This window comes from Lactuca serriola, chromosome 9 (genome assembly GCF_051521515.1).
Source record: "Lactuca serriola cultivar US96UC23 chromosome 9, Lser_US96UC23_V15, whole genome shotgun sequence".
Taxonomy (NCBI): domain Eukaryota; kingdom Viridiplantae; phylum Streptophyta; class Magnoliopsida; order Asterales; family Asteraceae; genus Lactuca; species Lactuca serriola.
The window spans coordinates 211,653,058-211,725,146 of NC_136416.1; the positions used below are offsets into that span (position 1 = coordinate 211,653,058).

General features: G+C 36.6%; 2 protein-coding genes, 6 non-coding genes and 2 pseudogenes across 8 annotated transcripts; all 10 read right to left on the reverse strand.

The window, feature by feature from the left end:
* Window positions 1-14,604: 14,604 nt before the first annotated feature.
* On the reverse strand, window positions 14,605-25,062 carry LOC145076513 (uncharacterized; annotated as a pseudogene).
* Window positions 17,604-17,675, reverse strand: TRNAE-UUC (transfer RNA glutamic acid (anticodon UUC)). Its single transcript has one exon. It is a non-coding gene; the product is annotated as a tRNA-Glu (tRNA).
* LOC145077401 (U5 spliceosomal RNA) lies at window positions 19,357-19,475 on the reverse strand. The gene has a single exon (XR_013693147.1). It is a non-coding gene; the product is annotated as a U5 spliceosomal RNA (small nuclear RNA).
* Window positions 19,796-19,867, reverse strand: TRNAE-UUC (transfer RNA glutamic acid (anticodon UUC)). Its single transcript has one exon. It is a non-coding gene; the product is annotated as a tRNA-Glu (tRNA).
* LOC145077400 (U5 spliceosomal RNA) lies at window positions 22,633-22,750 on the reverse strand. The gene has a single exon (XR_013693146.1). It is a non-coding gene; the product is annotated as a U5 spliceosomal RNA (small nuclear RNA).
* A 1,885-nt stretch (window positions 25,063-26,947) lies between the features above and the next one.
* Window positions 26,948-27,952, reverse strand: LOC145076514 (uncharacterized). Its single transcript, XM_079022360.1, has one exon. It carries the CDS (start codon window positions 27,950-27,952, stop codon window positions 26,948-26,950), a length of 1,005 nt encoding a protein of 334 aa, XP_078878486.1.
* A 13-nt stretch (window positions 27,953-27,965) lies between these two features.
* On the reverse strand, window positions 27,966-30,582 carry LOC145076516 (uncharacterized). Its single transcript, XM_079022361.1, has 3 exons — window positions 29,233-30,582; window positions 29,029-29,086; window positions 27,966-28,933 (listed from the first exon to the last, which is right to left on the reverse strand). Exons 1-3 carry the CDS (start codon window positions 30,580-30,582, stop codon window positions 27,966-27,968), a joined length of 2,376 nt encoding a protein of 791 aa, XP_078878487.1.
* Window positions 30,583-45,871: 15,289 nt separating this feature from the next.
* LOC145077404 (U5 spliceosomal RNA) lies at window positions 45,872-45,989 on the reverse strand. Its single transcript, XR_013693151.1, has one exon. It is a non-coding gene; the product is annotated as a U5 spliceosomal RNA (small nuclear RNA).
* Window positions 45,990-47,127: 1,138 nt separating this feature from the next.
* LOC145077407 (U5 spliceosomal RNA) lies at window positions 47,128-47,238 on the reverse strand (annotated as a pseudogene).
* A 1,173-nt stretch (window positions 47,239-48,411) lies between these two features.
* On the reverse strand, window positions 48,412-48,483 carry TRNAE-UUC (transfer RNA glutamic acid (anticodon UUC)). The gene has a single exon. It is a non-coding gene; the product is annotated as a tRNA-Glu (tRNA).
* Window positions 48,484-72,089: the final 23,606 nt, after the last annotated feature.

The window sequence follows — 72,089 nt, forward strand, 5'->3', positions numbered from 1 at the left end:
GTCATGTGTGCAATCATCCGATCTCAAGTAAGTAATTCCCAAAGTACCTATACATAAGCAAAGGCGTTTATGTGAATTGGATGATAGGATAGGGCTAACGATACCTTCAAGAATTGCACGATAGAATTGCCTGATTTATTATGTCTTGTAGCTTAGGAGGAATTGAATGTTATGTATTACTTAGAATCTATATTGGCGAAGTTAATTGCTAAGTGTATGTTTAAAAATTGTATACAATTAGGACCATATAGCCCTATAATGATTGAATTATACTTATTTGTTGTTCCTTTTTTGGTTGTGGACTTATGGTAGAATCATTTATTTGACAATCTATTTGATCGCAGTATTGTGTATAATTTGCATACATAAGCAATCGATGGTGTTAGTAGAGGTTCTTAGTATTGTAGAAACAAGTGAGACTAAGACTCCTAGGTGATCCTGGGGAGTGCTATAGTGGGATATGTATGCTACTTAACATAGGGCTTATGAGAGTTTCCAAGGTAAAGTGACTTAGAGAATTTAGGATGATTCTTGAGGAAAGTACGGGTAGGTGTGGAAGGTAGTATTGGGCCTGTACTACTGGAAGTACAGGATCCGACTCGAATTATGGAAAACCACATGGATTCTATGGAGCTAGCTGAGGGTAGATAGCATGGTTGCCACCATGATTCATTGCAATGTATTATAGTCTTTATCGACCTTTCGGTTTTGGTTATTTAAAAGGAGAATGAGTCTGGTAATTGTCTGGGTCTTAGTTGTCGTGGTTGATCTAGTCTAATTGGTGCAAACTGTGTGAGTTAGTCGATTCTAAGGACCCAAGGACCTTGCTCGAAGTGATGCCAGTTTGAGTCGTAGGACTCAAGTAGGAAGCGATTGTGATGATCGACTCGAGGATTACAGACTGAGGCTGAGTAGTCGGTCAATGGATTAGGATGTTGTTTTCTTCAATGAGGATTATAAGTTTCTAGCCTTTCGAGTTCGAAGGGAAGAGTGAGCGGACATATGAATTCCGACTTGGGGTGTAGACCCAAAATGGGTCTAGATTGTTATGGTTTCTAAGATAAGTGTAGGACATATGAATTCCGACTTGGGGTGTAGACCCAAAATGGGTCTAGATTGTTATGGTTTCTAAGATAAGTGTAGGAATGTACAAGAGGATTCTTGTTGCATGATTGGCTCAAACTATTTTAGATTTGGGCAAGCGAGTCATTATTGTTGAGACTGTAAAAGATGAGTTCAAGGGTCTACTTTCTTTAGAATCAATTAGGTCATGTCCTAACTGATTGTTTCAGATAATCAAGAGAAGTAAATCGAGACCAGTAACTTTCGTTGTCTCTTATGTGTCCCGACCATAAGAATGAAGTCTTTTTTACTCATTTTGATTCTTGCGATGATTTACTAGGTGGGTGGTTAGTCCATAGGTTGCTAGCTAGATATGTGGTTCTATAATAGGACTATTAGAGTTTTACTTGTGTACTTTCATGAGAAACATAATGCTCGAGGTGGTAGTAATGGGGAAAGTTTATGAGGTCCTCTATATGTAGTTCATGGTTTCCTTATGAATGGTTGGTAGTTACTTGAAGGATTGTCATAAGTTATGTTGCATTCCGAGAGTCAAGGTTGGTATGTATCTTATTGAGCCGGTTTAAAGCCTGGGTGTGGTAGACTTCAATCAATGATGGTTCGAACCCTAAGTGGGGGAGAACTAGGAACTCTGCTTAGAGGATCATCAACCGGTTCAATTTTATGGTTTCAGCTCAATGGGTCTGAGAAATATGTGGTGCAGTTATGCTAGATTTTTGGTTCGGGTTTACTGTGGCATAAGAGGAGGAAAGGGGGATACCCCTAAAGTGCTTATAGTTGGGTTGTTTTGTGTTGTGTTCTCATGGATTCATTGGAATCCTTCATGGTTACAAAATAATTATGGTTTGGTTAGGCTACAAGTGCAGAGTTAGCTGTCGTTAGGTTCATACCTTCGGGGACGTGCGTGTTGTCCTCATATCAGAATCTGTTGGATGAAGATCTCATTATAGTCAGTGGTTCCTTTTGGTAACACCAAGGATTAGGTCAAGAAGCATTTGTGCTGCTCAAATTGGTACTGACTATTAAGAGATTGTTTAGCTTGCAGTACGGATCGTTCTATATAGTCAAGGATGGGCAATTGTTGACCTCAATATGCTTTAGAGTTTAGTATGTGTATTTTCACATGAACTTTGTTTAGTGGTATGTGGGATCATTAAGATTAGTTGTCGATGCATTTTCGATTGTTGATTATTTCATTTATCGTTAACAACTAAGGTTATTCGATGGTTTTGAGTTGTATCGGATGGAAGTGCAATTGACGCATCAACCGTTTGTGTAGCCCTGTAAGTTTTATATCTTGGTTTCTAGGTATGTACCACCTCAATTGTTGGTTGTGAAAATAATTGTTCATAGCGAGCTTGAGTTTGGCAGTTGTCCTTGGTTGTTGGAAGTTCGGATGTCGACGTGGCGATGTTCAGTTTGTCAGGTGTGATTTTGTGATCTACGTAGAGTCCAGTTTTGGCAAGTCATGTTGGCATGGATGGCATTTGGGTTGATCCGATCATGATTCTAGCAACATTTCTAGATAATTTTGGAATTTTCTTTCAAATTAGGAAGTTTTATCTCATTAGTTCGCATTGGTGTGATGTGTTAAGTCTCAATTAAGGTGTGGGAACTTGTTTCGGTTGTTCATGAGGGTGTTCCTGTTAGAAATTGAGGCTTTCCAACCGTTAGATCCGATCGTAATTCACTTTTTAGGGAAATATGTAATAAATAATGAATACATTAGATCTAAGGTTAATATGTGTGTGTGTTCCCTTGAAGGTGTGTATTTTGGTAGTTCGTCAAGTATTGTCATGAGAGGTGTATGTGGACTGAGTAAGATAGCATGAGAACACTTGGTTTGAGTTATTGGCATGGTTCTTATTTGGTTTATAGCCTTTGAATTGGAACACGAGTACAACCACCTATCTCATTCTCTTGTTGTGTGCAATCATGTTTTTGTCTGATTTTGCATTGGTAGTAGCATGTTCTGTGAAAGGAACTATGCGTTATAGAAAGGTATGGCTCGTGTTGTGTTAGGAGGGATAATGATTAGGTTCTTGCAAGTCGGTGGGTTGATGTTTGAGTACCTATAGACCCATGTGGTGTTGGTGGTGAGTCTTCAGTATAGTGATGGAATAATGACAACCTCGGCGTAGTACCGTGAGCTTATCGTTATAGTGATTAGAGGGTGTCACGATGTATTGTCAACCAGTGGTTGTTTGACTCGTATGGTGGGACCCGGTAGTCATTTGATTGAGACTCTTAGGTCTCAGATCGTTAGTCTTATTAGCATGATTGGGTGTAGGGAGATCTTAGGGAGTGGGGAGGCTCAACGACTAGCTAGTTTAAATCACATGGATTGCCAAAGTTTGTTTTTCTTGATGTATTAGTTGTGCATCAGAAGTCACTTGCAAAATGCTTGCATTTGTGGGTCTCTACTTGCTTGTAGGCTATTATTCGGAGTGGGTTACTATAGATGGGTATTGGATATGAAACCTTGGATCATGAAGATCGTTGATAATGTCTTGAATGATTTGCCAAGAGGATGTACACTTGAGCTGATGAAGGATTTGGATGCAACATGGGATTCTTGGATTGATCATCATTATGCTCGTGGGAACAGTGAGTTGGCGATGACTTGTCAGGATGTCAAGTGTGTATTAAGGTTTTTGGGATCTGTGTATCGCATTACAGTCAATCCTTCCAAAAACACAAGAAATAAAATATTATATGCTTGGACTAAGCCCAATACCCTCTCCTACACCAAAAGCAATTGATGCCCACCATTTAACAAGGAAAGAATTGAAAGTTGAGGCATCAAATTTATGTTAGAACACGTGAATTCACTAATTTAAACACTTGAATTCGCCAAAAGATTAAAAACCGAGATTCGATTTTGAAGTCTCATACATTCATAATTTGATATTAGACTCCTACATTTGATTTTTGGAGCATTGTTAATCCTATATGGATTGGACATTCTTTGACTGATACCTAATAATTTTCATAAAGTGTCCGATTTTGCTATTTTTTGTAAGTATTCGAATTGTGGAGGTGTTCCAAAAAATTTAACTTGCACAATGTCACATGGAGATTAGGTTTGTTCATAAAATAACACATAAATGACATGAATGGTCAACGTAGGGCGAAGGTCGGCGGCGTTGCTTACAGCGGAGGATCTACTTGAGTTGGAGGCGGTGAACATGGTGGGCAGGAGGAAGAGTGAAGCAAAGATTAAAGATTCTATGTGTAAAAGGAGGAAGTAGTTTGAGAGCAGGCATATTTCTATAAGGACACCAATGCCATTAAACTTATCAAAAACTCAATCAACATTATTTTTTCGTAGGACCGAGTAAGGGGATTTCCATGGACCAAGTCCAAAGTTTTAGAAGACATAACAAGCATGATAATTGAATATTTTTTACCTAGTCAAGCTTTGGACCCAGTTGAAAGGTAAATCAAACACATCCTAAGCTTTCATTTAATAAATCTTAAAGCCAAAAACTTCACAAAATATTCAAATATTTAAATCCATGTGGCCTAAGCTTAACAAAATATTCAAATATTTAAATCTATTTGGCCCAACCTTAGACACGCACCCTTATAAGTGTAATGGAGGTCACCAAACTAAACCATGAGCCATCTATGATCCTTAACCGATATAGATAAGTATTTTAAGTTGTATAACACCTTTCTAGCTTTCATTCCCACACCAATGTGGGATATCCCTTACTTGACAGATTTTGCTTTATACAAAAACTTTTGAAATATTGGTTAATAATATAGAATGGAACAATTAGTTACTCTTATGGACTATTTGGTATGATTTGAATTTTTAAAATATTTGAATTTTTAAGAGGGTGTAACGCTCGTTTCAGGTATCGAATCACTTTTTAGAGTTTTAGGGTTTTAGGTTGGAACCCGACGAGTTAGGGAGCTCCAACTCATCGAGTAGAGATCATTTATGAGGAAGCGTGACTTAGAACCTACTCGTCGAGTTAGAAGGCCCAAATCAACGAGTAGGAGATGTAAAGGAAAACCCTAATTTTTAGGAGTCTGCACACTATTTAAGGAACTTATAGGTCGTGTGGCTTCCCTCATCGTCCTAACCGTCCAGAGAGAAACCCTAGTCATGCTTTAGTGCCTTCTTGAGTGTGTGTGAGCTTTGGAGAGTGAATCTTGTGCTTTTTGGAAGGAAACTTGAAGATTGAAGAGATTGAAGTGAGGAAAGGACCATAGATTCGACATCTACTTGGTGTTAGCATCCTTTTTAAGGTAAAAGTTGCGACCTTGATCTCTATTTGTTTAAATCTCATTTTATGAAAGAATATGCTCACTTTTGGGGCAAAATGGTGTCATACTCGGATTTGGACTTGTCATGAGGATATGGTTCTAGATCTAGACACCTCTAGGCCTCCATGGGCATAAAGTTGCCCGCTTTATCCGGTTTAGGCCCTTTTCCAGGCACTAAACATTGTAGGAACCTTCATTTTAGTGTTTTAGCCTTGTGAGGCCTTGCATGCACGTAAAGTTTGCAACTTTACGTGGTAACTACACCATAAGGGGCTGAATCTGTAGTTTGGAGCCTTGGATTCCACTGGAAAGGATTGAACACAAAAAGGGATGAAGGGAATCGACGAGTTGCTTAGCCAACTCGACGAGCCGGGTAGGGTTTACCCGTTTTCGTGATTCTGAGTGATTTTGGTGAAGGATTAGAGTTTTCGGTGTACAAGAGTTTTCGGTCTTCTGTACATTAAGGAACTCGACAAGTAACTCAGGTAACTTGGCAAGTTGACTCGGGATTTCGGTTGTATGGACTCTGAAGGAACTCGATGAGTTGCTGGATGCACTCGACGAGTTGGGGTCAACATGGACTGTTGACTTGGAATTTGACCATGGTTGACCAAGTTTAACCTTAAGGGTATTGATGGTATTTCTGAGTTTTGAAAAAGTTGGTTACATAATGATTGTAGGTAGTTGGGTTGGAGCTGCAAGTTAGGATTGACTTTATCGGTTCAACAGTTCTTGAGAGGTGAGTCTCCTCACCATACCATTGGGTCGAAGGTACCAAGGTCGGCCCATTACTTGCTATGTGTCGTGCTAGTTGATTATGTGATATGTGGTATGCTAGTTGTATCTATGTTACTTGCATGGAAGACCTCGGGGGTTCTCGGGGCACGTAGGTGTAAGACCTTTGAGGGTTTCCATGGCATCCTAAGTAAAGACCTCGGGGTTTCCAAGGCATTTAGGTGTAAGACCTTGGAGGGTTTCCATGGCATCCTAGGTAAAGACCTCGGGGGGTTCCTGAGGCATTAGGGTATAATACTCTGGAGGGTATCCAGGGCATCCTTAACCAAGACCTGGGGGGGTTCCCGAGGCATTGGACTAAGACCATGTGGGGGTTTCCATGGCACCCGGAGTAAGACCCTGGAGGGTTTCCAGGGCATCCCTATATGTTTGTATGCATGTCTTATGTGGTTTATGTAGCTTTATAGCTAATATGGATTTTGTGATTATGTGGATTGTGTGGGGTGTGCTATGGGGAACTCACTAAGCATTAGCTTACAATTTGTTGGATTGTTTTAGGTACTTCTGCGCCTAAGGGCAATGGCAAGGCTTGATGGCATGACATGCACTCTCTCAATCATTTTAATGGGACACTCTAATATTTGGAGTAAAATTGTTGGTGTTATGAAGTTGAAAACAGTTGTTCTTGAGATTTTATGGCTTATTGGAAATGTTTTGATAATTTTAAAATGAAAATTTTCTTTTGAAAATTGGGTCATTACAAGTTGGTATCAAAGCCTTGGTTTTAGGGATTCGGGCACACTCTCGGGTGTGTCAGGACTCAAACTAAGGAAATGGTAAAATTGTTTTCAAATATAAAAGTCAAAATCTTCTTAAAATGGAAAAGGAGGAGAGTGCAATGCGCGTGATCGGCCGAGCCAAGTAAGTAGTTTCCCAATATGTTAGCCATGTTATATTGATATTTGAGTTATGATAACCGCATGAATCTTGCTATGTGTATACTTTCAAAATTGTATACGGTTAGGGTCTTATAGCCTCAGAATGATTGATTTGGCCTTATTTCTTGTTCCCTGTCTGGTTGTGGTCTTAGGGTAGACTCTGTTATTCATAGTCTATTCGATCCTGCTCTATCTATACTTTGCATGCACAAGGCAACCTGTTATGATTGAGTTCTGGGTTGATATAGATGGAGTAAATCTTAGGATGGCCTAGGATTTGAGCTATGCGGTAGCCTGTGAGATATTATGTGTTCTAGGACGAATTGGAGTTATCAGGTAGAGCCTTAAGGAAAGTATAGGTACGCGTGGAAGGTAGTATTGGGCTCGTACTACTGAAAGCACATGACTTGTACCCGAACTAATGTTAGACCTGGAAGCTCTAAGGAGAACCGGTATGGGAAGATCCCCTTTTTGGACATTTTGATCATTCTGTCTTGTGGTATTTCAGATCAGAATGGTGGTGACGCAGTTTGGAGCAGAGGGATCAGGATTAGGATCAGGATCCGGGTCTGGGTCGGGTGACACTATCGATGATATTATAGAAAACAAAAGTTTCACTTTGCAAAGTAGTAGGGGGATTAGGATCAGGATCAAGATCCCCTTTTTAGCAATATTAATTATAGAAAACAAAAGTTTCACTTTGCAAAGTAGCAGAGGTTGAAAGGTTGTTTTGCTATAATTAAGGGAGAGGATATTATACTTCATTTTAAATCTAAAAGCTTAGATCGAGAAATTTTAATTAAATTTAAAGGACATATATGAATGATATGTTGAAAAGATTCAACATAAATAAAATCTATATATGACAATATTATAGCGAGAGACTGTTAAAGTATCATGTCTTTATGTAAGACATTATGTATCGTATCCCATACGCTTCGGGTATAGGATCGATTGCATATGCTGTAATCAGGGGCGGCTCAAACAATTTGGGGGCTCTAAGCGAACCAAAAATTTGGGGCCCTTTAGACTTTACTATACTTACACTAGTCTGTAAGTCAATCCATGCTCCTGACTCGTATTTTCTCTTAGACTTGATTATTAGTTATTTGATTAATAAGAACAATGAATAATCACCGACACACCTACAAATGAACAAACTATAAACTTGAAGTAATGGATTATGTATTAATAGAAATACTCGTTGCCTTGAGATTAGATGATAATGGAAAGATCAAAATTGGAAAACTCGAATTCTATATTTTGTAATAGAAAAAAATATAAAAGTGAAGATTGACTTTTTCTTTTTTAGTTTAAACTTTCAGTTTTTAGTTAAAAGGAGAACTCAAACTTGCAGGATTATAGGAGTTACAAACAATTCAGTAAACACAAATTCACAAAAACACAAGATGTAAACAAATTAAAGTATCAAGTGAAATAAGATTAAGGTATCATATAAGTTGTAATACCTTGTAATGATGCTAGAAACCTTTAACGTTCTATAATATTCCTAAAGATACCAACAACGCAAAAAATGAGTGGAAACACTAACTCAAAAATCAAAAATCAAACATAAAAAATCGAGAATAAAAGGAATAAAGTGAAAACGGAAATGAATAATGGAAAAATCTGCAATTAACCCATAGATATGAGAAGATACCTTGAATCATTAGAGTCTTTAGAGAAGCCGAGAATAGATAAGGAAGAAGAACAAAAGGCATAAGCTATTCGAGCTGTTCAGGAATCACCGAATCAGGCAACCTTTCTTTCACTCTTCAACAGTTCAAGAACAAGATTGGAGAGGTCTACTAGAATCTTTCCATGGAACTAGTCAATCATAGGTTCAAAGTACAAGTCTAGGAGAATGGAGAAGGAAGGAAGAAGAATAGAAGTGTAATCGTCGTTTTAATTTGAGGTGTGTAATGTATGAGCGAATGCAGAAACGATTGAGAAGTTGAGAAGGTATGGAGTATTGGAATAATCGACATTAGCGGATTAGGGTTAAGTGGGGCCCTTTACAAAATGGGGCCGTAAGACCTAACTTATATTTTCAATACATAGAGTCCGCCTTGGTTGTAATATTTGTCCGTTCTGATTTTCCAAATACCTATGGCATTAAGAATAGATAGGATTCTATTTAGAATGAGTTGTCATATGAAAGATATGGAAATGTTTCCATAGATGGGAGTTGGATATCAAGAATCTATGTCTAGATTAGAAAGTTTTATGCAAGAAGGATGTTCAAAGGAATGTACTTTGAATATGAGACTTCATATCTATGGAATTTCCTTGTAATAATCTCCAATAGAGCACTTTGTAATATCATTAGCAGAGTCTTGGTGGCTTTGGTGCCATGACATTACGAAAGGATCGTTGCAAAAAATGTTAAAATCTAACATATTCTAATAGTGGCAAGAATTTGGTATTCTTACACTTATGACAAGGATTAGGAGTTGTGAAATGAGTACCATTGGAAATGTGTTTAATTGATCTATTTCACAAAGTATGGACCATAAGTAGACATAGTGTGCATGCTTGGAGCATGGGACAATTGTTGTTATAATTCAAGTAATAAGTTAATTATCCGAAACATTATACAATGAATAAGGAGTAATCAATATGGTGATTTAATAAAGGTGTTTTATTTATACTCAAAAGTTTGGGGCCATATAGGATTAGTACTATTCTTGTGTTTCACTTCGCATGTTTTGACTTCCCGAATAATAAGATAATTCAAACCATCCACAGTCGATAAATACTTTGGAAGTGGGTATTGAAGCTAGATTGTCATGAATTTGACTGTAGATTGTCTAAAGCAATTTAGACATAGCAAAAGTCTGTTGTAGTGTTCATGAGTGCTCCTGAAATAAGATTTGAGTATTGGATTAAACCTACGCCCACTTGAATCACTTCATGGATTTTATCACGGGTGATTAGTGAGACGATAATATCTTATATTCTTGAAACCGATACATGTGAGTTGTAATTTACAAGTCGGTTGCACATTGATAATATGTGAACGCACCAGTAACTTGGTGTTATAAAACATATTGTTGTGTGTGATTTGATGAGTAAGTACAAGAGAGCATTTGAGTCGAATTTTATCCATTCCTTTTACACAAAGTGGGATAAAAGCGATATTTGTGGGCCCCTCGATGATTTAGTGATGACACCTAAGCGCTTGGCTAAGTCGGGACTAAGTTGATGTGTTCAATTGTAGTCTATTTTCAGTCTTCATAAATCGGAAATAGGGAAACAACACATGAACCGAGAGTATGATTAAAATTCATTTTTCAGTTCATACGATATCTAGAATGGAGGAATATATGATCCCTTATATAAAGGATACGTTACTGATAAGATCACAGTTGACAACGGCTTTTGAAAGCTACGATTGTTGATCAGGTTCTGAAGTCGTACTTGCAAAATATTTATTAGACTTATACAAGTGGGAGACTGTTGGATTAGGTGTCTCAGCCCATAACTATTTTGGTATGTACCTGGCCCGATTATGAGCATGGTCCTTTTGGGTTGCCTTCACCATAGCAACTGGTAGGATGAGCTAAGGAGAAAGAGGATTAATTATGATTTATTAATATATTATATGAATAATATGTTAAAAGAGAAATCATATTGTTTAATTAATATTGATCAAGAATTAATTTATAACAAATTTTATGGTCAAAAGAGATTAATTAAATCAAGGGGATTGATACTATAATTATAAGATAGTTACATAGTTGGGCTTAAGATCCATAAGGAAGCAATGGACGAATTCTATATGAGAGTCCATATAGAAATTATCCAAGGGGCCTTCTAGAAGGATCTTTGGGTTGCTTAGGGCCTAAGCAATTGGATTAGGGTTTCCAAGTTGAAAACCCTAGTAGCCTCAACTATATAAGGATCCCTAAGGCTCCCTAAAACGTGGTTAAGCATTCTTAAGAGGATCTTGGACGTTTTGGTGCCTCTCCTCCCTCTCCTAAGTCGTCTTGTTGCTAGTGGTGTTTGTGACTCCATTAGAGGTGCAACATTTGAGGCACTAGGCTTTCAGAAGTCAAGATCTAGGAGGTTTGTGATTGTTATTGCTACATAACAATCAAGGTAATATTCCTAACCCTAATTATATGTGATTTTCAAATTTGTATGCTAGACTTTAGGGTTTATTGCTTTGGTATTCAATGTTGTATGTTCAAAATAGAAAAACCTAGATCAAAGCAATTAGGGTTGCATGTACACCATAGGATTGATGTTATGCTCATAACCCAAACAGTGTATGTTTTCAAAATTGTAAATGGTTAGGGTCTTATAGCCTAAGAATGATTGATTTGACCTTATTTCATGTTCCTTGTCTGGTTGTGGTCTTAGGGTAGAGTTTGTTATTCAAAAGTCTATTCGATCATGCTCTGTGTATAATTTGAATGCATAAGGCAACCTGTTATGATTAAGTTCTTGGTTAATATAGATGGAGTAAATCTTAGGATAGCCTTTGATTTGAGCTATGTGGTAGTCGGTGAGATATGATTTGTTCTAGGATGAATTGGAGTTATCAGGTAGAGTCTTGGGGAAGGTACATGTAGGTGTGGAAGGTAGTATTGGGCCCGTACTCGTGAAAGCACAGGACTTGTACCCAAACTAATGTTAGACCTGGAAGCTCTAAGTAGAATCGGTGTGGGAAGATCCCCTTTTTGGACATTTTGATCATTCTGTCTTGTGGTATTTCAGATCAGAATGATGGTGATGCAATTTGGAGCAGGGGGATCAGGATCAGGATTAGGATCCGGGTCTGGGTCGGGTGATACTACCGAGCCCATTGATGAGAGGTCGCGCGAGCTTATTGCAACCAAGGTTATGAGGGGCATCCTTGATGCTACCCCTGTGATTTTTGGGACAGTCAAGGAAGGGATGATGGAGATTATAGAGGAGAGGCTCAGGGCATTCAGATCCGAGATTGTTGCGGGCCAGGTCGGGGCTCGAACTCCCTCGTTCCGGGAGTTTCAAGGCGTGCAGAGCGCCAGAGTTATTTAGGGTCAGGGACCCCATAGTTAGCTAACGCTAGGTGGCAGACATGGAGAATGCCCAACGCACTTATTCTTGCCTTGATGCGGCAAAGGTGGGATTTGCTTCGTGTATGCTGAGGGACCGAACCCGTGACTGGTGGGGAAAGGTGAAAAGTCAGGTGGGGGCAGCTGGAGTGGTAGAGATGACATGTGCAGATTTTTTCAAGCGATTTGATTTGGAGTTTGCGCCATCGGTTGAGGAGCAACGACTAGTGAGAGAATTTCATGAACTCTAGCAGACTACCGAGACTATGGTAGAGATCACCGCCAAGTTTCGGGAACGAGCATTGTTGATCCCGCAGTATGCTACATATGAGGACATGAGGACGAAGAGGTATCATTCAATGTTGAGGGATGATATCCGAGAGTTTGTGAGCTTTACATGGTGCAAAACCTTGAACGAGATGGTGGAGAAGGCGTGTGAGCGGGAAATGGAGTTGGAGTTCCGCACCAAGCGGAAACCAAAGCACACACAAACAGCTGTAGGTTAGGCTAAAAAGACTAAGACCTCTGATTCTTCTGGTAGGGGCCAGCAGGGCCATGGTCGGTGTGCCAAGTGTAGGAGATCTCATGGTGGAGTTTACCGGGGAACGAGGTCGATATGTTATACATGTGGTTAGCCGGACCATGTGAGCAGGGATTGCCACAAAAGGGCTTGATTTGTTTTCATTACAACCAAACCAGCCATAAAAATGCCGATTGCCTGGGGTTGCAAGGAGGAGGAGGAGCGGTGGTGGCACCTGCGCCCACCACGATGAGGATCACGAATGACCGCCTTGCCAAGGCGGATGCTCCAGCGGTGAAGAGCTGCACATTTCAGTTGACTACCGAGGAGGCTCGGGCGGTGCCAGATGTTGTGGCTGGTACGTATTTAGCTTCCACTCTATATTGATTTGCATTGATTATGTGTATACAACTGTGCTCATGTATAGGTACCTTTTTGGTCAATGGTATGTTGGCTCACGTTCTATTCGACTCGAGTGCTACCCGATCATTTGTATCTCTTGCACTTAGCAAGAAGTTCCGGGATGCACCAGGGACTTTGGATTCCCCGCTTGAGGTTGAGATTGCGGATGACCGCTCCGTGTGTGTTGCGGGGGTTTATCGGGATTGTGTCCTGAATGTGCTTGGGGAGAGGTTTCGTGTTGATCTAGTCCCGATACCGTTGCGAGGGCTGAAGGTGATCGTCGGGATGGACTGGTTGGGGGTTTTTATGGGACACTATGATATTTGGAATAAAATTGTTGATGTTATGAATTTGAAAACAATTATTCTTGAGTTTTTATGGCTTAATGGAAATGTTTTGATAATTTTAAAATGAAAAATTTCTTTTGAAAATTGGGTCGTTACAGAGGGTCTGAATTTTTTAAATATGAATTTTTAAATGTTGTTTGGTTGAGCATCTGAATTGCAGTACTGAATGAAAAAATAACCATTTTACCATTTTGTGTTATTTTTGGTGAATTCAATGGTTTTGTCTATAAAACCATTCAATCAATTAATCCTAGGTTTCTTTTGTGCCATGTCTAGTATAAATTTAACAAAATTCAGCACGTAACAAATTTTCAGTACACAAATAGAATTTCGAAACAAATTTTCAACACATTAACACATTTTTTCAGCAAATCAGCATAAAAATCAACAAATAAACATATTTTCAACTAATTAGAACAATTTTTAACAATACATAAGCATATTATAAGCAAATCACAACACAAAATTCAGCAAATGAAAAAAATCAGCAAAATCAGAAATCAATAAGGAAAGTTCTTTTTATAGCTTCAAACCCACTTCAAGCTCAGCAAAATAAAATCAACAAAAACAATAACATCGCAACTCTGGTCTTGCAATGTATCAGCAAAATCTCAAGTCTTGTAATTTGTTCAACACACATAATAACTTGATTTGGGGGTTGTTCCTTGTCAATTCCAGCAAACCCAACAATCCTCCGCTCCATACGCCGCCTATTACCATCAGAACACCACCACATCCCCTATGCCTCTAGTCTCACCTGCTACAGCCCTCCTAATTTTCGATCTTCCTCTTTTCCGTGCTCTCTTTCTTGCTCCTCAATCGATGAACACACATGGAGGTTGCAGATTGGAGAGGGAGGCATACGAAGGTTGCATATCGGAAAGGGAGGCATACGAAAGTTTCCAATCAGAAAAGGAATAGGAGGGAGAAGTGGGAGTGCGACGAGAGCGTTCGATGAGTTGCAGGGAGAGTATCGGTGTTCGATGATGGCTGCAAGAAAAAAAGATAAGAGGTTGTGCAAGAAAAGAGAGAAGAGGCGAGGGCGACAAGGGTAGAGGGTAGAATGGAGAACATGTTTTTTTCTTCCTTTTTTTCTTTTCAGACAAGTTTGATTTGGTAAAATTCAGATTAAGACCAAAAAATAAGAGGGAAACAAACAGTCTGACATAAAAGCCCCCAATTTTACACAAAAAAAAAAATCGGTTATCCCCAAAGTCATTTTTCTTTTTTTACCATAGATGCCTTAAATACCGAAAACTTTATTCAATTTTTCCCTTTACCCGGATTTTACCTTCTATGACCGGTAGCCCACCTGATATTCTTCTTAACACAAAGAAGCCACCATCACATGTGTGTAGCCGACCACCACCACCATCAGCAGTCGTCTTCGACGATCTCCATCTTTGATGGTCACCATCTCCGACACCATCTTCGACACCCTCTCTGCCTTCACCACCATCTTCGATTTTTCCCTTCACCACCGTCTGCTTCTTCGATCGACAGGAGCCAAAGAAACAAGAAAAAAAATCATAGCTCTCTCACTCTCCAAAATCAATTGAAGGTTCTTCTTCCTCTACTGATTTCAATCACCAATTCGCACAAGCCACACTCTTTTTCCTTTTCAAAATCACTCACACTACCACCAAATTCTCAGCCTCTCCTTCTTATTGATGGGTTTGGAGCACTACATCAATCATATGGTGTACATGCAAACCCTAAAGCTTTGGATCTAGTTTGTCTAATGAACATTCAATAATTATCTAAAGCTCATAAACCCTAGATCTAACATACAATAATCGAATTAACATATGAATTAGGGTTAGATCTTACCTTGATTGTTATGTAGCAATAACAATCTCAATTCCTTTTGATCTTGACCTTTGAAAGCTTAGTTCCTCAGATATTACACCTCTAATGGAGTCACAAACACCATGAGCAACAAGATGACCTAGGAGAAGGAGGAGGAGCGCCAAAACATCCAAGAACCCTTAGGGATTGCTTCACCACGTTTTTGGGGCCTTGGGGGTTCCTTATATATATAGGCTATTTGGGTTTTCAACTAGAAAACCCTAATCTTACTGCTTAGGCCTTAAGCAACCCATGGACTCCCTCCTTAGAGGCCCTGAATGAATTCTAATGGGTTTCCCCATAGATTTCGTCTACTCCAACTTCTATGGAGTCCATATGCCCAATATTCAACTATCACACAATTAACAGTTTTAGTCCCCTTTATATAATTAATGTCTTTTAACCACAAAATTAATTCTTATTAATTCTTGACTAATATTAATTAAACAATATGATTTCTCTTTTAATATATTCATATAATATATTAATAAATCATAATTGATCCTCTTTCTCCTTAGTTCATCCTATCAGTTGCTATGGTGAAGGCAACCCAAAAGGACCATGTTCACAATCGGGTCAAGTACATACCAAAATAGTTATGGGCTTAGACACCTAATCCAACACTTATATAGATTGGATCACTTGTATTTCTCCCCTTTCCTCTTCTCTTTTTGATTCAAATAGCACCACACCTTATTCTTATGTCAAAATCAATGTGTTGGGTTGGTGGTTGAAGGTGGGTGCAGGTATGATGGTTAACTGAGTTCATGGCTGATTTTGGTGTGTTGGCATTACCTTAGTCTGGAAAAGCTTGTGGTTGTGGTTGTGGTCTTGGTTGTGTGATGGAGATGACTGTTTTAGGTTTTATGGTGTCAAGTGGTATTGTGTAGGTAAGTGTAATGGATGAGGTTGGAGAATGGTGGTTATAGTATAATTTTGGGTTGAAGAAGGGTGAAGGTGGCTATGATGGGTCTAAGGGTGGAGAAGAGTGTAAGGGCGGAAGGTTGGTATGGAGATGATAGGTTGTGTTGGCGGTGGTTTAAGATTGGTGAAAATGGTCACAATGGTGATAATGGAGATGAATGTTGGTGGTTTTGGTGGTTGATATGGTGATATAAGGGTGGTTAATGGTGGCTAGTGATAGTAAAAGGTGGCTGATGGAGGTTTTATGGTGGTGTTTGGCCAATGTTGTGAAAGCAGCTAAGGGTTGACGATGGTATAAGGTTGGGTTGTTATGGTGGGATAATGGTGGGGTTGTAGGGGTGAAGAAGACAATGACTGATTACAGAGGTGATGAAGGGTTTCTGTAATGGAGGAAGAAGGGTGGCGGTGGGTGGTGGTGGTTTGTGTATGGCAGATGGTGGTGTTGGTGGCAAAGGGCGGTGGTGGAGGTGATATGTAAATATGAGGGCTTTTATGACAATGGCGACTGACCAAGAAGGTAAAATCTGGCTAAGGGGCAAAAGTGAACCAATTTTCAAGTATGTTTGGGCATTAACGAACCAAAAAATGGACTTAGGGCATAACCGGTTTATTTGACATAAAATTGAGGGCTTTTATATCAAAAATCCTACCCCTTTCTAAGTGGTATTAAGATGAAAACAAACAAGCCCTTCATAATTAGAGATATTCACCAAAAACAACCAGTTTCTTTAAATACATTTCATATTTTAGCCATCTTTTGAGGAATCAACAAGTTTGAAATTAGATCCCTTTCCGATTACTTTTGGAGTTCCCAAACAACTTTTTTTTAAAAAGTATTCCGAAACTCTGAATTTCAAAACACTTTAAAAAAAATCGTATTTTGAAACTTACCGGATTCTTATTTCCTTTTTTGTTTTTAAATTTCAGAATATTTCTTACCCCTCATCACATCTCCTTTTCAAGTAACATCAGAAAAAACATAGGAAAAATAAAAATAAAAAATTAAAAAGGAATAAAGGTATGCCCCATTTCTGCTGTAGTTTTCAGTAAAGCTAAAAGAAATCAGATTTTTACCAATGAAAAACACCCAACAGCTACATTTTTGGGTCATTTTCATTGCAACCACAAAGAAATTATAATAAGAAGTTTCTGCTCCCTTCAGTTCATATGGAAAACATCAAGTACCAAGGAAGCACATTAAGGAAGGGCGTTAAGGTATTTTCTATTGATGAAAAAATGAATCCCATCGAACCAAGTGATCGTGCTATTTGCAATTGGTCTTTTCTTGAAATCCATAATATTGCAAAGGTTTTGATTTGATAATGAGAAAAGAGAAATTAAAAAGACTGTTCGTAAATATAAATTATTTATATATTTTGGGTTATCTTTTGTATATTCTGGATTTAATTATTTTTACGTCAATCAATGGATGAATTGATTATGTTTTAGAAAAACATGTCAAAAATGTTAGAAAAAGAGCAAAAAGTTCCATTGCCGGGAATCGAACCCGGGTCTCCTGGGTGAAAGCCAGATATCCTAACCGCTGGACGACAATGGATTGATGTATTCTAAAGGCAAAACTATAACTAATCCTTGGTTATGGGGTCAACAGCCATGATTGCAAATCTCTCAACTGACAACTGCTCTTCATATGTTTACTCTTTTCTGACACCAACTAATCAATTCGGTGTTTAAATTAGATTGAGTCCCAAGAACAAACATTCTTAGCATCTTGTTGTTTGATATAGGAGACTCATGCATGTAATCTTAGTAGCTATGCTCTTGAATTATCCTTTTTTTTTTTAGTTTTTATTTAGGATTTATAAGCTAATACAATGACAATATTTTTCCATTTTTCCTACCTCGATTACCAATTATTTTTCATATGTGTTAAGTCTAGTTATTTGTACTTACAAATAACGTTCCACTTAGATCACTCTTTAACTTGTTGACATGTTTAACAAAATTTTGCTCACGTGGCATCTATGTGAACATTGGGTCATCGCTAGTGTTGCTTTGGATAACATTCTTGTTATCTTTCAAATCTGTTGATATGGTAAGATGATTGGGATGATGTGCTTGTAAACCGGAGGCAAGGTTTTCATGCCCCTTTCTTAATCTAGGTTTTGTTACTCAACCTTTTCATGTTGTAAAAAAAAGAGTAACTGGTTATGTAATACTGGACATGATAATTCTGCTTTTAACATCATTTGGATGTGATAGAAGTCAATGATACAAATTATAAAAGATGCAAATTTTGGTCTTATCGATGTCAAATAAGTATCAAATGGCTTGTAGTGTTTAGTGTTTATGTTTCCGAGATAATATCAAACTTCATATGTAGCCAAAAAAATAAGTATGTCACAAACAACTCCGTACTTTTCAATTAATAACTAATAGTTCTAAGCAAGGTTTCAATTAAGCATTAAAAACACACACACACACATTTTACTACTAAACATCTGTACTTCAAAATCAAGCATCAGGACAATTGCTTAAATAATTAAAAATATGAATTATTAGAGGCTAAAAAGCGATGATGAATATGTTTATTAAAATTTGGTCTTTCTTGAAATCCATTATGCTGCGAAGGCTTTCGTTTGATCATAACAGAAAAAGATTGTTTGTAAACATGAATTAAATAGATGCTTTTGAGTATCTTTTTACATTTGGATCGAATAAATTGGATTATGCTCAGAAGATCGTTAGACATACGTGTTTATAAAAGGGTTTTAACAAAGTTTATTTTGTAATAACATTAATAGGTAAAAGAAATTCCATTGCCATGAATGGGTAAAAGAAAAGGGTAAACAAGTAAAAGGGTCAATAGACAAGACATTGAAGCTGTTTGATTTACAAAAAATGGCAATCGCACTTCATACTATACGTTTGATAGTCACCAGCAAGAGTTCTTGCAAGTGTTTTTTTGAAATTACTTGTTTACCCTTTTCTTGAATAACAGACATTTTTAGCATCTTATTGTTTGGTAGGAGACTCATGATATGGGATCTTAGTAGGTATGTTCTTGAAAACCGTTGGATTTTTAGTTTTTACATAGGATTAACAATTAGCAAACCACAAACCACATAGTTAACTTCATATGCTCGTGTGTTGCATGAATTTTCCAACAAATGTCCCCAAAGACAGAATAAGTCACAACAGAAACGTGGAACATTTATCTTTGGTTTCAAAATGATTTTACAGCTATGTTTCAACAACTTATAACTAACAATTGCTAGAGGCATCTCAAAAAGAGACACCTCTCCAAAAATAGGGGTATGCCACTTGATGTGAAGAACACACGGTATTCTTTAGTAAAAGGCGAAAGAATAGTTCGCTTTGTGTTCATCACATGGCTGCATGGTTTCTAAAGTATGGTAAAGGGACTTCTTTATAGAGTTTATTTCAGTTGTAGATTTCCATTTAACCAGCGATGTGGGAATGCAAGTTGGTACTCTTTTTTTCTTGATGAATGTGTTTATTAAAAATCCGTTTTTATGCTTGCAAAGGTTTTGATTTGATGATAGAAAAAAAAAAAAAAAAAAATGTTTGTAATATGAATTAAATTGATGTTTTGGATAACATTTCGGATTGGATTATTAATACTTCTACCAACGAAGAAATTGGATTATGCTGTAAATAAATATTAATTTGTTACGCTGATAACACAGCAAAAAGTTCCATTGCCGGGAATCGAACCCGGGTCTCCTGGGTGAAAGCCAGATATCCTAACCGCTGGACGACAATGGATTTGTGTTCTGTTTACGTCTTTCAATTAGTTGTTTTCGTAAAGGGGCCAATAGAAGACTATGAAGCTGTTTGATTTACAAAAACCCACGACTACTCTTCATACAATATTTGATAGGCACGAGTAAGAGTCCTTTCATATGTTTTTGGAAACTACTTTTAACTCTTTTTCTGACAACAACCAATCTATTGGTGTTTCACGTTGGATGGAATTTGAAGAAGACATTTCTAGCATATTGTATTCTTGTTGATATGGGATCTTACTAGGTTTGTTCTTGAACATTTAGGATAAAAGTTACAGAATGAGTGAATGATAACATTTTTTCCATTTCTCCTATGTCAATTACCAATTCTTTTTCCAGATGTTATAAGTCAAGTCATTGTACTCACAAAGAATGTTCCACTTAGACCGGTAGTTAACGTTTTGACTTGTTTAACCACTAAGTTTTGATGACATGGCATGTATTTAATAGATCAATAATTGGAACATGTCATGGAATGACAATGTACCTTTAAAAATTTGAATCTAAAGCTAATCTAACTCACACCCACTACTATACTTTTAAATATATATTTTTCGTTCCAAACGGGAGTTGAACCCCCGGACACTTTTTTGTCAACTCCTAATAAATGTTGGCCAAATGCCCTTTCGTTTTGCATTTTAACCTTTATTAGCAAAACAAAAGAAGAATCTACATCTATATATGAATATAATTACATAGAACTAATAATATTCATTAATCGACTGCCTTGTCCAAAATAAATGATACTATGTTGGAATCAACTAAAAAACAGTAAAAAAGTTGAGAGGGGCTTGGGAATTTAATATATGTTTTTGTTTTTAAAATAAGATACGTGTACACTTTTTTTTAAAATAAATCGTTAAGAGTTTTGAGAGTTATTTGAAATACAAGAATGGCATGGAGCAAACGTTAGAGGATCCTATAGATGGGCCATTGGGGTTGCTCTCTATCCATGGTGGGCATATTAGTAAAGTTTCAGATTTCACATGGAACCCATGTGAAGATTAGGTCATGCTAGTGTTGTCTCATATAACATTCTTCAAATCGTTGAAAACATCTACCATAATAAGACAATGGGTTGATTTGAATGCAGATCAACCCAATCTCAAAACAAAGAGAAGAAATATAAAGGTTTTCTTGATTTTTTCTTGTTCTATGTTTTGTTACTCGACCATTTCATCTTGTAAATAAAAGGAGTAACTAGGTTACATTTATTGATACAATTTTTCATGGGGGCGTTGGGGGCAAAGTGGGCAGCTACACAGGGCCCAATTTTTATTATTATATTATATTATATTATATTATATATATATATATATATATATATATATATATTTATTTATTTATTTAAAAATATAAAATTTATAATAGTGATAGGGACCCTTTTTCTCTAACTCGTCCTGCGCATTTGAGGATATTTACATCCTCAGGACCGGCCCTGCAATTTTTTTTTTAGCTTAGTTAGTCTTTCCTTGCGGATTTGAGTATCAAATAAATAGTTATCAATGGGACAATAGCAACTTAAAACTATCAATTGTTAGAGGCATCCGAAAAGGTTACATGCCCAAAAATAGGCATATGTCACTTATTGCAACATGTAAACGATATTTCAAACTCTACTTTTCCATTTCCTTTGCATTGTTGGAATGAAGTACTTATTTCTTCTCCGTAATATGATGACTTTGTCATAATAATAAATGAAATTTGATGTTTTTAGTTATGGTCAAATTAAATGGTGTCCAAATTCAAATTTTCAAATCGAGTCCCATGTGCTGCAAGTGTGGAGATGGATTTTTCATAAAGATATACGATTTTTGATAAAATTTTGTTTAAGTTGAACAACTTTTGATCTCTTTTACACATGTGAAAGATCAACCCACATATCCCTCCACCCCCATTTTGTATGCTAGTGTCATGCATAACTTTTCCACTAAATGAAGAAAATATCAATGTCCACAATCACAAAATATGTTACATAGAGTCAATGTCCAGTAATTTACAACACCTTTCCAGTGGACTTTAAAGGTTTGCTTTATATATATATATGAAATGCCAAACAAGCATCATTAGTTTTTGCCTTTTCATTTGTTTAGGTGTCCCTTTAACTATTTTACGTATATATCATCCTATTGTCATTTCTATAATGCACCAGTAGATGAAATGGAAAGAAATGAGATTGTGATGCTCTAAGTGCACAAAGAGAAGAAAGTATATTGCTATTTTTGCATTTATAACCATCTCATATACTTTCATGTAGTTTAAACATTCAGTACTTAGAATCAAGATCAACATCTATAAAACTTTATTGCTATTTCTTCATTTTATATATAAATACCAAAAACCGATATAAGTAACTAATTTAGGTTGGATTAGATACAAAAATTAGCAATGTAGTTTTGTTGATTTGTTCATTACGGCATCATACTTTCAATTGTTCGTGATAAGAGTCAAACCTCCATTTAAAATTTTTAAAATATATATAAACCCCCCCACCGGCCTGACCCGTTGACAAGTCAAAGCATGGGCTGCAAACTTCATATTCATGTCATCATTAGCCAAAAAATCAATAAAGCATAGATGTTTATAATTTAAACTGGTTTTTGATTTTATTTTTTCATTTCATAATTTAACAGTATTAGCTAGGCTTCATAATCAAGCATCTGGAAGTGCAAGTTTATACTTATATACTTCAAAGCTGGGTTTTCCTATCAGAATTTGAAAATTTTAAAACTAAAAATTGATAGAAGCAACCCAAAAAGGGAAACCTCTCCAAAAATAGGCGTATGCCACTTGATGTGAAGAACACACGGTATTCTTTAGTAAAAGGCGAAAGAATAGTTCGCTTTGTGTTCATCACGTGGCTTGCATGATTTCATTAAGATGGTGGAGGGCCTTATTTATAGAGCTTAATTGTTTCAATGGTAGATTTCCATTCAGCTAGCGATGTGGGAATGTAGCAATTCTTCTTTATTTTGAGTTATTATGTTATGGTAACTTCCACTTTGTATTAATTTAATAGTAAATGAAATTAAAGTTGGTGTTTTAGTTAGAAGCAAATGGTATCCTTAATCCTAATTCGATCTTTTCAATCTGTAGTTGTTAAAATACAACACCTTTCTCAAATGTCCTTTGCTGTGCCTGCAACTTTCATTCACATACCAACTTTCAAAGATTCTCAATAAATTCCCCATCGATTTATATAAAAACTCTTTCATAACCCATAAAATATCTAAGGTGATGTTTCTTTTTGACTTAATGAACTTAATAGAAACAAGATTAGGTTTCTTATTAAGTTATGAATTGATAAAGTGAGCTAAATAGATAATGACGTCTTGATGGATAAAGTGTTGCCATATAAATATTGTTTTTTTTTTGCACCGAATGCACTAAATTTGAATAAATGACTATCATACCCTTCTACATAAAAAATGGCGTACATTATCACAATAAATAATTTTCAAAAATTAAATAAATTAAAAAATAACATCGTAATTATGCAAGTGACATTTTGGAATGAAACTCATCTGTTAAATTTCTAAGACTTATTTAAAGAATAAGATGATTAATTAGACCTCCATAATAGCTCATGTTCGTTTGTAGTTTATATGATAACTAGGTTTTGACCTGTCCGCGCGTTGCGGCGGGATGACCATATGACTTTCAATAATTGCAAGAGATGTGAATATAGCATAAACATCATATTTTAAACGTATCATAGTGGTTATGTGATACAAAAGTTGGTTGACATGTGAAATATAACACCATACATCATATTTTAACGGTAAGATGATGACTGTAGCTACAAAAATATTTGAGGATGTCATCCAAAAGGATGGATCATTAGTTAGCTTTGCAGTCAATCTGTAGTTCAACAAAAGCTAGGTATGTACATATGTTGGGGTATCCAAAACATTTCGACATGCTGTTCTGCACCAAAATTTTAGGCACATATCACAAAGATTATAGATGAAATTGTAAGTACGACTTTTGTAAATTGCATTACCTTACATTCCATACTAATTTGGTTGTCGTGCCTTCTTGCTATCAGTAATGGCTGCGATGTGTTGACTTATATGAATATCTAACGGTATGATGTAAAAATAAAGTAAAGTAAGAAATCATGTTTATATTTAAACCTGGTGGAGGTGGTTGTATTCTTTTTGGTTTTGGGTCTGGTGTAAGTGGGGGTAGGTGGATGGATTTTCTTCCTGAACAATTGTCAATAAGTTGTGTTATCCTGTTCACAACAATTGTGTGGTCGGGCTTCAGTGTTAAGTGGAAATGGTGTGGTACGCCTATTTGAGAGATAATCAGTGGTGGCAATATCTTTGAGTCTATGTATCCATTCTTTACAACCATGTCTTCGCAGTTTATGTTCAACATTTATGTCATAACCTCATTGAAGAATATGACATCAGCGGTTCCTGTTGCGTCGGTGATGGATGCATTTATGCAGTACCTATATGGATCATATAAGAATTGTTATAGCATATCATCTTATTATATGTATGCATTTTTATAGGTTGATACTTACTTGAACTTTGGTTGTATGTCCTCATGGTCTTCATATACAAAATATGTTGAGGTGCCATCCTCTTGGTACAACTTCTTTGGGCATTTTGAGCAATGGACATAATATCATGTTCGGTGTGCATACACCTCTTTGATTTGAGCCGTGCACATGACATGAGGTTGTTGCTATTTGAGAGAAGTTATGTAACAAATGCATTGTAGAACATGTAATGGTGTGGTAAAACTTCAGATGTTTACCGTTTTGTTGTCTGAAATTTTTGTAAGAAGCTCGCGAATTGTGACTTTGTTGCCACTTGGGTCCAATTCTTTCAACCTTAATATAACGTGATTCTAAGATGATGATTTTTAATGTATAATTATTCAAGAGTGGTACCTGTTAACATGTTCTATAGTTTGTGGGAATGTTGGGTTGATGAAAACAGTTGTTGCGTTTGTGGATTCAAGCTGTGGTAGGCCTGAATAAAGATAGGTGTAAGTATGTGTCTGACACTATTTAGCAGTGGTTACTTTACTTTAATATTTTTAGATGTACATACCCATGTTCTCGGTGGCTGTTGTAGCTGTGATCGCAATGATATCTCCAGTTTTTATATTGTCAGCTAGCAGATGTGTTGTTTCAGGCCAAAAGGTTATGTCAACCATTTTTCCGCTATTCATAAGTAAAAAAGTTAGTATATTCAGCGATTACGATTGAGTTTATTTTTCTGAAGTTTTTGCAATATAAAGAAGGTACCTTTCATCTTGGATGACCATTTTTCTTATTTTTTTTCCCTGTTTTTGTAGTTAGCTCGAAGTTTTTTCGATTCTACCGATGTAATCTGCAAATGTTATTGTAAGATCAAAAGATCATTGTTAAGGATTGTAGTTATGATAAGTATTTTGTGTTTACCTGTAAGTAGCTTGGGATCTTGTCTTCGGGTCTCCAACATACTGTAACTGGTGAACTTGAAGTATTGGGTTGGTATATTGGTCTCAGAGATGGGGATAAATTCAGCCTTTTCTCCGATCTTTAGGGCTGCTTTGTGGTCTACAGCTGGCATGTATTTCCTTGACGGAATGCATACATATTTTGTCATGATGTAGCATGATTGTAACTTGATTATTGAGTCGAAGTGTGCCTCATTATTTAGGTCAGCAATTGCTTCAATAGCATCACCCTACAATAAGCGATTTGATTGTCATTTAATCATTTTTTTTGCTTGCTAATATTAAAGCAAAAAAGATGTGTGTGTGTGTGTGTATATATATATATATATATATATATAACTCACATGACTGTCAACGAATAGGTAACACGGTAGATTTTGTTGTTTTGTTACCCATCGCTTCACTACTCTTATCTATATTGGGTTGGGCTTTTGACGTTCTTTGATATCAGAGATACGCTTTGAAGCCATTGTCGTCGACTGTATGATGTATAGTGTAACTGTGGAAGACATGAATTTGTAAGTGCATGTAAACAGTAAGGATATGAATTTTGGTACCATGCAATTATCAAATAGGAAGTGTTTGTTTTTATATGATGCACATTGTTGGTTTGTAAGATGCCAAGTTAGAATGGTGTAAAGAATATACATATGTAACCTGTGAACAACCAAAAGATTGGGTGTCTAAAGAATAGAAGAGGTTATTTCTATGCGGTTTCTATTTCTTGCAGAAAGTCGGAGTATACTATGTTCTTTGTTATGTTTGGGTTGTCGTTGTCCTGTGGAATTATTAGGATTTTTAAAGCGTTGGGTGTTGTTGCTCTTGATAAGGCTACATATAGTTGGCCGTGACTGAATACAGGTTGTGGTAAGTAAAGGCCTATTTTGTCAAGTGATTGACCCTGACTTTTGTTTATTGTCATTGCATAGCATAACTTTACAGGGAATTGTTTTCTCTTGGAGTCAAATGGTAATTGTTTGTCTTTGTAAGTTAATGTTATTTTTGGTAGAAAAACTCTACGGCCGATAAATTTGCCGGTCATTATTTCTGCCTCAATAATTCTTGGTAGTAGTTGTGTGACTATCAATCTTGTTCCGTTACAAAGCCCCTCCATTGGGTTAAGATTTCTTAGTAGTATAATAGGTGCTTTGACTTTAAGTTGCAGAGAATGTGTAGGAAATCTATTAAAGTTTAGGAGGTTCAGGTATTCAGTTGGATAGAGAACCTCAGTGTCACCGTGTTTCCCTGGATGAGGAACGATAGAGTCGACACTGGTGTAGGTGGTAGTTGTTCCATCATTCATGTTAATAATGAGTGAGTTAAGTTCGTCTACTGTATCGTTTTTACAGCATACGATTGCTTTTGTTGACAATGTTTCTGCTGTTGGGTTTTGTAAAGTGTCATTGTCGTATATGAATTGGATAAGTTTTGTTAATGCGTACTCATTGGGAGGTATAAGGTATTGGTTGGGAATTAGTATTTTTTTGGTATTTTGTGGGTCTGTTGTGTCGGGTGTTCCTTCTTTCCCGTCGCCGACATCAAGTAGCCACGATGAGAATGTTGAAATCATGTGTTGGTCTTGTGGATTAAGATTTGGCCTTTAAAGACACATGTTTTCGTTCAATTTGTAAAGCTTGAAATATTTCCATAGATAAGATCTTGGTAACGAAGATGCTAGGATTGTTGACTTTGAAGATTTAGGTATTACTGGAAGTGTCTGCCTGAAGTCGCCACCTAGTAAAATTGATTTTCCACCGAAAGGTTGATGTATATTATCGAATAAGTCTTTCATTGATCTGTCTAATGACTCGAAACATTTTCGATCATTCATTGGTGCCTCGTCCCAAATAACAATAGATGTTTCAGCCAGTAGTTGAGCAAGATGAGTTTTTTTGTTTATGTTGCAGGTGGTATTATCTGTTATATCTATTGGGATTTTAAATCGGGAATGAGCTGTACGACCTGAAGGAAAAAGTAGAGATGCAATACCAGATGCTGCAACCGCCAACACAATATTGCCTCTGGAACGTAAGCCTGAAATGATTGTTGTCCATAAGAATGTTTTTCTTGTTCCTCTATGTTCGTATACAAATGCAAACACTTGTTGGTTTGAAGAGATAGTAGACATGACGTGTTCATAGATGATTTGTTGTTGACAATTGAGGCGTGAGCGACAAAACTCTTGCTCGGATGCCAACAAATGTCTATCATAATTTTTCTCCTCCATAAGCAATCTATTATGTAGTCGTTGAAGTAATTCAGAATTTGGTAATGGTAAGTCGTATTCTGATAAGGAGGAAGGAGAAGATCCCGAGCGAAGTAGCAACTCTAGCTCGTACAGCACAAATTGTCTCAGTTCATCATCATTTGTTATACCAAAGTTTCGTTGTCCATCATCCGCCATTTTGTGCCATTGTTCATTCCATAGCAGTATAGGATCTGATATTTCACAATACAAAAGCATATGTGTGAACAATGATCGCAACTCTGAGGCAGTAGCCCAATTTGAGGCTTCTTCAAATGTAAATGTCCACTCTTTGTCATCACCTGGTAATCCTAATGTTTCACATGCACCACGAAATGTTTGACACAGTTCACCATTCATTGTTCGTATACAGTCATAAGATCTGCAACCCTTTTAATGAGCTAAGAGTATACGTAGAAAAAAGGTTTCTCCGGAACGGGGATGTATGTATATAAGCCTTCCTATTGCAGGAGTTTTCTTTGATGATCATCTTATCCAACATTTTTTTTGCTGCATGCCATCTGTATTTAGTAAGATAATCAACGTAGGTAAGATCTCGACCTCTACTGTCGTTGTTATTATTGTATAACCATTCTATAAGAGTAGTGCAACTGTTGTACGTATTTTGAATTATGTTTTGTAGTTGAGCATTATCTCTAAAACTGATATTTTGCTTGTTTTCTAGATGAACAGTGAGCACCTGCACAGCTGGGTTTCTATCATGGATAACAAAATTAAAAATTCTCCATGCGGCCTCATGTGAGCATATAAATCTACCATCAAGGAAGTTTTGAATTTCATTCAGATGACGCTGATTGTTTTTGTTAGTAGCGGAGTTAGAATTTGTTATTGTATAATGCACACGATCAACACCCTTTGATATATACTTGAAGAGATATTTGATAAGCATATTCCAACCATAATATTCAACGTTGATATGAGCCATATAATGTAAACATAATTCGCGGTTGTATGGCACGACATATCTATTGTCTATTTTCACATTGTTCTTAATTACATGAAACCGATTTGGTTGTCTTCTGTATTGAACATACCCGTTGCTGTCAAATGATGTTTGTTGTTGGTATTCTTTCGGATAATGCTTAGAACATAAATCTGACACCATCCATGGCGCACGTGGGTTAAGTATACCACACGGTCCATGTATCATGAGATGTGTAACAATCTTATACAGATGAGGTTCTAGAGTGGGATTTGGTATTTCAGCGGATATGTATCTATCAATTTCATCTGCTTCTTTTATTCTATATGGAGTAGTGACCCATAATAGTAAATGACAATGTGGAAGTCCTCTCTTTTGAAACTCAATGGTGTATAAATCTGCGTAGAAGTATTGAAGAAAGTTAAGTTAATGTGAAGTATAGGAAACTTTTAAGGTGAAGAATATTAAGTAACAGGGGGGCAATTAAGAGTACCTGCGCCTACTTCACCAAAAGGTTTTATGGAGTTGAGAAAGTCAATTAGTGATCTAACCTTTATTTGGAAGATTATGGTGATGATATCTGGACGATCTTGTGCTTTGAGGGATGGAAATTGTGATATATATATATATATCTTTGAATTTCAGGCCACTTAACATTGCATGTAAATGTGATGAAATATTGAGGATTTCCATGTACTCGACAAATAGCTAAAGCATCTTGGTAGTGCTTGTACATGTATCGTGGGCCACCTACAAAAGACGATGCCAGTATAATCCTTTTGCCAATATCACGACCTTCAGTATCACCACGTTGAACTGCATCGTGTACGCCCTGAAGAAATTCAGTACGAAAGACATTTTGATTCTTCCTTATGTAGTCTAGTCGACTCTCTTCAATGCATACGTGGGCGTCCACCAAATATTGTTGTAGAAGGCGACCTGCCCTAAGTAGTAGTGTATATAAGTTGCACCGATCATGTAACATATAACTATAGTACATGTTGATGGTCAATTTTTTGTGTCGTGAACTATCATCTCCACGAAGAGTTAGCTTTGATGACCATCCAGCTTCACCATAAATGAAAAGTAGTGGGTATTGCAATGCCATGTAGAATGGGTGAAGTTTGGTTATACGTTGAGGGCTACCATCTTTGTGTCTAATAATTATGTCAAAGGTGTTACATGTTGGGTCATCATCAGACACAATTACACCGATACAACCAGGGGATGGCTTATCATAACGTAAAGCATTTTCCGAGCTATAAAGATAGACGGTAAAGGTGGGTGCATCGGTCGTCGAACAAATATCTCTAGCTATTCGAAAAAGCTTAATCGATTCATTCGAAGTGTCTAAGGTTTTTAGAAGAAGGGTAACCGTTTCACGATTAAGAGGTGTTCGATTTTCAAAAGTAAAAGCACGAAGCCTATTATCAATTTCATTTTCAGTGTCATAAACGTACATTTGCAGGAATCGTGGTTTCTTGTTAGGTGGTGGGCATAGACTACCAAGCCAGTGATGAATCTGGCCTGCAATCTTGAAGAAAAATGGGCCAACACCGTTGTTTATTGTGTCATCTACCTTCCCACCTAAAGAGGTCATAGAGAACATAGAATTGTAGGCTCGAATGTTTAACATGAATTCAGGTTGTTGGAATAGATGTACAATTGCTGCAGGAAGTTGTGTGTGAAACGGGATAGCCACACGACCTCCTTTGCAACATTGCATGTACTTTGGACGTTGATTATTAGAAGCAGCAAACGCACGCTCGTCATACCAAAAGCAAGCACCACAAAATTCACAGATGTTGTTGCAGTCACCATTATCTATGTAAGAAGAAGCATTAACAGATGAAGCACGAAGCAAAGTAGAGTGATAAGCAGCTTGTGTTGATGATTGACAGTTATGATTCCCCTCAGATGAAGTACGAAGCATAGTAGAGCGATAAGCAGACTGAGATGATGATTGATAGTTACGATTCTGATTTGATGTTGAAGGAGCATTCGATGGGTCAGTAGAATCAAACCGTTGTCTCTTTGTACGTGGCATTTGTGTCGGACAGCAAGAAAGCAAGTGACTTTTATAGATGGAGGTAACACCAAGAAAGTAACAAAGAAGCAAAGTAGTTATATGGAGGGATTTATGACCAAGTTTCAATAGACATAAAAAACAATAATGGAAGTAACATGTCAGTAACTTACATTTTTTAATTCAACAATTGTTTTAATTTTTTAATCTCATGTATATTGTGCGACTTTTTTTTTTTAATTTTTCATTAGTAAAGAAACATATTTTGTATAGTAGAAGTATATATTAGATAGTCAGTGGATATTAGATAGTTAGTGAACAGGAAAGCATACCCAAGTGTAATGATGGAGATATTGCAGCAAGAAGTTGTAGGCGTTATTGGTATAAAGTTCCGGAAGATGGCTTCGAGTATGATCAGTATCTACGACAAAGAATAGTCATAAAATTAAATATTTCAAAATATAGTACAAATTGACAAATTAGTTGGAATAAAAATTATAAAAGTCTAATTTGAAACGATGTGATGTTGGTATGGGTATTCTATATAGCTGGTTTTAAATCCAACAAAAAAAATATTTTTCCATATGTGGAATAGACATTTTATGAAACATGTGGTGTGCGTTTTTGAGTTTCCAACAAAAAAATTATCTTTCCATATCTGAAATAGACATTTTATGAAACATGTGGTGTGCGTTTTTGAGTTTGTCAAGGTCGGTCTTCAAATATCTGTGATAGGAGGCATATCATTTGAAACTCCAATGGAAATTAGGATGGAAGTAGAAGAAATTGAGAAAGCACATCTTATCAAACAGGTGGCGTGCGTGTTTTACTTTCTTAAAATTTTTGTAACAAAATGGCCTTACCAATTGAAAGTGAAAGGGTAGCTGCAAACTGAAACTTGCATGTAAGTGGAGAGCGAGCCAGAGAAAAAAAGAGGTGGTTAGAACCTGAAGCAGAGGCGTTGGTCTGAGGAGCGATGATGGTCAACACGAAAGGGAAAGCACGATTACAGTGAGTTGTGTGGACGCGGGCGTGAAGGTACGTCGTGTAAGAGAGCAGCAAGAAGACGGTGAAGAAAGGCGGTAAATAGAGTGAAAAAAGGTAAAGCAGATAAAGTAGATAAGGAAGATACATGGCAAAATCGGGGAAAATAGAAAGGACACGATAGCAACAATCAAGGGATAAAAATAGAAGCTGAGATGAATAGTAATACCTCTCACAAACCAATTTTGGTAATTAATATATATATATATATATATATATATATATATATATATAATAAAAGATAAACCATGTTTCAGATGAGGAAAGTTGATGTGATATATATGAAGATATTACCAATGAGAGAGAGAGAGATCTCCCTAATTTGGTGGAACATGATTTGTTTTAAGGGAAATTATGGAAAATATAATATCAAATCATGTATTGAATGTAAAGGACATGATTTTCCTAACTTAATCGACTAGGTTAATTTTTTTAGCATTAAGTAAAAAAAAGAAAAGAAACAACCTAATATAGTTTAATAGCTTAACCCATTAATTAAGTTTTTTATACATTAAGGCCCTGTTTGTTTTTCATCTGACCGAGTTGGTTCAGACCTATTGGTCTGACTCGGTCAACAATAGTTGTTTGATATAAAAACTTGACCCATCTAACTCGGAAATAATCATCTGACCGGGAAAGGGATTCAATACCAGCTGACTGAGGAAAGCAAGAAACGTTTCCATCCTGTTACCCTTGTCCTAACACATCGCCTCCTTTCTCTCGCAACCAGCAAGAATCCTCCAGCAAGCACCGATCGAAGTTCCTCCTCGTCTCATCAGGTAAGCATCAATTTCTCCCTCCTCATCTGATAATAGTTCCGATTTCTACCATGAACGATTGTTGTTGTCTCGATTTCTGCATCAATTTCATCCATTATTCCCGATTTCTGCATTGATTTCATCCATTATTCCCGATTTCTGCATCGATTTCTGTCATAGTTGCAACTATTGTTGTGAAGTTTGTAATAGATTAGGTAAACTCACTTTTCTTTTCTTTTTAATTTCATCAGATAAAGATTATTGCATTCTTTTTATTGGGTTGTTTATTGAAAATGCTTGGGATTACAAATGTGTGTAGCAGGGTCAATGGTTGGTGTTTGTTATGTGCATGTGTTTTGGTGGTTGCAATCATAACAGTTGGCGTGAGTTGTGTCATGGGGACTTATGAAAGTGGATTGAAGATTGGAAGATTGGTATTCAAACGTTAAATTGAATTCAAGGATTTCATTACAAAATGCATTGCTATGTACAATGCTTCCCTAGAGTTGTCTGGAATTCAATGGTGATGGATATTGACAATATTGCCCTTTTTGAAAATCATGAACAAAGTTGTAATCTAGGGTGAAAATTATTAATTGATGATTGAAATATGGTTGCAAAAATGAGGTTTTATGAGATTCTATTGTTGTTGAAAGTTTTTTCCTGTTAGAATTTTGATTGTTCTATTGTTGTTGAAAGTTTTTTTTTCCTATTGAACTTTTGACTTTTGTTGTTGAGATTGATAAATGTTCAGAATTTGCAATTGATTTGGTTGTTGTTCAGTTCATGTTTGTTGTTCATATGATCATTTGTTAATGATGTTGATAAATTTATATGTTTATTGATTTTTTTTATTATGTTCTTGATGAATTCATCCTTTTGCTTATTATTGTTGAAAGGGTAAAATGGTCATTTTCATCAGTAAGCATATGCAGTCAGATTAACAATCAAACAACATAATTTCTTACTCAATTAGGATTTCTTACCCAGACAGATCTTTCCCAGACAACGCTTTTTCAGTCAGCAACTATCAAACGGGGCCTAAGACATTTAAGTCAAAAAGAAACAACACATAAATCCAACTGATATATAAGAGCCCTCTTTTTAATTTAATGCATACAAGATGACTTAATAACATGGGCGTCTTTGAGGGTGTGCGAGGTGAGCGACCGCACCAGACCCACGTCATGAAGGGGGGCCAATTTTTACATAAGATTCATAATAGTAGGCTAGTAATCCAGGTCCGAAAACAAAATTGATTCAAGGGTATTGTTACCAGGAGAAAGTCGGTTCACCCTCTGATTCTCGCCAATCTAAGTCGTAAGTCCCTATAACATTACTCCTTCTCTTGAACCCGCTAATTAATTCGTTGAGGGTGTGTGTGTTTGATTGTTGATTAACTGATTGTTTCAAAATCAGTGAGGGCCTTCTGATTCGGAAGTCGAATTTGTAAGTTTCAAGATCCAATAAGATCACTCAATTTCATATTAGTGATTAACTGATTGTTTCAATTTCAAAAATTATAATCGATTTTCTTGTAAATATGATGCTCACTTCTAGTGCTTCAAAATTAGAATCGACCTACTTATGTTGTTTCTTATGTGTTTATTGTTTTAATTTCAATCAATGACGTCTTTTAAAACAAGATTTGAACAATAAAATAAATATGAAATAATTTTAATTTTGCTTCCAAAAACTTGAAGGGATTTGATGACAAATATATTAACTTGTGTTGTATCCGTCTTGAAGTTACACTCAAATATGGTGAGCAATTAGATGTTGACGTCAATAAACTTAATCTGGAGTTATATCTGGTTGACGAGTTCTTACCAAGTGAAACCACTAACCCACTGATGTTTTAAAGTATATGAAGAAGTCAATTGTTTTCCTGATGCATAAAGAGTTTGCTGACTATTCTATTAATTGTGGCGCCTGTAGAAACAAGCTTCTCAAAATTAAAGTTGTTAAATTCCTACTTACGGTCAAGAATTTCACTAGAAAGACTTAATGACTTTGAAATGATAGATTCCGAGAACAATATATTTGGTAGATATTGAGAACAATATTTTGGAGAGTATTTATTATGACAAGTTGGTGAACAACTTCGATTCTAAGAATGCTATTAGAGCATTGCGATTAATGTAACTATGTAAGATTATATAGTATGTTATCATTTTTTTTCTAATTATAATTGACTTACATAATATTAACGAATTTTGCTTATATATAAAAAAATTATGTTTAAGGGCACAACTTTATTTTCCGAATAGGGCCCTCAAAATCAACAGGACGCCCCTGCTTAATAGGTTAAGCGGAGATAATTAAGTATCATTTGATCAAGTTGAAGTGTGTTGACATGGCATCTACTAAAATCTTGAACCAAAACCTAAGCTCATTTTGCATTTAGCCTCACTTTGTAGTTACCTTTACATGCAAAAACAAAAAGAATCTACATCTATATATGATTATATATAACAACCAATGAAACTTGTTAATCAACTCAATTGTCCTAAATGGGTAATACTATGTTGAATCAACTAAAAGAAGTTTGGTGGGAGATTGGGAATTTAAAATACATGAAGTTTTATTCTTAACTTAAAATATGGGTATGAGCTTATAATAAATGCCATTAAAAGTTTTGAGGATTATTTGAAATGTAGGATTGGTATGGAGCAAACACTCAAGGACTCAAAAGATGGGTGTCACCATAGTTGCTCTTAATTGATCCATGGTGGGCAATTAGGCATATTAGTAAAGTTCAAGATTTCTCATGACCATGTGAAGATTGGATCATTGCTAGTGTTGCTTCAGATAACATTCTTCAAATCTGGTAGATGGTTGAAAACATCTACCATGATAAGATGATTAGGTAGATCTGAATACATGTTAACTCACTCTCAAAACAAGGACAACAAATATTACTTAGTTCACAAGGTTTTATTGCCCTTAGCTTAATCTGTGACATCCCCAAAATCTCGGCCATAAAAGACCGATTTTCATTTATGCTTTTAAAATAATTTCAGAGTAAATCCTTTTGATTTGAAAGAGTTGCGGAATTTGCTCCCAAAAACAAAACGTGATAAAACAATGTTTACCAAAGCATTTCATAAAAGAAATGTATTTTCATTATATAATCAAAACCCGGGATGTCATGTTCCGATACAGACCATAAAGCATAAACGATAACATTACAAGTCATTCAACAAATATATACATATATAGACTTGTAAACAAAACAACTTGATGGTTCATCCATCTTATGCCCTTGCGCCACTTCCTGTAATACAAATAAACTGAGTGGGTCAGGCTTGGGAGCCTGGTGAGTATATAGGGTTTTCAACCCACAATAAATAATTATATTTAATTTCCACCAACCAACAATAACCCAATTACCCATTCCCGTTATTCTCACTTTACGTCCCTAAGACAACTAACATAAGGGACCTAGTCTAAGAATATTTCATCGGGGCGACAACACATGCTTCGGGGGTTCCTCAGCAATATAAGTCAAATAAGGCAACCATGAGGGGGATCGAATACAATGAATGAACACCTAAGTTCATTAACACCTACAGGTTATGAGCCTGTTAGCGTTCCACTGGACTATCTAGAAAAGTCCGTGGTCGTCATCTAAATTCCGCTAGATGACTGGATCAAAACAACATCGAGGCCTCTCATCTGTTTATTACACACCAACTATCTACCCATGTTCTACCCAACATATTAGTAGATAAAATATACATTTTTATACATACTTTTAAAACCTGTATATCATGCTCAATCAATACATTTTCCACATAACAGATGAGACACACACACATAACACGTATTTCATAGAGAAATAATCAGATTTATAAGATAGAAGAAAGTTAATATACATTCACACATATAACAACAAAGTATACACATAACTCGTATTTTATATATAATACTTCATAATTATGCGTTAGAAGAAAGTAACTACACACTCACTTGATCAGAAGATGATCGGACAACACTACGACTTGTAGAAGTAGTATTCTTCGGCAGATCTGGAAGATCTTCACAAAAACCGGACTCCTCGCGGGCAGAGCTTCGGCTCGGGAATCTTACTTCTCGGGATCTTCGGGACCTCGGGACTTACTTCGGGGCTCAGGAATGATACCGGGGCTTCGGGATAATTCTTGCATGAAAAACGATGCAAAAACGCGAGAAAAATGGAAGAAATGAGCAATGAACTCGGTTGCCCTCTACCTCCTTTTATAGGGGCTGGAAGTTCGAATTACGTTGGGCATAATCTGAAATTACGCTGGGCGTAACGACGATAAGGTCGCTGACTCCCCCAAGGATAATATCGGTTAATATATATTTAAATTAAATATCGAAAATATTTAATAAACTTCAAAAATTCATATCATCCTCATACGAACTTCGTTTTCGACGTTCTTTATATACCCGCGTAGGTGAGACTACTATCTACAACTTTCGTTTAGACTCCGTCGGCTAATTTTGACTTTATTTTTATTATTTATTTTTAGTAGGTCGGGACAGGAAAACTCCGTTATAAAACCATAACTTCTTCATCCGACGTCCGTTTTCGCCTATCTTTTTATCGTTTTACTACAATTAATGAGATCTTCGATTCTCATTTAGATTGTTTCGGCTAAAAACCGCTCGATCTCAAATCGAGTATTCGGGCTGCATACTGCTAAGTCGAAACTTCGAAAAATCATAACTTCCTCATACGAAGTCAGATTTGGGCGTTCTTTTTATGCACGCTCTCGGTTTAACGAACTCTAAGACTTTCGTTTAGATCACTAAGGCTAAATATTTCTCTAACATAAATTTCACTTTTTACGTCATTCAGCGTTGTCGTTTTGTCGCGAAACTTCGACAGGTCATAACTTCTTCGTTATAACTCGGATTTCGGCATTCTTTATATCTTCGAAATCCTTGTTTCGACCACTACATCTTTATGTAAAGATATCGGGCTTATCTCACACTTCAATTTTGACGCTTAGTTTTATCATTTATTAATTATATCTTTATAATTAAGTAATAAGCACATAAATACACATAATTCACATAATACTCAAATATTTCATCATTAATACTCCAAAAAGAGTTACAAGGGTTAACCTAGACTATTACATCAATGATAACGCTTAGCCTGGAAACGCGGGCGTTACAATTCTCTCCCCCTTAGGATGATTCCGTCCCCGGAATCACACATCAACAAACAAATGTGGATAGCGACTCAACATGTCATTCTCCGTTTCCCAAGTGAGATTTGGCCCATTCGAATGTTTCCAACGGACAAGCACTAATTCGACCATCTTGCGTCGCAACTTCTTAGTCTTTCGGTCAACGATTGACTCTGGTTCTTCAATTAACCTCTTGTTTTCATCAATTCTCAATTCAGAAATTGGAATTATATTAGGAACTTCTCCCATGAACTTCCTCAAATAACACACATGAAAAGTGTTGTGAATTCCATTCAGTTATTCGGGTAATTCGAGCTTGTAAGCTTGGTTCCCAACCCTCTGAAGAACTTTAAACGGTCCAATAAACCTTGGACTCAACTTTCCCCTTTTACCAAATCTTATAACTCCCTTCCACGGAGAGACTTTAAGCAAAACCGAATCTCCAATTTCGAAGGTCATTGGCCTTCGCTTCTTGTCAGCATAGCTCTTTTGATGATCTTGAGCTGCTAACATTCTTTCTCTAATTATTTTCAACTTTTCAGCGGTTTGATGGACCATCTCGGGACCCATAAACTGCTTTTCCCCAACCTCAAGCCAACAAGACGGCGTACGACACTTCTGTCCGTACAAAGCTTGATAAGGTGCCATCTTTATGCTCGAGTGGAAACTATTATTGTAGGAAAATTCTACCAAAGGTAAATGTTCATCCCAATTACCTAGGAATTCCAGGGTACATGCTCTCAGCATATCTTCAAGTGTTTGTATCATTCTTTCACTCTGACCATCAGTCTGCGGATGGTAAGCTGTACTTAAACATAACTTGGTACCCAATTCCTCTTGTAGACTTTTCCAAAATCGTGAGGTGAAACGACTATCACAATCCGACACAATCGTTAACGGAACACCGTGAAGCCTCACAATTTCCTTCACGTAAGAATTCACGAGCTTTTCCATCGACCATTTCTCATTGGCTGCTATGAAATGCGCACTCTTAGTGAATCGATCAACGACCACCCAAATCATGTCGTGACCACTCTTTGTTCTGGGTAGTTTATTGACAAAATCCATCGCAATGTCTTCCCATTTACCCATAGGCACAGGAAAAGGTTCTAAACTCCCATATGGTTTCTGATGTTGTGTCTTGACTCTCGCACAAGTCACACACTCGGCCACATACTTTGCAACATCAAGCTTCATCGTCGGCCACCAGTAGTAGGGTTTCAGGTCCCTATACATTTTAGTGTTACCCGGATGAATCGAGTACATGGTCTTGTGAGCTTCTTCCATCAGAAGATCTCTAATTCCTCCAGACTTAGGTACCCAAATCCGATCTTGGAACACCTTCAGTCTGTGACTGTTTATACCGAACACTAATGTTTTACCCAAACGTTCCGCCTTTCGGTCATTCTTCTCTAAAGCTTCTTCTTGAGCTTTCTTTATACTCTCCACAATTGTTGAGACAACTTCTATTCTTAATGCTCTTGGCCTCTTCCTTTCAAGATTGACTTTCCGACTGAGAGCATCAGCAACAACATTAGCTTTACCAGGATGGTAAAGTATCTCACAGTCGTAGTCCTTGAGGAACTCTAGCCAACGTCGTTGCCTCATATTTAACTCTTTATGATTAAAGAGATATTGGAGAATCTTATGATCAGTGAAAAGTTTACACTTCGTGTCATAGAGATAATGCCTCCATATTTTCAGAGCAAAAACTACCACTGCCAACTCCAAATCATGAGTCGGGTAATTCTTTTCATGCTCCTTCAGCTGTCGAGATGCATATGCTATCACCTTTTCTCTTTGGGTCAAAACACAACCCAATCCAACCCCAGACGCATCGCTATAGACAGCGAAGTCTTCAACTCCATCAGGTAGAGAAAGTATCGGTGCCTCGCATAGCTTCTTCTTTAGCTTCTCGAATGCTTCTTTATGCTTAACAGTCCAAGCATAAGTAGCTCCTTTGTGGGTCAAAGCTGTTAATGGAGTAGCAATCGAAGAAAAGCCTTGGATAAACCTTCGGTAATATCCGGCTAATCCTAAAAAGCTTCGGATCTCCGTGGGACTTTTTGGTTGTTCCCACTTCATTATAGCTTCAATCTTTGCTGGATCAACCATTATCCCTTCTTGGTTGACCACGTGACCCAAGAATTGGACTTCACGAATCCAGAAATCACATTTGGAGAACTTTGCATACAGCTTCTCCTTCTTCAAGACTTCCAACACTTCTCACAAGTGTCTGCCATGCTCATCTTGGTTTTTCGAATAAATCAGAATGTCGTCTATGAACACTATCACAGATTTATCAAGGAACGGATTACAAACCCTATTCATCAAATCCACGAACGCTGCTGGAGCATTGGTCAGTCCAAACGACATAACCAAGAACTCGTAGTGTCCATATCTAGTTCTGAATGCAGTCTTCTCGATATCTTGCTCTCTTACTTTTAGATGATGATATCCTGACCTTAGATCGATCTTCGAGAAATAGCTCAAACCTTGCAATTGATCAAACAAGTCATCAATCCTTGGCAACGGATATCTATTCTTTATTGTTGCCTTATTCATCTCTCTGTAATCAATGCACATTCTCATACTTCCATCTTTCTTCTTCACGAATAACACCGGAGCTCCCCAGGGCGATGAACTAGGTCTAATGAAACCTTTGTCCAATAACTCCTGAAGTTGCATCATCAGCTCCTTCATCTCCGTCGGTGCTAATCGGTAAGGTGTTTTTGCTATTGGCGTGGTCCCTGGTAACAAGTCAATTCTGAACTCCACTTGTCTATTAGGTGGTAATCCAGGAAGATCTTCGGGAAATACTTCTGGATAATCACACACCACTGGAATACTCTGCATCACCTTCTTTTCCTTCTTAGCATCGATCATCAATGCTAAATATGATGTACATCCCTTGGTCAAACACTTTCTGGCTTTCATTAGAGAAATGATTCTAGAATTTACTCGCCGTTTGTCCCCGTACACCATAAATGAATCTTTCCCAGGCGGGTTTACTTTAACTATCTTCTTCTTGCAAAAAATTTTGGCATCATTGGCGCTAAGCCAATCCATTCCCAGAACGATGTCGAAACCATTAAGTTTGATAGGCAATAATTCCTCATGAAACTTATTCCCATTAAGGTCGATTAAGATGTTTTTCATACGATGGCTAACAGGTACAAACTTGCCACTAGCAACTTCGACTAATAAAGCATTATCTAGTCTATCAATAGGCAAGGCTAGTTTTCTACCAAACTCATGCGAAATAAAGGAGTAGTTGGCTCCAAAATCAAACAAAATTTGTGCAGGTAGTTCGTTTACGAGAAAGGTACCTGAAGCGACATCAGCTTCATCTTTTGCAGCCTCAAGTGTCATCTGGAAGGCTCTCGCCTTCGGCTTTGGTGGAATGTTGGGCTTAGCTGCCTCCTTCTTCTTCGGACAGTCTTTCAAAATGTGCCCCTCTTCATTGCAACCAAAACACATCCTTTTGTTGTTCGGACACTTATTGGCAAAATGCCCAATTTTCCGCACTTGTAGCAGGTTACATCCTCACTACATTTCCCAAAGTGCTTCTTCTTGCACTTATCACACCACTTCGCTTCTCCTCCTTTTCCTCCACCAAAATTTTTCGAATCAAATTTCGAAAATTTGCTTTTCTTACCGGAACCAGATGTTCCCTCAAACTTTATCTTCTCACCAACCTCAACCTTGTCGGTGGTTCTCCCCTTAATCATGTTCTCAACAGACTTGGCAGCCCAGATAGCTGCCTCTAGAGTATGTGCCTGAAGTACTGGCACCTCGTACTCCCATGGGAGTCCCTTCGCATACCGGTCCACCTTTGTCAGCTCGTCTAGGACGATACGCAACGCAAACTCCATCTTATCGGTGAAGTTATTGGTGTATTAATCAACTGACATGCTGCCTTTCGTCAATGCCAGAAACTTATTCTCCAACTCCAACAAATTTTGGGCCGAACAAAACTTGCGTTTGAACTGCACCAAGAATTCTGCCCATGTCAATTGCAGTGGCTCATTAGGGCTTAAAGTTTTCCCTAGAGTGTTCCACCAACGAACGGCTCCACCTCGGAACTGACGCACTGCATAGATAGTCTGCAACTTGCCTCTACAGCCACAAGTCATGAAAGCTAACTCCATTTCGGAGATCCAATCCATAACTCCAATCAGATCCCCCTTTCCATTGAAGGTCAATGGTTTGCAAGTTAGAAAGTCCTTGTACTTGCATCCCATTCCATCATTCCTTCCATCATGGTTGTTTTGCCTAACTATCGGTGGGTTGGCTTGACCAATAGACCCACTGAAGTTTCCACCTTCCGAGTGCCCTTCATTTAATTCGGGCTCTTCCACACGAATTGATAGTTCTTCACGATTATGTTGAAGCAACCACCTAGTTTCATCCATCTGACGATCCAACATTGTTTGAATCATCATTTGCACACCAGCCATGGTTATTGGCTCAGGTGCTGCTGCTACGACATGTATTTGCTCAATCACTGGTGGTTGATTCCTGTTTTCATCAGCATTTCCAACTCTACTTCTTGTTCTCACCATTTTGATATACACACCGAATAAGGTAAAATTAGATCCTCATTCACGATAGATATTCAAATCTTCCTTATCACTCCGAAACGTTTACATGCTAGTTCTAATATCGTAGACGTACGCTTAGAATCCTACACACATAAAGTTTCTAGATCCGGTCGGCAACAGACCATAGATCCGAACAAATAATATCATATATGGAAACATATAACATTTAGCACATAAAGCATTTTAGGCAAGTTTCCTAAAATAAACTAGTGCTTGTGTCTAAAACATAACAGACACATATCTCAAAATTTCACTTATCATTCTAAGTTTAAGTCTAGAAATCCTACAAATTCCTAGTTCGCTTAAACTAATGCTCTGATACCAACTGTGACATCCCCAAAATCTCGGCCAGAAAATACCGATTTTCATTTATGCTTTTAAAATAATTCAGAGTAAATCCTTTTGATTTGAAAGAGTTGCGGAATTTGTTCCCAAAACAAAACGTGATAAAACAATGTTTACCAAAGCATTTCATAAAAGAAATGTATTTTCTTTATATAATCAAAACTCGGGATGTCATGTTCCGATACAGACCATAAAGCATAAACGATAGCATTACAAGTCATTCAACAAATATATACATATACAGACTTGTAAACAAAACAACTTGATGGTTCATCCATCTTATGCCCTTGCGCTACTTCCTGTAATACAAATAAACTGAGTGGGTCAGGCTTGGGAGCCTGGTGAGCATATAGGGTTTTCAACCCATAATAAATAATTATATTTAATTTCCACCAACCAACAATAACCCAATTACCCATTCCCGTTATTCTCACTTTACGTCCCTAAGACAACTAACATAAGGGACCTAGTCTAAGAATATTTCATCGGGGCGACAACACATGCTTCGGGGGTTCCTCAGTAATATAAGTCAAATAAGGCAACCATGAGGGGGATCGAATACAACGAATGAACACCCAAGTTCATTAACACCTACAGGTTATGAGCCTGCTAGCGTTCCACTGGACTATCTAGAAAAGTCCGTGGTCGTCATCTAAATTCCGCTAGATGACTGGATCAAAACAACATCGAGGCCTCTCATCTGTTTATTACACACCAGCTATCTACCCATTATCTACCCAACATATTAGTAGATAAAATATACATTTTTATACATAGTTTTAAAACCTGTATAGCATGCTCAATCAATACATTTTCCACATAACAGATGAGGCACACACACATAACACGTATTTCATAGAGAAATAATCAGATCTATAAGATAAAAGAAATTGAATATACATTCACACATATAACAACAAAGTATACACATAACACGTATTTTATATATAATACTTCATAATTATGCGTTAGAAGAAAGTAACTACACACTCACTTGATCAGAAGATGATCGGACAACACTACGACTTGTAGAAGTAGTATTCTTCGGCAGATCTGGAAGATCTTCACAAAAACCGGACTCCTCGCGGGCAGAGCTTCGGCTCGGGAATCTTACTTCTCGGGATCTTCGGGACCTCGGGACTTACTTCGGGGCTCAGGAATGATACCGGGGCTTCGGGATAATTCTTGCATGAAAAACGATGCAAAAACGCGAGAAAAATGGAAGAAATGAGCAATGAACTCGGTTGCCCTCTACCTCCTTTTATAGGGGCTGGAAGTTCGAATTACGTTGGGCATAATCTGAAATTACGCTGGGCGTAACGACGATAAGGTCGCTGACTCCCCCAAGGATAATATCGGTTAATATATATTTAAATTAAATATCGAAAATATTTAATAAACTTCAAAAATTCATATCATCCTCATACGAACTTCGTTTTCGACGTTCTTTATATACCCGCGTAGGTGAGACTACTATCTACAACTTTCGTTTAGACTCCGTCGGCTAATTTTGACTTTATTTTTATTATTTATTTTTAGTAGGTCGGGACAGGAAAACTCCGTTATAAAACCATAACTTCTTCATCCGACGTCCGTTTTCGCCTATCTTTTTATCGTTTTACTACAATTAATGAGATCTTCGATTCTCATTTAGATTGTTTCGGCTAAAAACCGCTCGATCTCAAATCGAGTATTCGGGCTGCATACTGCTAAGTCGAAACTTCGAAAAATCATAACTTCCTCATACGAAGTCAGATTTGGGCGTTCTTTTTATGCACGCTCTCGGTTTAACGAACTCTAAGACTTTCGTTTAGATCACTAAGGCTAAATATTTCTCTAACATAAATTTCACTTTTTACGTCATTCAGCGTTGTCGGTTTTGTCGCGAAACTTCGACAGGTCATAACTTCTTCGTTATAACTCGGATTTCGGCATTCTTTATATCTTCGAAATCCTTGTTTCGACCACTACATCTTTATGCAAAGATATCGGGCTTATCTCACACTTCAATTTTGACGCTTAGTTTTATCATTTATTAATTATATCTTTATAATTAAGTAATAAGCACACAAATACACATAATTCACATAATACTCAAATATTTCATCATTAATACTCCAAAAAGAGTTACAAGTGTGGATAAATATTTTTCACAAAGATATACAATTTTCATAAAAATCTGTTTAAGTTGAAGTGTTCAACAACTTTTGATCACATTTATCCATGTGAATTACAGATCAACCTACATATCCCTCTACCCCACTTGTATATTGAATATTGATGTTGGTTTCCAATAACTTTTTTATGGCTTTAATCCAGGAGAATCTTGATGTATTCAAGCAAATTGTATCGTGTAACACCAGTATACAATATCTTGTATAACATTTGGCAAACCACAAACAATTACCTTCATATGCTAATGTCTTGCATGAATCTTCTAATAAATGAAGAAAACATTATTGTCCATAACTGCATAACATGTCACATCAAAGGCCAACAATATATCTTTAGATTAAATTACATCTCCAGTTTCAAAATGTTTTTACAGTTGGGTTTCAAATCAAGAATTTGGACAACTTAGAACTATTAACTAATGGATGCATTCCAGAATAGAAACACCTCTCCAAAAATAGGCGTATGCCATTTAATGTAACAAGCACACGTTATTCTTTAGTAAAATGCGAAAGAACCAATGAAACTTGTTAACCAACTCCATTGTCCTAAGTTAGTAATACTATGTTGAGCCAACTAAAAAAGGGGTAAAAAAGTCTAGTGAGGGCTTGGGAATTTAAAGCATATGTAGTTTTATTCTTTACATAAAAATATGGGTATTGGTTTTTTAATAAATTTTGTTAAAATTTTGAGAAATACAAGATTGACATGGACATGATATGTAGTATTGAACATCACAGAAACAAGTTGTACTGTTTTTAGTATACATTGGACTAGGGTCAATGACACAAAATATGCAATTTTTTCCCGCACAAAAAATGGAACAAGATGGGGCAAAACCTCGATCTCAATCTCTTATCTGCACAAAAGACATTATGTCTATATTGTCATTATTGAAAATAGCTTCTATGACGTACCCGAGTTAATTATAAAATGGTTTCATGACCCATTTTATGTCAAACAAGTATCAAATGACTTGTAGTGTGTATAAATTCCGAGACATTATCAAACATCATCTTTATCCAATAGATTGGTAAAACACAAAATGTTTCATAATTTGCAGTTCATAATTGATAATTATGTACCAGGTTTTGCAAACAAGCATTTGGCATACAAATTTACAATTTCAAATGCATTTGGAATACAAATTTACATTTTCAAATGCACAATAGCAGCTTAAAAGTTAAAATTATGAATTGTTAGAAGCATCCCAAAAAGAAACACCTCTCCAAAAATAGGTGTATGCCACTTTATGTGAAGAACACACGGTATTCTTTAGTAAAAGGCGAAAGAATAGTTCGCTTTGTGCTCATCACATGGCTTGCATGATTTCATTAGGATGGTGGAGGGCCTTATTTATAGAGCTTAATTGTTTCAATGGTAGGTTTCCATTCAACTAGCGATGTGGGAATGCAATTGAAACTCTATTGACTTTACTCTCTACTCTTTCCCATCAAACTTCCCATAGTCCCTGCATGCTAAAGGTAAACCAATTAATGAGAGGTTGGCTTGGCTTGGGTTCACTTGCTAAAATTTTTGTTCCAAAGAAAGGAAAACTAAGTGATCACTAAAATCCAAGGATGAATGTGTTTATGAAATCAGAAAAGTTTTTACATTTTCAGATTTTATCTAATATGTCATTACATTTTTTTAGACTAATATAATTTGTTTTTTTCGTTGAAGTCATTATTTACCTACTAAAATTGGTTAGCAAGCTACAAACGAGTCCATTGTCCACTCCAAAACAATCCAAAATAGTCCCCCATGATACACCCTCAAATGAAAAAAAAAACAATCATTTTATCAATGTTTTTTTTTTTAAATTGCAATGACTTTCAAGTAAAAGACCAAAATTGTACTACAAATGGCACGATAGCCCCTTGAATTTGGGATATATATATAAAGAAACAGGAACCAATCGTGTGTAGAAGACATGATTCTTTTTTTTAATTGTTTGATTACCAAAATATAGCTAAGATTTTGATTTGACGAAAGAAAAAAAATGTTTTAAAAATAAAAATTCTTTGGATGTAAAATTCATTTGTTTAAATGTCCTTGTAATTATTTTACTAATATATCATCCTACTTTCATTTCTATAATGCACCTATAGATGAAATGGAAAGAAATGAGAGTATTATTGCTCTAATGCACAAATAATGAAAGTATTTTGCTACTTTTTGCAGTTATAACCATCTAAGACACTTTTCTACAATTTAAATATATTCAATATCTAGAACCAAGATCTCCATCTATAAAAGTTTATATAAAAAGTATTTAGTTTAGGATGGATTAGATGCAAAAAAATAGCAATGTAGTTTCGTCGATTTGTTCATTATAGCATCTTATTTTCAATTTTTCATCATAACTAATAAGAGTCAAAAAAATCTTCATGATAAAAAATTTCAGACCTAATAAAAAGAACATAAAAGGCCTCCACCTAGACAGCTCAAGTTTATAACAATTGCTAGAGGCATCTCCAAAAATAGGGGTATGCCACTTGATGTGAAGAACACACGGTATTCTTTAGTAAAAGGCGAAAGAATAGTTTGCTTTGTGTTCATCACATGGCTGCATGAGCTCAAAAAGATGTTGAAGGCTCTTCTTTATACAACTTGTTTAAGTCGTAGATTTCCATTCAACTACAGATGTGGGAATGTGGCAATATTTCTTTATTTTCCATTATTATATTATGATCACTTTGTGTTAATAGTAAATGAAAGTTGGTGTTTTAGTTAGAAGCAAATGGTCCTCCAGATACTATGATAAAGAAATCGAGCGTTGCACGAATCTTTAATGGTTAAACAAATGAAAATTTTGTAATTTATGACACTAAAACCTAGAAGTTTTCAAATATAAAATCTATCAATGTTACTAATCAATTACCAATCTTTTCAATCTGTAGTTGTTGAAATACAAAACCTTTCTCAAATGGCCTTTGCTGTGAACTTAATGGAAACAAAACTAAATGTCTAAATCCATTAAGACACCCTTTTGACTCCTTTAATTACCCTTGTCTTCTACTTTCTCACTCCATAACCACACAATCTCTTATCATTTTCATTTCATGTGCCTAAACTTGTTTAATATATTTTTTCTGTTAAATCCTGTTTGCAATGTAAAGATTATTATTTTTCCAAAATTAAACTTCTTTATAAGTTTGTAGGAAAAGGTGTACTTAACCTTTTCTTACACTTGGATTTTTACTTTTTAGTATGATGATCACATAAAATGTGCAAACTTGCGTAATTTTCTTTTGGGGTTATTAAATATTATGTTTATTTTAATTTGTAAATAGCTTTACGACTATGTAGTTTGTTTAATCTATAACGAATATCTGAAGTTAGTTTTATTATTTTAACTTTTTTTAGAACAAGTGAAATATATTTAAAACCAGCAAAAACTACAAAAATGTTATTTAGCCAATCAACCCAGAAAATTTGCAATGACTTTCAAGTAAATTTTAAGGGATTTTTTTTTTTTTTCTGTATGGTTTATTTTCGTTTATTTTTTATCCTATCATCTTGTACAAATGTTTATCATAGAAGGGGTAAAACCGTAAAAAACAGGAACCCGTCATGTGTGTAGAAGATATGATTCCTTTTTTTAATTGTTTGATAGGAGAAAAAAAAAAGATATTTGTAATTTGTAAATGTATAAATTTTGTTTTTTACATTTGGGCTTTAATTAATATTACTTCTGTCAATGGATAAATTAGATTGGGCTGAAAAACAGGAACAAAAAAGTTCCATTGCCGGGAATCGAACCCGGGTCTCCTGGGTGAAAGCCAGATATCCTAACCGCTGGACGACAATGGATTGATGTTTGGATGAGGTATTTTCTAAGATTTATAATATTATTATTACTCTTAACTGAAAGTGGAAATCTTATGTCATTTTACATTTACTCGTGAAAATCACTTTTATTGCAAAAAATCTCTTTCCTCTTAAAATAAAGATACCAAGATCAATTTCGTCAATCACTTAAAAATAGGAAAAGTAACTTTTGCAACACTCGCAAAACTCCTCAAATGGGTTAAAAGTTAAAACTCAAAACTATTGTTTATTGATATTGTTAGTAAAGAAAAAGTTTTTATACTATCCTTATTGTATAGATGATTAATTAGTAGCTAAATATTTTATTTCACCTATATACAAGTAGTCAAAACTAGCAATTCCTATTCACCACTGAGAAAGACTAAAACCGATACCAATTTATTTTATAACGAAATTCAATATGTTATAATATATCTTTGTGGGTTTCCTTTTAAAACTATGGAGGTGTTAACTGTTTAGCTTGAAAATATCTCACTATGGATGAAATACATGCTCATGTCCTGACATGTTCTTCGATCTTCTTCTACAAGTAAACAATGTTAAAGATAAAGTGAACTGATGATTAAATCGTTGGAAACTGTTTCTTTCCTTGAAATTTATTTAACTATATGTGAGTTTTTCATAAATAATTTCACAAGAAAATCCAATAGTAGCCACTTAAGAAGGTGTTTGGGATAATTTATCAAATTGGATTTTTTGGATTTTTGTTTTTTTTTAAAAGCCAAAAATTTAAAAAGGTGTTTGACAATTCCAAAAATCCTTTTAGATAAACTTTTTGGCAGGAAGAGAAAAAAGAGTTGTTTTAGAAATCAAGAATTGATGACTTTTGATTTTTTGGTTTTTGCTCCTTTAAATGTTAATCTAAACACATTAAATTTTTTTAAGTCAAAAATCGAAAAGTCTTTCTATCAAAAAACACTTTTTACATTAAAAACAATCACAAACACCCCCTAAATGTCTTGGACACAAAAACAAAAGGCCATAAACCACATTTGTATTAAAATTGTTCGAATTCTTAGAAGTTCGAGTATTTAAACTCATAAAATGTAAGGTTCAAGTCACGGTTAGTACAATAAACTTTTAAAATTATGATAAATTTTTCATTCTTTAACTCATTTTAAGTTTTATAAGATCAATAAACTTGTTAAATTTTAGCAAAATGATTATTATAGCCAACAATATTAGGTTTTTATATTTTTTCCTGCAATTTAGACTACCCAACTACCCATATTAGTTTGGGTGGGGGTGGGAGTGACAATATGACAAAAAAATCCATGTGGGCAGTAGGGGTAACCAATGTTTAGAAACATGGGTTGACCCAACAAGTCAACCCGATTGGATAATGAATAAGTCAGTTCAACTAGAAGCGGGTATTTGCCTATTTACAACTATGAATATTCTCCATGATGCTTGTTCTTCTAGGTTTAATTAAGTGTTTTAGTTCTGTTTGTAAATATCTTCTCTTGAACATCTTATCGTTGATATTCTTATGACAATCAAATCGTTCTCAGTAGTGTGTGTGTGTGTGTGCATGCAAGGGTAGAACACAAGACCTAAAACTAGCTAGGGCCGAAATGTAATTACCTTTTCATTTTGTTAACAAGCCATAAGGAGTTTTAATATTATAAAACCTTTTTATACATAAAAATTACGTTAAAATAATTAAAAATTCAATATATTGAACAAACTCTAACTACATTATATTTAAATATCACCTTAACTGATATGTATTATGAAAATAAAAACAATTGACATTAACATAAATTATGTAAGATATCAAAATATTTTACATAAATAAAGTAATAAACAGTTAGGTTAAAAACATACAACACATACTTCAATAACTTTTGAGGTGGGTAGCAAACAAAACTTAAAAAGGTGGGTAAGAACATAATTGAGGCGGTGACACGTTGAGAGAAGAGAACTAACCACAATGAGTAAAGTGAGGACTAAGGAAATGCAACAATAACTTCTACGGTAGATCGACCGATAGAGAAGGCGACGAGGAGAGGAGAGCTAGAAAGGCGTAGTTCTCTGACGTCTATTGCTTTTTCAGTCTTCTCAATCTTCTCCTATTTTATAATTTTATCAAATTGATTTCACGTTTAACACCAATGTGCTAGTGGACTTTATATTTGAATTTTTCTAATTTTTTGTGTTATTTCTACTATTTCATGATGCACCTTCCTTTAATTTTGGAATTTGTGGAACTTCATCAGCTATATTCTAGGGTTGAACGAATTTATCGGATCGGGTTGCAATTTTTTTCCCATAAATTTCTTGGGCTAAAATTACACCTATAATTTAAAATAAAACAATCCTTTTTAGATGAAACTAGTAATTTGATGAACAAAAATTAGTTGCTTTTTGGGTACTCTTTTTAATTGATCGATTGGTCAAGCTAATCGTTGAAGAATTTGCTTTATAATAATAAGTTATCTTATGGTTACTAGGCTTCTAAGAGGTAGAGAAGAAGTGGTTCCCCGTCTAACGGTTTTACCAATATGGGTGGCGAACTTAAATATCTTTTAAGTTCTTGGAGAGCATCTTCATGTTCCTTGGTCCACTCAAATCTTTTGTTCCTCCATGGTCCCCCTAAGTGCTCCGCCTTTATGTGTGTGTGTGTGTGTCTATATATATATATATATATATATATATATATATATATATATATATATATATATATATATATATATCATTTTTTGGGGTAGGGATGAGTTTTTTAACTGGAAAAACAAACCGGAATCGAAACTGGTTAGTGGTATTCAGTTTGGTTCTCGGTTCTTTCAATCCATTATTTTTGGTTTAATTATTTCGGTTTGGGTCGGTTCTTGTAACATCCCAATGATTATGTGCTTTTAATTTTGACCATATAATTGAATTATATTGTGTTTTGGTCCCTAAGTTTAAGAAAGAGTGCAAAAAGGGCCCATAGTGGCATTCTGGTAAATTGGGACTTTGAGGAGTACGATGTGCATACGTGTGTACGTTGAGCGTACTAGGGCGCGCCTTAGTATGCTGGGCGTACACCTTGTACGCAAGGCGTACGTGGAAAGCATGTAAACCCTAATTTTTAGGGTTTTGGCTCACATTTAAGCATCCTTAAGGCCTCACATCTCATTCTTACCCAACCTCCTTATGTGACATTGACCCCTAAGCAACCGTAAGAGTAAGAGAGCAATTTTGGAGCATTTAAGAGAGTTTGGAAGAAATAAGAAGGTGGTGAGAAGATCTTGGAGTTGAGTGCGTTTTAGATTTGGAATTTTTACCTTGATTGCAACCTCCAGGAGGTGTAAAGCTTGCAACTTTACCACTCCATCTTGTAGATCTGGATTCTTACTCTTTTAAGACGCTTTTTGGTCCCAAATGGTGATTCTTGGACATGACATGTTCTTGACCTATTAAGCCGTCCTTTCGGGCCTTAGGAAGGATCTTGAGCCATAAAAATGGGGTCTTAATGGTTGGTTTTGCTCCATGAACTCTCTAAAAGGTCTTAATGTACTAATACCTTGAGTTAAGCACTTAATGGACATGAATGGTCATAAAGTTGGAAACTTTATGACTCTTGAGGATGATTTAGCCTTTGATCTGAAAATGGGACGTAAGAGCTTAAGGCATTAATCTATTAATGGAGCTTGAGAAATATGGACGTATGCCTTGCGTAACCTGAGTACGCAGCGTACGTGGTTAACTTACCCGACTATAGTTAAGGCTTGAGTACGACCAACGTAACTTTGGTGTACATAAATTATGAAAATAAAAACAATAGACATTAACATAAATTATGTAAGATATCAAAATATTTTACATAAATAAAGTAATAAACAATTAGGTTAAAAGCATACAACACGTACTTCAATAACTTTTGAGGTGGGCAGCAAATAAAACTTAAAAAGGTGGGTAAGAACATAATTGAGGCGGTGACACGTTGAGAGAAGAGAACTAACCACAACGAGTAAAGTGAGGACTAAGGAAATGCAACAATAACTTCTACGGTAGATCGACCGATAGAGAAGGCGACGAGGAGAGGAGAGCCAGAAAGGCGTAGTTCTCCGACGTCCACTGCTTTTTCAGTCTTCTCAATCTTCTCCTATTTTACAATTTTATCAAATTGATTTCACGTTTAACACCAATGTGCTAGTGGACTTTATATTTGAATTTTTCTAATTTTTTGTGTTATTTCTACTATTTCATGATGCACCTTCCTTTAATTTTGGAATCTGTGGAACTTCATCAGCTATATTCTAGGGTTGAACGAATTTATCGGATCGGGTTGCAATTTTTTTCCCATAAATTTCTTGGGCTAAAATTACACCTATAATTTAAAATAAAACAATCCTTTTTAGATGAAACTAGTAATTTGATGAACAAAAATTAGTTGTTTTTGGGTACTCTTTTTAATTGATCGATTGGTCAAGCTAATCGTTGAAGAATTTGCTTTATAATAATAAGTTATCTTATGGTTACTAGGCTTCTAAGAGGTAGAGAAGAAGTGGTTCCCCGTCTAACGTTTTTACCAATATGGGTGGCGAACTTAAATATCTTTTAAGTTCTTGGAGAGCATCTTCATGTTCCTTGGTCCACTCAAATATTTTGTTCCTCGATGGTCCCCCTAAGTGCTCCGCCTTTATGTGTGTGTGTGTGTGTGTGTATATATATATATATATATATATATATATATATATATATATATATATCATTTTTTGGGGTAGGGATGAGTTTTTTAACTGGAAAAACAAACTGGAATCGAAACTGGTTAGTGGTATTCAGTTTGGTTCTCGGTTCTTTCAATCCATTATTTTTGGTTTAATTATTTCGGTTTGGGTCGGTTCTTGTAACATCCCAATGATGATGTGCTTTTAATTTTGACCATATAATTGAATTATATTGTGTTTTGGTCCCTAAGTTTAATAAAGAGTGCAAAAAGGGCCCATAGTGGCATTATGGTAAATTGGGACTTTGAGGAGTACAATGTGCATACGTGTGTACGTTGAGCGTACTAGTGCGCGCCTTAGTATGCTGGGCGTACACCTTGTACGCAAGGCATACGTGGAAAGCATGTAAACCCTAATTTTTAGGGTTTTGGCTCACATTTAAGCATCCTTAAGGCCTCACATCTCATTCTTACCCAACCTCCTTATGTGTCATTGACCCCTAAGCAACCGTAAGAGTAAGAGAGCAATTTTGGAGCATTTAAGAGAGTTTGGAAGAAATAAGAAGGTGGTGAGAAGATATTGGAGTTGAGTGCGTTTTAGATTTGGAATTTTTACCTTGATTGCAACCTCCAGGAGGTGTAAAGCTTGCAACTTTACCACTCCATCTTGTAGATCTGGATTCTTACTCTTTTAAGACGCTTTTTGGTCCCAAATGGTGATTCTTGGACATGACATGTTCTTGACCTATTAAGCCGTCCTTTCGGGCCTTAGGAAGGGTCTTGAGCCATAAAAATGGGGTCTTAATGGTTGGTTTTGCTCCATGAACTCTCTAAAAGGTCGTAATGTACTAATACCTTGAGTTAAGCACTTAATGGACATGAATGGTCATAAAGTTGGAAACTTTATGACTCTTGAGGATGATTTAGCCTTTGATCTGAAAATGGGACGTAAGAGCTTAAGGCATTAATCTATTAATGGAGCTTGAGAAATATGGATGTATGCCCTGCGTAACCTGAGTACGTAGCGTACATGGTTAACTTACCCGACTATAGTTAAGGCTTGAGTACGACCAACGTAACTTTGGTGTACGCCTCGCGTACGTGTTATGTATCGACTTGGCTGAGTTGACTCAGCTGGGTTGTCAACTGACTTATGGATTTTGACCAGTTTGACTCTGACTTTTACCTAGTTTGACCAAGGGGTATTTTGGGTAATTTGAATGGTATTTGATAAATTGGTCATTTGGGTGGATAGTGGCGGTTAGAGCTGAGATTCGGAGTCAAGACCTCACCAGCTTTTATCCAGACTATGAGGTGAGTTTTTCTCACTGTACTTATGGGTCTAAGGCACCAAGGGCGACCCATTGGATTACATATCTTGTTATGTGATAGTATGTTATTATGTTGTAGTGATCTATTAGATCTGTATCCTGGTATATAGGATGATGATGTGCTTAGTGATTTGTAGATTTGTCTGACTGTCTGTTGACTTATTATACATTTATTTGTTATATGTGCACATATTCTGGTTGGTGGTTGAGGCTTTACTGCTATGTGTGTGGGCCAACAGACCGGGGGCATTCCAACCCGATGGTTGATTGGGCCCGAGCGTATTCCATCGCGAGGATGACTGGACCCGTTATATATTGGCATTCTAACACGATGGTTGATTGGGTCTGTGGTATTCCAACCTGATGGTTGATTGGACCTATTGTATATTGACATTCCACTTAAGGTATTGACTGGACCCGAACGGTGACTGGGTTTGGAGTATTCCAACCCGATGGTTGATTGGACCCGACATGCTGTTGTATATATTATCTGCTTATGTGTTGGTACTTAGGAGGAAACTCACTAAGCTTTGGCTTACGATTTTTAGTTATTGTTTCAGGTACTTCTGATGATCGCGGGAAGGCGAAGGCGTAACCGTATACTTCCTCTGTTTTATGTACTCTTGATCTATGAGATACTCTGATATGGAACAATACTTTGAAAACAATGGTTTGTAAACATTCTACGATTTTGGGTTGTTTTAAAAAGTTTAAATTTATTGTGATTTTTATGGATGTTACACTTATGGTACCTAACATCTTCTTAGATAGCACATTATCACACTTCATAGTAGTACCGAACTAGAACTGGAGCTGGTTAGTGATATTTTGTTTGGTTCTCGGTTCATTGTTCACTCCTTAATTGGTCTTCATTTATTTACGTTTCGGTCTGATTCAAGAATTGGTTACATCCCTAGTTGGAGGCGTAGAATGTCATCACTCCTTTCACCTTATAAAGAAGAGTAAAGTATAGTTAAAATACAATGTATTTTCTTATGTTTGTCTATGACATATTTAGAAAATATGAATTGATTTTTTTTCCAAAGTGCGGGAGTTAAATGCCATCACTCCTTTAACATACGGAGGAAGAGAAGAATATAGTTAAAGTACAATGTACCTTCTTATGTGCGTCTATGCATCAATCGTGTTTAGAAAATACGATTTGACTCTAGCATATACAATTTAATTTATTTGTGGCGCCTCTCTTACGCTACAATTTGAGATATTAAGCAATATTGTATTTTTATATTTGTAGTTGTGTTATTGTTTTGATGTCTAATTAGGATTTTAGCCTCGGACATAAATAAATTTGTTACTAAAAACAAATTTTAGAAAAAGAAAATGTAAAAAAGAAAAAGAAAAAATTCTTTAGATCAAATCTAGTTATTCATTTAAATATAGTTCATTTTAGTTTATTAGACTTCCAAAACTACTTGTCAAAAGCAAAAAGTATAAACACTTTTATATGATATAATTGTCACCCCAAAAGAAAAACTTTTTTTATATAATTTTGTTTTAGAGTTTTGGTTTCATCCCCTAAGGTTAATTCTCGTGTTCTGTTCCCACCGGCGGTTGAATCGATTGCCCCCGATGTGATCACACCAGATCAATTAAAAAAACCAAGTTGTAAAACATCAAGGGCAACCAACCAAGAGTAAGAAAAGGTTGTCTAGCAATTATTTTCACAACCTCACACGTGGCAAGCTATAGGTGGTCATTTTTTTTATTTTCAATTAGGTATGAAACCCGTATGTTATATGTGTTTGATAAAACAAAAAATTAAATAAGAAAGTTTAAACAAAAATTTATTTAAATTTTAAATTTTAGATTTGAAATTTAAAATTTAAAATTTAAATTCAAAAGGAAACATATTAAATATTATATGAGTACTAATATTGTAATTTATTGGTTATTTTCAATTAAGACAATTATTAATTGAGATGTAAATATGATTGTTAATTAAGAAAAGATAAAAAAAAAATGAGAAAATGACAAATGGAAAAAATATTTAATCAAAAATACCAAAAAATGACATGTGTCCAAGTTAATGAGAGAGTGACATGTGGTAAAATTATTTTTATTTATTAGGGAGGATTTCAAAAACTATTCCTTAGGGAATTTGTTTATTGAAAATTATAAAAAAAATAATAATGATCTTTAATAAATAAAGTAAAATATGATATACTGTAACATAAATACATGAAGTCATATAAAATATATTGGTGGTTGTGTTAAGTTGTTAATAAATGATAAAAAAAAAATAATGAATTTTGTTGGTTGTATATGTCGATGTGACAAACTATTTTTTTAATAAGAAAACGAGTTGTTCCTAAACATAGATTTAGACTCTATTTGGAAAAAATAAGTTATCTTATAAACTAGTTTATTATAATTTAGTGTTTAGTAAAACCTTAAAAATATGATATCTTAATTTATAAATGATAATGTATCCTTCTAATACATCAAGAACCTAACGGAAAATCAAATATATTAAAGATAACTCTTTCATCAAGACCTTTCGCTAAGACCTCTGAAAGTCTCGTATTCTTGTTGCCAAGCAAACCCACTTCATGCTAACCATGCTGCATGATGGCCATGCTACATACAGTGGCGGATCCAGACATATTGTAATTGGGGTGCATAGTATAAAATTACTATTATCATGGGTCCCTTAACTGAAAACCAATTATAATTATAAATTTTCTCTATAAAATTGAAGTAAGATTGCATGTTAAGTGGGGCACATACACCCCACTCAAAACCCCTAAATCCGCTACTGACTACATATCCACTGTCAATTCGCCTTGTGACAAAACATCTATACATACCGGTAGTAGTGCACGCACCACTACCAATATTCCTTCTAAGACAATCAACTCTTAGATGGGAGAAAGAGAAACGATCCTCCAATAAATGTCATTACCCTGTACTAGGACTAACGTCATTATCCCCCAAAAGGAGAAACCTTCATTGAGGGCTTACTATAAAAGTCCATGCATGATAACCATAAGAATGGGGAGTCTTTAATACTCTTACACTCTCAAGGGCTTTTGTCCATACGTGTTCAATGCCCCCGGACGAAGAGACTTAAATATGGTCCTATAATTGTGGGAACTCAAATACAACATAAATTTATAAAACAAAAATGGAACACTTTTTATAATTCAAAAAATTCATAACTATACAACTAAACTTGCATCATCACCTAAAACAATTTCTGGATGCATTCTTTGAAACACAACTTGCATCATCACCTAAAACAATTTCTGGATGCATTCTTTGAAACACGATTATCAATTTCTTATTATATTTAACATTTGCTATAAAATGATTTTTAATATTTAAAAGTGCTAACCTATATTGATCTTTCTTGAGTCATTGTAGTACATAGATATGACTTTGATTTCCCCTTCATATATTTCAACCAGCAACATGCCATGTCGTAGCTTAAAACAAATATTATCCATCGATTTTGTTTCAAGTAGCTAATAAAAAATTTTGAACTCTTGAAACAAAATAAAACGAACAAGCAAAACATAAATTAAAATATAAACGACACTAATAAAAGTTAACGATAAATTTGTAAATTCACAAAATGGTCTATTAAAAGGTCAAGGGATGTAGGCTAGTGTCTAAGTTTTCAACCTACATCCACAAAATGATTATGCTTGCATCTTAGCATCTAGTGTTCATTTAATGTTTTTAACCACTACTAAGCTGGACGACGTCACATAATTTTTATCGGTGGTAAGCTAAGATGACATGTTTTACTGGCGGTGTGTACCGTGTCGGACCCATTTTTTCACCGTCGGATGCATTTCCACCTATGAAAAATGGGAGGCAAAAATGGCTTTGTGTCTTTCTCTCTATACTCTCTCTCTCTCTCTCTCTCTATATATATATATATATATATATATATATATATATATATCTTCTTTTTTAACAATGACAAAAAAATTATAAAGATGTCACATCAGTCTACGTGGTCATCGGTAAAAAAAGGATGAGACCCTTTAGTCTAAAAGAACAAACTAGAAAATCAAAAATAGATTTGTATTAAAAATCAGAAATTACGAAACTCTACATCAGATTCACCTACTTAGTCTAAAATCTGAAAATATCTTTGAATAAGAGTACATCTAATCCTCTTTTGTGGTTACTTACCCTCATCTAAATTTATGCATTCCTTCAACAAATACCTGTTTCAAACTTTCAATGAATAATCAAATTACTATAGACATTAAAGAACTAAAAAGAGTTCCTTTATGATATTATATCAAAAAGTACACATTGAGCAAAATAAGAACTAGTTGACTGAAGTCTCAACTCAACCTCCATAGAATTTTTTTTGACAACATTCCAAGTCCCTGTAACTATTTGACAAACGCCAAACAATGAGACAGAGACTCCGGTTACATGTTGCACAACAAAGAAATAATCAAGGGAACATCAATGGCTCTAAAAACAATTTTGTTCGACTAGGTCAAGCCATAAACAAAATCACTTTTGAAGGAACATTTATATTCCATTTTGTTTCATAGGATAACAAAGTTCTTCTATCTATTATGTTGTCTCATTTACCGTGAAATTACCATCACAATCTAGCTCCTATATCAAAGAATCTAATCCCTACATGAGATTTCGCCAATCACAAAGGGCGTTGATGTTCCCCTCCTATTAGATCACCTTTAAATTATTTATTTGGAATTGTAGGTTATACCAAAAAAAATGAGGTGATATTAAAATCACTAACACAGAACTTTTCTACAACCCAACTCCATTTTGTTTTTTTACTATTTTATATTTTTATTTTGTAAGAAATGTAGATCAAAGAAATGAGGTATGTTTGACAAAACTAACTACTAGTATTTTATTTTTTAACGACGAGATGATAGCTTGCTGAAAGTTGTTTATGTAGAAATACACAACAAAAGTAGTTAAAAACCTTTTAAAAAATGTAAAATATCATAAAAATTAAAAACTATCAAAAACTACTTAGAAGTTGCTTTTTGATTTAGACACTGTGTTTGAAATTAAAGTTTAAGCTGATAATATGAACCAAAAGTTTTTCTTTAAATCGGTATCTTTTAAATGTAAAAATTAATAAAAGCTATCAAAAACTCGCTATAAAAATATATTATGCACAAAAATAAAGTAAATGAAATAAATCTAATAGGCGTATTTTTTTTTTCTAGATGTGTAGTCGTGTATGCGGATTGCAGGCACTTCGTCTAAATTTGATTACTAGTTATTTATTGTTGTAATATTTAAGTAAACTAAACCGATAGTTGATTATTATTTAATAATTTTGTGTTTATGTATGTCATCAGTTATCACGTTATAACATTTCATCGCGATATTAAATTATTATTCTGAAGAAATTATTCAAAGATATGGACATCTATAATTTATCCGATTTCATGATATCAAATAAAAAACAGAATTGAGTGGAAGAACACTATAATTTTTTTATGATATCTGGATGAAAGAAAATTAAACTTTAAGTATTATTTAATGACATTATATATATTATACAAAATCTTTTATAATATTCTACCGATCTTCATATTTGTTTTGTTTCTTTATATTAGTTGACGAAGTTACCATTAAAAAAAGGTAAATGACAAATCTAGCATTTTTTCAAAAAAAAAAAACATTTTCCATAAATTAATCAAAAATTAAGAAAATTTCAATTTTAATTGGCAAAATCACATACAACTGATACACTAGGACTCATCTGCGATCTATCGATCTCAGTGAATGAACTGCGGAATCGTAGTCCATCTACGTTTTTGTGGCTCATTAGCCAAATAAATATAAATTCGATAAAAAATCAATATTTATTTCAAATTTAAATCTTAAAAATTCTCTCTACCTACAAAAAAATGAATTTCCTATTAACTATGTTGTACTTTTTGTTTGTATTTTAAAATATCAATGAATCCTAGCAGTAATCTGTAGTTATTTTGTTTGAAATATAAAAAAATATACAAAATCATAGATAGCATGACCATATGCAATTGTACAACTGTTTGATGCATTGCAGTCCTAGATTGATAGAAAGGAAAACGAAGGTTTCCCTATGTCATCTATGGTTTCGCATCCAGAGTGTTATTTTTTGTGCAGGAAAACCACATGTGGCTTAATCAAACAGCAAACATATTTGATTTATTATTTCACAGGTTAAAAATGAAAAATTCTTAATTTTTGGCTAATTTATAGTATATATATATACACACACACATATAAGTGGGTTCTAGTAAAAATGAAAAAAAGATGTGAAAAAAAGAACCAATAGGAATAAAGCACGTATATATGAGTAGTTTTCTTTTTTTTTCGGTGATTTCAGACATTATTTATTAGTATTTATATTATATTTTAAGGTAAAGGTTATTAATGTAATTTTTCGATGTAGGTTATCTAATATATTCTAACTGGCGGTGAATGTTGTGGAGGTAGTTTTCAAATGTTTGCAACCGTTTACACGATGGTGTATGAAGAATTACGTTTTCATTCTTACAAATTTTCTTCAGAGTTTTCTGTTAATATTTTATGGAATAATAGATTATGCATTTTTATTTTATTGAACCTAATGTTTGCGTTCAAAGCGTTGTTAGATGCGAGAGTAAAAAGGAATAGGGTTAGTTCGCATACAAAATTCAAGAAGAAATATAAAATGACATCAGAGAAAATGGTTTTCAAGAAGAATGATTGTGAAAATGATTATGTGGACAAAGTTGATTTCATGGTTAATTCTGTTGATCATCCTATCGAAATAGATGATGATGAAGTATCAGAAGAAGAAGAATTCCGAAGTATTGACGTGAAAAATGAGAGTAAGTTAAAGTGTTTTGTTGTTAAAGCTTTTTTAAAATGATCGAATTAATATTGTATTTGTTTTGGTTTTGTTCTGCGTATATTTTCAGATAAGGAGAATCTAATTGAGATTAATTCTAGTAATTCTATGAAGAAGCCAATTGACATTTCATCTAGTAATTATTGGAAGAAGAAAAAGGCAAGGAATAATGTTTATGAGTACGTTTATAGTTCAATGAAAAAGAGAAAACATGGTTTGTGGGTTGATTAAATTCAAAATCATCTGATAAAGAAGGTTTATTATCCTAAATGTATTATTATTTGAATTAATTAATTATATAGATTTTAAGTTAATATTTTATTTTTCATACATATTTTAGATTATTTAAGTGATTCTGATTTTGAAGTTCGGAGCATTATAAGGAGCAGGAAGTTGGTTAACAAAGGGGATAAAATATTTAGTAAAAGAATTTACGACAATCATGGTAAACTTAATTATTTATTTTGTTTTTTGCTGCTTACTTATTGATTTGTTGTTTCAAAATATATGATTTTAATTCAAAATGTCTATATGTTTATTTTTTTTTTGTTATAGACTTTTTCAAGTGATTCAGATTTTGAGGATGGAATCAGTAATAGGGTGAATAAGATGGATAAGAAAGCTAATAAAAAAGTTATCAAAAAAATAGAGGTGAAATGTGCTAAAAATAAATCATTGTATTCTCGTGTTTCTCTTCATTTTATATATGGTGTTGTGATTTCAATGAATCAAAATCAAAAAGAATGTGTGAGGAGATTGGGATTTGGATCATTGCTAGACATGAAGGCGCAAAGTATTCCAACAAAATTATGTTATTTTGTTGTTGATTCTTTTGATCCTTTAGATATGGTTATTAAAACTGATGTTTCTTCTATTTTGGTTACAAGGGGAGATGTTAATAGGGTGTTAGGTTTGCCTATGGGATTTGATCAGTTAAATGGTGTTGATGTTAGAGATAATGAGGAGCGGTATGAGCTATGGAAAGATCAATTCAAGAAAATGTTGTCGTTAATTACTCCAACTGATATTGTGTACAAGATAATAGAACGTTGTGAAGCAGATATAGTGTTCGTTGCAAATATTGTAATTCTTGTTTGTACCTGTTTTGGATCATGTAACAAACAAGGTGCATGTAATTTGAAGCTTCTACCATATTTGTCTCATTCATATAAGTTTGATAAGTTTGATTGGTGTACGTATGTATTATGTAACGCCGTGAATTTAAAAAAAAATAATTTTTTGCATAATATAAAAACATTTTCATTTAATTTTCATAAAAACATCAATGTTTTGAGACTCCAATCCATATCATACAAAAAGCCCAAGATCATATGTCATAAAAATCCCATGCGTGTGTACAGATCAAGCCGGCGCCTTCCCACGGTCATCACTAGTACCTGAAACAAACAACACTAACACTGTAAGCACAAAGCTTAGTGAATTCCCCAAAATACCACACATAACACATATTAGCCACTCGAGGCTATAACTTTGTGGGTCCGTAGACCCTACTCTGTGAACCCACTGGTTCTAACTCTGGGAACCTTCCGGTTCCAACTCTATAAACATGCACAACATAAATCATATAGAAATAATGCAGCACAACACATAACATCCTATAGTATACAAATACTCTGTTACATAACTCTGAAAGTATAGTGAGAAGACTCACCTCGTATATCTCGATAACTCGTGAATCCCGGAAATCACTCGTGCTCGATCCTCCGAACTATAATCCTCCTATAACATCATATATCTCTAATTAACACTTTTACAACTAAGGTTGACTACCCCTATCAAGTCAACACTGGTCAACTCTGGTCAACGGTTAACGGTCAACTTTAACCGGACTCAGCGAGTGCACTAGAGCGACTCGGCGAGTCTATACGTGTTCACTGACTCCCTAAGATCCTCTCTTGACACGTCGAGTACTTCCCTGACTCGACGAGTTCCACCTGGCATGAATCGTGGGGCTACCACGACTCAACTCGCCGAGTCTCAAGAACAACTCGGCGAGTTCCAGCTCGACTCAGTCCACCTGTCAACCCTCTCTAACTCTCCCTGACTCACCAAGTCAACCCTTAACTCGGCAAGACCACTCGCTGAGTGGTTAAGGACAATCTTCATGCTACTCGCCGAGTCTGTTCTTCGGACTCGGCGAGTCCATGCCATGCATCAACTCAATCTGGCTTCTGAGGTCAGATCCGCTCCAACAACTCATAGATCTAGCCCTCCCAAGCACATTCATCACGTAAAGTTACCATCTTGGCTACCATGCAACGCCTACAAGGCTTCTTTTGATGAAATGACATCTAAAATGGTAACCTAAGTCCCCAACTCAAAAGGAAAGGCATAAAGCAGGGCATTTGGGACTCTCTGGACCTACTAAGGTCCAGATCTAGGTACCATTTCCCCATGGGACCTCTCACACTCCAAATACAAGGCAAACAAGGCATGAAGAAACCCTAGATATGACCATATCAAGAAAAACACGAGAATAAGCTCTGAATGTTACCTCAAATAGCTTCCTCTGCCGAAATGGAAGTAGATCCAAGCTCCCCAACTCTCCTAGCTTGGCCTTCCTCTTCCTTTCTTGCAAATACACACAAAAATGGTGAATAATTGCCTCTTATCTCACTCACAAGGACTCTCAGCTGCTCTGGTGCTCTCAAGGTCGAAGGTAGCCGCAATGAAGGGTTATAAGGCCCTTTAAATAGGGCTCAGGGTCGGGAAATTAGGGTTTCATTAAACAGCGTGGACTCGCCGAGTCCACTCTTGGACTCGCCGAGTCCGGACGCCAACCTGCGTCCAAATCCGCGATCCTACTCGGCGAGTCTAGGATCCAACTCGCCTAGTCCCCTCACAAAATACCAAAGATATATGAACAAATAATACCTGGAAATCCGGGCTGTTACAATTCTCCCCCACTAGAACTAGACTTCGCCCTCCAAGTCTCGCTCTGCAAATAACTTCGGATGTTGCTCACACATCTCACGCTCCGGCTCCCAGGTCATCTCGGACCCCTTCCGATGCTGCCACTGAACCAAAGCCAGGGGGACCTCCTTGTTCCTCAGAACCTTGATTTTTCGATCTCTGATGGTCACTGGTCTCTCAGCATAATTCAGGCCCGCATCCACCTGAATATCCTCTAATGGAACCACTGCCGACTCATCGGCTATACACTTCCTCAGTTGCGACACATGAAAAGTGTCGTGAATCTGCCCCAACTCTGCTGGCAAATCCAAACGATAGGCTACCCGGCCTACCCTCGCGATTACTCGGAAAGGACCAATATATCGGGGCCCCAACTTGCCCCTCTTCCTGAATCGAATCACTCCTTTCCAAGGAGAGACCTTCAGGAGTACAAGGTCGCCGACCTGAAACTCAAGCTCGGACCGGCGTCTGTCTGCATAACTCTTTTTTCGGCTCTGAGCGGTCAACAACCTCTATCTGACCTGCTGGATCTGCTCTGTCTTCTGAAGCACGATCTCTGTACTGCCCACCACCCGCTGTCCAACCTCTCCCCAACAAATGGGGGTCCGACACCTCCTCCCATACAACAGCTTAAAGGGCGGCATACCAATGCTCGAATGATGGTTATTGTTGTAGGAAAACTCTGCCAAGGGCAAATATGCATCCCAGCTACCCCCGAAATCCAACACACATGCCCGGAGCATGTCCTCGAGCGTCTGAATCGTCCGCTCACTCTGACCGTCTGTCTGGGGATGATATGCGGTACTAAAATGCAGTCTAGTACCCAACTCCTTATGAAACTTCTTCCAGAATCTGGAAGTGAAGCGCACATCACGGTCTGAAACAATCGAGATCGGCAACCCATGCCGATATACCACTTCCCTCACATACACCTCCGCCAATTTCTCTGCTGAAGAACTCTCGCTGATAGCAAGGAAGTGAGCGCTCTTCGTCAATCTGTCCACAATCACCCAAATTGCATCAACTCCTTGGGCAGTCCTTGGCAATTTGGTGATGAAATCCATAGTGATCTGTTCCCACTTCCATTCGGGAATCTCCAATGGTTGCAACTTGCCATGCAGCCTCTGGTGCTCGGCCTTAACCCTACGGTAGGTCAAGCACCTCTCAACAAACCACGCGACATCCCTCTTCATACAGAGCCACCAATACTCCTTTCTCATATCCAAATACATCTTAGTGGCCCCCGGATGAATCGAGAATTTCGACCGATGAGCCTCCTCCATCAAAATGGTACGCGTCCCTCCCACAAACGGCACCCAAATACGCCCCTGAAATGACATAAGCCCCTGACCATCAGTAACGAACTCTAAAACCAAACCAACAACCCGTTCCCTCTTCTGCATCTCAGGTTGCACAGCCTCGGCCTGTGCCCCACGAATGGCGTCCAACACTGGAGCTATCACGGTCAATCTCAAACATACAACCCGCAGCGGGGTGCTCTCCACCCTGCGGCTCAATGCATCGGCTACCACATTAGCCTTGCCTGGGTGGTACAGGATCTCACAATCATAATCCTTGACCACATCCAACCACCTTCTCTGACGCATATTTAGGTTGGGTTGATCCATCAAATACTTCAAACTCTTATGGTCCGTGTATATCGTACACCGAAGCCCATATAAGTAGTGACGCCAAATCTTGAGGGCGAACACCACTGCCCCCAATTCTAGATCATGGGTGGGATATCTCGTCTCATGAGGCTTTAGCTGCCTCGATGCATATGCTATCACATGCCCTCTCTGCATCAGCACCGCTCCCAACCCCAAAATCGATGCATCACAGTATACCACAAAGTCCTCCATCCCTTCCGGGAGGGCTAACACCGGGGCTTCGCACAACCTTTGGCGAAGTGTCTCAAAGGAGGCCTGCTGCTCGGGGCCCCATGAGAAAGCAACACCCTTCCGGTTCAACCTGGTGAGTGGCACTGCGATCTTAGAGAAATCCTTGATAAATCTCTGATAATACCCTGCCAACCCTAGGAAACTCCTGATCTCGGAGGGTGACCTCGGCACCTCCCAACTCATCACCGCCTCAACTTTGGCCGGGTCGACCAATATCCCTTCCTGGTTAACGAGATGTCCTAAGAACTGGACCTCCCGCAACCAGAAATCACACTTGGAGAATTTGGCATAAAGCCTCTCTGATCTCAGAACTCCGAGAACCTCTCTCAAATGCTCCTCATGCTACTCTCTAGATCTCGAATATACCAAAATGTCATCGATAAATACAATCACCGACCGATCCAACATCGGCCTACACACTCGGTTCATGAGATCCATTGTGACAACCCGATATTTCGAGTCAATGTAATGTAAAACCAATCAAATTTAGGTCAAAATGTAACCTTCCTAAAATCTTATTCGGGTTAAATAAAGTAGTAGGAATCATATCAAGGTTTGCGTACATAAAAAGAACGTCCAAATCTGACTTCGGATGAGGAAGTTATGAATTTTTGAAGAAATTCCTTAATCACGTCATTTTAATAAATAAATAATAAAAATAATTTCGGAATTTGCCAACGGAATCTAAACGAAAGTTGTAGATCATGGTCTCACCTTCGCGTGGATATAAAGAACGTCAAAAACGGAGTTCGTATGAGGGAGATATGAATTTTTGAAGTTTATTTAAAATAAATATAAATTTAATTATAAACTCCCGGTATTATCCGAAGGGGAGTCATTGGATAGGACCTTCGTACGCCCCGCGTACTGAGATCAAGGGCCTCGGATCGTCCACGTCGCCCTATCCGAAGTGTCTGACCCGTCCGACCCGCCGTCCCATTCGACCCGCTGTCCCGTCCGACCCGCCTCCCCAGCGACCCGTCCCATCCGAAGCCGAGGCAGTCGAGGCTTCGGTCATGCATGACGTACGCGTACGCGCTGCGTACGAGCGTACGCCCCGCGTACCGAGGCGGTTCAGCCTTCCTATAAATAGAATGCGAGGCTTTCCGAAAATTTTGCTCACTTCTCTCTTTTCTCTCACGATCTTGCCTCGATTTCCGTGCCCGTTAAAACCCGAAGCTCTGGTCTTTTTGCTCAAGTCCCGAGGGTCGATTTTACTCCCGAGATTCCCGAGAATCCCGAGAAAAATCCGTTTTCCGAGACGAAACTCTGCCCGGTTTTCCATCTCGCTTTCTTCAATCAATCAAGTGAGTTTCATACCCCCTTAAATCAACCTTTGAAATGATTTTAAATGTTTAAATACTTTATGGGGGGGATACAAGTTAAATACTTATAGTTATTGCTTCAATCGCATGTGATTGCATTAATCACATGTGATTAATAACTAGGGGAAACCAGTGATTTTATCACTGTTCAAACTGTCTATCAAACCGTTTTACTTCAAAATGTTTTACAAACCCATTTACATTTCAAATTATATTACAACTGTGATTTAAACAAATGTTCCTTATACTTAAACTGTTTTAACCAACCCTACGCCTTCAATTTGTTCTATAGATTGACATCAAGTCGATCTTTCTTTAAAAATAATACTTATGTTTCAAATGTCTTATAAAAACTTATTTATGCTTTTATATTATAAATTGCATGCCCATATATGTATAGATGTATAAATAATGTTTAAAGGGCTTAGGAAGGCCATCCACCCTATTTCCTTTTTCTCGATTTGGATGTGGTCTGGTGGGATTTCGGGTGACCATCCGAAGGTCGTTTCCATATTAATTATATATCAAATATACATATATAGACATAAAAGTACTTCCATATTCATACGTACTAGACGCACCGTTAGTAAGTTACCATCGGGGTAACACAGAATCATACTATTACAACTGCTAGATCAATGAGTCAGTCATTCATGAGTCTATACTAGGAAGAGAATATATACAACTATACTATGAGAACATATACAACTATACTAGAACGAGAAACATTTCATCATGTATGCAAGAATACGATAACAAATGTGATCCACTGTATCGGAGCATGCCTTAAATGTCATGGCCCGAGTTGTAGCCAGAATTCTCTTGGAGGGAGAGCGTTGAGTTTGCGTATAGATCTATATTGGATTGACTATCCTACACCTTGCTGCTAGCTACAGCCGGACCTGCAGGTCTGCGGGTGCCAAACGTCATTCCGTTATTACGACCGTTCTTTATGTCGTTGTTACCAGTCGATAGCATGGTGCAATTTATCACATTATACCTTAATATAAATCCGGTTTAAGGTAGTAGTATTTAGTACAGCAGTAGTCTTATTATACCAAGCTACAGTGCTACAATGATTTACCCATTACATATTTTAGTGATAACCTCACTTAAGCATTAATGTACAAACTATATTTTAACAAATGATAGTTATACTTGGGTAATTACACACTTTTACAACAAACGAGTTTACAAAACAGTTTAGCCTTGGTAGAAGGTTACTTTTATAGAAAATATAGGATTTTCTGAGAGATTCAAACTTTTACAAACTTATACATTGAGACAGGTTCAAACGTTTTTTTTACTACAAACATTGACACTAAGATACTTATGAACTCACCAGCTTAATGTTGATAACTCTTTCAAAATAACTTGTATTCTCAGGTCATCAGTAGACAGGTACCGATGCCAGCTTTTGAGATGATGGAGCGCACTCAAGACTCATCATTTTATTATTTTGATTTACGTTATATTTTTGGTGTCTAAAACTGTACAGAACACGCATGTATTAAATTTATATATTTAATGCAATGGATGATGTTGTTTGCTTATTTACATTTACTGTGTTGTGATTACCTTACATGACGTCCTCCGCCCCATAACGTTTCCGTCGTTCTTGGTTTTGGGGTGTGACAGATTTGTATCAGAGCATTGTTTATAGTGAATTGAGTATATCAACCCATAAAAGATATACTAAACTATAAACCCATTAGGGATTAAACTCTGACCAAGAGTCTATACTTTAAATATTAAAATATTTAATTAAGTATACTAGTCTGCATTCATATTAAAACCAGTGTCACAATGACAAGAACAAAAGTATTACGATTGTTAAATATCACAAGTGAGCTCGGGGATGTATGGTTAGTCCTGGGAATGGCATAGCCTGATCAACTATACTGGTCCTAGGAGTGATTAGCACATGCCCTAGAATGGTTGTGATAGGTTAACAAGTCTAAAAACTTACCAACAATACCACAAGAAGATCAAAAAAACTTAAACTTAAAATACTATAGGTGTATTTTGTACTACTAGTTACACGTATACTATATTCGTATACCTCTCTTCTCGCGTAGATCTAATGGCTAGATTCCATCACGGCGACCAGTACTTTCCAAATGAAGTCAATGCCGGGTGGATCGATGAAGAACCCGATGATGAGCATCCAATCCCTTTGGATGATCACCTCGAAGAAGGCTTTTCTGATGGATCCGACTCTGAGCCTGAAGTCAACAACCTACCGCTAGTAGGTCAAGCCCCGAACAACAACCCTCGACCAGCGTTTCCAGGTCCTACTCCCTTATGGGCAAACAACTTGAATCGCTGGAGTGATGAATAGGGTCAACCCTTACCATACTTGGGGGACCGAATCTTTCACAACGTCAGCGATGGTGGCTCTGCCGACCGGACTCTGCCTGTCATTATCCACAAAATAGCTTGTGAAGTCGAGCAAGGTCGAGCAGCCATCGACCGGGTCATAGAGTTTGATGCCATCTCAGGTGTCAACACAGTCCGCATCCGCCGTCTTGAAGAAGACATGGAACGGACCCGGAGAACAAATAAAACCCTGCAGTAGCAGTTGGCTGCCTCACGAGCTGAAATTTTGGAACTTCGAGCTCGTCAGAGGACTCAGGATCGACACATTCAGGAGGTGTTTCGTCAAGTGCCCGACCGCAGTACTCGCCCGGGATTTTCCCATCGCCGTTGGTTGATGTCTAGTACATCTCCGTCTTTTAATTAAAGGATAGCCTTTAACATCTGTGCTCCAAGTAGCACTTGTGTGTAAAATATTTCTAACTTTCCGTACTCAAATTTGAAATCTAAGAACTGTCAAACTTTTCTATATGGTATGATGTATGACCTACTGTTAGGTCGATTTTCCCTGAACTTATTACATCAGTAATACCAATATTTTTTTTAGATCTATCTATCTGGGGAAAAATCTATACACTTGTGCTTTCCTACTAATATGTCTTATTGTGGTTCCAAGCACTCTTTCAACTGTTGGACTATGTTTAGTTAGTCCATGTGTCACTCTCACGTTGCTTACAAATTGATTCTGACCGTTTTCTTATCTTTATAAACTTATAGCTGAAAGATGCCTCCTCGCAAATCTCCCAGGAATAATCCTGCACCACCACCTCCTCCGCCTCCAGTCATCGATACTATAGCCCTGAATGCTGCCGTAGCTGCAGCAGTGGCAACTGCCATGGCTCAGTATCACTCTTCTGATGCCAGCAGAGGTGGAACCCCTGTGGAGTCAACACCGGTTGAAACCCCTGTGCGCTCGAGAGAGTGCTCATACAAGGATTTCACAAATTGCAAACCGAAGCCTTTTTACGGCACCGGTGGAGTCATTGCCCTCTCGCAATGGATCGAGAAGGCTGAATCAGTCTTCGAAATTTGTTCATGCCCTGCGGCGAGTAAAGTCAAGTACGCCGCATGCACCTTTGAAGGAAAGGCCCTAACATGGTGGAACGGCCATGTTAAGGCACTAACTCTCGTCGTAGCCAACGACATGGGCTGGGAAACTATGAAAGACCTCATGACTGAGGAATACTGCCCGAGGGGCGAGATCCAAAAACTGGAGCAGGAACTCTGGAACCTGACGATGAAGGGCATCAACGTGGTTGCTTATACTGCTCGATTCAGCGAGCTGGTGGCCCTCTGCCCCAATATGGTTCCCACCGAGGGGAAGAAGATCGAGAGGTACATATGGGGGCTAGTGCCTCCGTATCAGGGGAATGTGCTAGCGTCAAACCCCGCTACCTTCGACAGTGCCAAACGATTGGCACAACGACTCATTGACCATGGAGTCAAAACCCCTGCAACCACAACCACCCTAGCCATCCCGGAACCCTCCAAACCCGCCGATACTAAGCGGAAATTCTGGGATGAAAAGAAGAAGCAGCAGGCTGCCAAAAAGCAGCAAATGATAGCAATTCATGCCGCAATAACCCCTACTGCTGCTACTACTGCTCCGGTGAGTCGGTATGCTGGAAGTTCGCCCAAGTGCAACAAATGCAACTACCACCACAACGGCCCCTGCCGTGAAATGCAGTGCTCTAACTGCAACAGGAAAGGACACACCGTCCGATTCTGTAAGTTCCCGGCACAACCTATCAACCAAGTCCCTGGCTCTGGCGCGAGCCCAACCTGCTATGGATGTGGCGAAGCAGGCCACTTTAAGAGGGACTGCCCCAAAGCTAGGAATGCGGGAGGAACAGGGAGGGTACTAGCTATAGGCCACGGGGAAGCAGTTGCTGACCCGACAGTGGTGACCGGTACGTTCCTCCTCGATAACTCCTATGCATGCATTCTGTTCGATAGTGGAGCGGAGCGAAGCTTCGTAAACCATAAATTTGCTCGCATGCTTAATCAACCACCGCACGCACTCAAAGAACTATTCACGGTAGAAATGGCTAATGGAAAAACTGAAAATACGAGTAGCATATACTTAGGTTGTACCCTAACTCTAGATAACCATTCAATTCCAATCGACCTCATGCCAGTCTCAATAAAAAGTTTCGACGTTATCATTGGCATGGACTGGTTAAGCCTTCATCGTGCCGACATCATGTGCTT

Coding starts and splice junctions, on each gene's coding strand:
- LOC145076516 (XM_079022361.1), bottom strand. CDS start 30,582: ATGCCACGTACAAAGAGACAACGGTTTGATTCTACTGACCCATCGAAT. Junction 29,087..29,232: donor ATGCTTTAGCTATTTGTCGA/GTACATGGAAAT, acceptor TTCCAAATAAAG/GTTAGATCACTAATTGACTT. Junction 28,934..29,028: donor TTTTGGTGAAGTAGGCGCAG/GTACTCTTAATT, acceptor ACTTCTACGCAG/ATTTATACACCATTGAGTTT.
- LOC145076514 (XM_079022360.1), bottom strand. CDS start 27,952: ATGAATGGTGAACTGTGTCAAACATTTCGTGGTGCATGTGAAACATTA.